Genomic DNA, 72,089 nt, shown 5'->3' on the forward strand with positions numbered 1-72,089 from the left:
CAATTTTCTGCTTGGGAATTACCTTGCTATTATATTGGTTAAAAAAATGCCTCTATCTTGGGGCACCTGGGTGGCTCCACCGGTTAAACCTCCAACTCTTGGTTTCAGCTCAGGTCACGCTCTCATGGCTTTGTGGGTTCGAGCCCCAGGTCGGGCTCTGCGCGACACTGTGGAGCCTGCTCGGGATTCTCTCTCTCCCGTTCTCTCTGCCTCTACTCCTCTCGTGCTGCCTCTGTCTCTCTCAAAATAAGTAGACTTTAAAAATGCCTGCATCTCAAAATAATATATTATTTGATTTTGCCAGTTAAAAATATATATGTGAGTACCACATGCACGGTGTGGCAGGACTTTCTTTTTCAATCACCACGACACCTTTCAGTTCCAGTTATGTTCATGTGGATAGCTGTGGTGTGTTTATTTTCAGTCCCAGATACATTACCTTGTGCCTGTGTAGCACGGTTTAATGATATCTTCTACTGCGGATGAATATTTAATATTCTTCCAATATTTTTCTGCTATAAAGCACACTGCTATAAACATGTATCAGTCAAGGTCCGGTCAGGAGAACTGTGAGTTTTTTTTTTTTTTTTTAAGTTATTTATTTCTTTATTTTGAGAGAGCCAGAGAACAAGAATGGGGGAGGGGCGGAGAGAAGGAGACAGAGAATCCCAAGCAGGCTCCACGCTGTCAGTGCAGAGCCCGACGTGGGACTCGAGCTCGTGAACTGTGAGATCGTGACCTGAGCCAAAATCAAGAGTCAGACGCTTAACTGACGGAGCCTCCCAGGTGCCCTGAGAACTGTGAAAATTTAATTGAAGAGTCGCGAACCAGTAAGGTGGTCTTCATCTCAAGCATGCCTGCAAGGGGGTGGCTGGAGGGAGGGAGGAAAGGAGAGCAGGCCGAGACCCTGCCGTCCTGGAGGAGGCACTGCGATCACGGAAGCCACCGCAGGACGTGGGTAGGGCTGGCCCAATGGCGGGGGCGTTTACGGAGGGTTCGGGCCACAGCTGGCCACGGGGGCCACAGAGGTGGATGCCACGGGGCGTCTCGCACGCTGACCCCTGGAGGCAGTAAAAACAGCACCCCAGAACCAGGAAAGGAAGCCTTTTCCTGGTACAGTTGTGCAATGACTTTCCAGCGGTGTCCACGGACAGAGCCCAGCCTAGAGCCAGGAGGCAAAGGAGATCTCCGGGCAGGGCCCGTCCCTGGGAGCACGCAGTGGGGCCGAGAAGTGTGGCTTTGGAGTCGTCGTGTGGCAGTGACCCACTGTGGACCCAAACCTGCTCGTGCTCCTCGTCTAGTGTTCAGGAGCCAGAATTTGCCAGAATTTGCCAGAATTTGCCAGGGCAGCCGCCCAGCAGGGGAAACGCTCTGCCAGTGCCTGCACACATGTTAAATCATTTTTTAAGAAACGCCAATGACTCTCCAAAATTAGCATTTGATACTAGTAGACATGGCATCTCTTTGTGGTTTTAATTTTCCTTTTCACAATTACCGAGAAGGTGGAATCTATTTGCTTAGTTTTCTGGACATTTCTGCTTTCCTTTCTGTGCAATGGTGCCTCGTTTCGTTCGCTCCCTTCCTCTGCTTGGTGTGTGTGCACGTGCTCCTTTCTGGTTTGTTTGTTTTGGTTTTTAAATGTTTATTTATTTTTGAGAGACAGAGTGTGAGTGGGGGAGGGGCATAGAGTGAGAGGGAGACACAGAATCCCAAGCAGCCTCCAGGCTCCGAGCTGTCAGCACAAAACCGGACACGGGGCTCGAACTCCCCAGCTGCGAGGTCATGACCTGAGCCAAAGTCAGACACTTAGCCGACTGAACCACCCAGACGCCCCTCTCAGTTTTTTATATGTTAGGAAGATTAACCATTTTTAGTTGTATGCTTTGCAAATATCTTCTCCCAGTGGTCAAAGTCTTTACGGTGGCTAGTTGAATAAAATGTATTTATCTTAATATAATTTTAATGTTAACACTTACTTATTTTCTTTAAGGACTGGGTATCATAGACTTAATTCCTTTTCAGGGACATGAAAAGTTTCTGCCACTTTCCTTACAACGTTTTTTAAATTTGGCTTTGCTTTCGATTCTGTAATCCATGTGGGATTACTTTTGGGGGATAATCATATGGAATCAGTATCAATTTAGCTTTCTTTTCAACAATATGGATCGGGGTTGTCCTGACACCATTTGTTGGAGATTTCTTCCTTATTAGACTTATCGGCGCTAAAACTGGTTTCCCTCAGTCTGTGGGGCACACAACACCCTAAATACGTCGTGTAATAAGTCATGACATCAGGCAGGGGGCTTTGCTCCACCCGGCCCTTCTGCAGCAATAAATGGGCATGTTTTGCAAATCCTCTATAATTGGGAAATGCATTTGTGAAGTTCCATGAAAAATTTAATTGATTCTTCAGGCAGTGTTTGCAAGAACCGATGTTTTTACAACCCATGAGTACGCACATTTTCCCATTTATTTAGCCTCGTTTAATGACCTTTAGCAAAGGCTTACAGTTGTGCCCAGAAAGGTTTGGAATCTCTACTGATAGCTTTCTTGCTGGTCTCTGTCTGTTTGTTCATATTTTGTAAAAAGTATTTTCTTTTATTTTATTTTATAAGAAGTATTTTAAAATTTGTGTTTCCCAAATCCTGTCATCAATGTATAGAAATGTAGCTGAGTTTTTTTTTTTAATGTTTATTTATTTATTTATTTTTGAGACAGAGAGACAGGCAGAGAGAGAAGAGGAGAGACAGAGCAGGGGAGGGCCAGAAGGAGAGGGAGAGAGAGAATCCCAAGCAGGCTCCACGTTGTCAGTGGAGAGCCTGATGCGGGGCTTGATCCCACGACCCTGGGATCATGACCTGAGCCGAAATCAGGAGTCGGACTCTCAACCAACGGAGCCCCCCCCCCCCCCAGGCGCCCCCGTAGCGAAGTTTTAATAAGGATTTTATATCTAGTCCCCTTGTGGTGCGAGACCTAAAAGTGTGGCCCAGTATTATGTGCTGCCTTGACATCCGGGAAAACCAGGCAGGCCTGCAGGTTCCCCCCTTGACTTTACTTCCAGAACATAAGGAGGGAGCAGAAGACAAGCTGACCCCCCACCTCCCTCCCCACCCCAGGTGGGAGATGTGTGATATTCCCCAGGCTCTCCCGGCTGCCCAAGAACAGAGGAAAGGGGGAAAAACAAAGGTTTAACTGATAGAGGTCACAGTCCTGTAGGAACTGAGTCTCCATCACCCTCCGCAGCGACGTGGGAACAAAGGCAGAAGGAAATGGCAGGTGGAACTCAATGTCCCTACACCTGCAGCCCATTGGCAAACACTGGAGGCGGTGTCTCAATGCTGATGCTTCACTAGAGGGAAAACCACCTTAGCCTGACAGTAGCCAGGCCTCCAGGATCCTGGGAGTCCTCTTCAGCATTTGAAAACCTCACTGGAAACTTCCCTGGGGGGGTGGGGCTCACCTCTCCCAACTCCCAAGTATGTAACCGGTCTCTCCTCACGGTGCCCTGGGCGGCTCTTCCTGCCCACGGTCCTGTCCCTGTGCTTTAAGAAAACCACCTTTTTGCACCAAAGACGTCTTCAAGAACTCTCCCTTGGTTGTTGGCTCCGGACCCCGCAAACCCCACTGTCACCCCAAACACCTCATCATAATACCCCCTAGACAAACCACCTCCTTATCAAGGGAGCCTGGCAGTTCGCGCTTATCCAAGAGTGTGGGCCTGCAAGACCACTGATTTGTTCAAATAAGCCAGCCACGTGCAGCCAGGGGACCCAGTGACCCCTTCCCCTCCTGATATTACAAAGCCCGCCACCTGCAGCCCCTGGGGGTTCAGCCTGTTGGCAAGGGCAGCCCCTGTGGGGCCGTGTCCCACCCTGTGAGCAGCAGAATTGCCAATTTCACCCTCCCAGCAACACGGGTCACGTCCTGGGCACGAGCCCCACCAGCCTGGGGCGGCGTCTCTCCAGCCCCTCCAAGGGGGAGAGCAGGAGACGGTGAAAAACCACCTGGCCCAGCCTACTTTGAGATTCTAACACTTTGTTTCTACCAGTCGTGGTCTCCGAGCAGGTGCCTGGGGTGAACAGTAACTATGTTGAAAATGTTATCAATTCAGCTCCTCCAGTCCTAAGGTTGCCCCGCAGCCTGGGGGCTTGTTGCCTGCAGCGCCAGTCAACAGATTTTTAAAACTCAGTGTGCTGTACAAATGTAACCATTTTAATGTTACAGAATGTAACAGAAGCTTTAGGCAGCCTGATTTAGACAATGGGATCCTCGGCCAGTGGTGACCTTTTTACTTCTTCCAAACTTTGTAAACTTTAAGCCCTGGGTTTTCCTTTGAAGTATTGCAGGGGCAGGGCCTCCGGTCTCCTTGACTTTTTCCTGCATTGATACTTGACCATGCGTTCAGTTTCTAGTGAATTGCGCATAGCATTTCGGGATGGAGACAGTTCCCTTGTCTTCTAGTTTGCCACAAGTGTTTCTTGCGAATCCCTGCAGAATCTGCTAAATTACTTTTAGGATACATGGAGATGATCACAGAGTAGTTAACTTTTATGAACTCATAAAAAATATGAGTGGTGATCCACACACACACACACACACACACACACACACTCTCCCGATGTCTGACTCAAGGTGAACCTGCTGGAGACAGGCCAGCTGGAGAAGCGGTTCATTTCTCGATTTTATCGGCTGATATTTTCAAAGGTTTTCAAATGAGTTTCATTTAACAACGGTTTCCTTCTCATTCTTTCTTTTTCTGGATCTAATATCCAGGATTAAAATAAACCATAAAACGAATCAAGCAGGATTCCCCCTTTTCCTATTCTCTGGAAGTGTTTACACAAGAATGGGCCGTGTGTTTTTCCTTCTGAGACTTTAATACTTTTTCTGAAGTGTACTTATTTGTTTTGAGGGAGAGAGGGAGCGTGAGCAGGGGAGGGAAGAGAGAGTGAGAGGGAGAGGGAGAGAATCCCAAGCGGGCTCTGCACTGTCAGCACAGAGCCCAGCGTGGGGCTCGAACCCACGAACCATGAGATCATGACCCGAGCCGAAGTCAAGAGTGGGATGCTTAACCGACTGAGCCACTCAGGTGCTCTTACTTGTGAGGTTTGAGTCTTAATTTCTTTTTTTGACTCCATTTCGTTGCTGGTTATGATGTGGGAACAAAGGTAGAAGGAAGTGGCAGAGAAAGTTAAATTTCCTTAAAACCTGCAGCCCATCGACAGATACTCGAGGCAGCAGAGTTTCTCCAGAACTCTCCTCTGTCTTAATGCTCATGCTTTGCTGGAGGGAAACAAACCTTAGCTTGACGATAGCCAGGCCTCCAGGAACTTGGGAGTCCTCTTTAGCATATGAAAATCTCACTGGAAACTTCCCCTGGACTTGATCTCTCCCAACCCCACCGCATATAACCCGTCTCTCCTCGTGGTCCCAGGGCAGCTCTTCCTGCCCACGGTCCTGTCCCTGTGCTTTAATAAAACCACCTTTTTGCACCAAAGAATGTCTTCAAGAACTCTTTTCTGGCCGTGGGCTCTGGACCCCACGAACCGCACGATCACCCCACAACTCTCATCAGTTATAACACCATTCAGAACGTCACTATATGCTTGCTTGGCATTTTCATCAAGAAAGTGAGAAAAGGAAAAAAAAAAAAAACCCTACAGAATCGCAAATTGTATACAATACTAGGGTTTTCCAGAGACCAACCTGTGACCTAAAACCACTGAAGAGAAATAGTGGTCCTCTATCCGAATCTCTCACGCTGAGGTGAGTGCCGCCGGATGCAGAGTGGCACCTTTGCCGAGGAACTTTCTTTTCTGTCTGTCTCCAAGCAAGCTGTCCCCGGGCACCCTCGTGTCATCCTGGGACCACCTTGGAGTCAGGTAGCGTTGACTGGTATCCTTTACATTTGTGGTTTTCACTCCATTTTTTTGATGTTTGACTGCTGATAAGCTTTTAAAACATCATCTCTCCCTCTCCCCTTGTGTCCCACATCTGGCAAACTGGATCAGAATACTCACGTGCTCCTTCGAGGCAGAAAATTCAAACCATGCAAGCGTCTGCCCACATGGGAAGCCTCTCCTGGTCCCCCCTCCGCCCACAATTAACCCCCCCCCCCAACCGGGCTGCTTTCCTGCTCGCCTCAGAAAGCTTCATTTGTGAGTAGCAAACTTTCTTTATAGTGTCCGTCTTTAACCCAAACTTCAGGTGGGGGGGGGGTTTCCTCTTTCTGCACAGTGGCTACAACAGAATGGAAGTGTCCAGTCTAATTTTAAGCGCCTGTTTATTGAAGAAGTTGCTTAACCGAGTGTGCTCCAAAGCGGCTGGGCCATTTGCGTTCCGTAAAATCAGGTTACATCCCACGGTGCTAACCTAGGAGGGTTCTGATTTCTCCTTGTCAACAGTTATTACTGTCTGTCTTCTTGATTGTAGCTCCTCTGTTGGGAATTTGAAGGTATCACATTGTGTTGTTGTTGTTGTTATACCCTTCTCCCACGTGGACGGCTGAAGGGGGCTGGAGTTGGGGATTTACCTTCCCCAGGGCGGTCAGGCTAGGTTAGGTCTGGTGACCTAGTTTCCACTGAGGGCTGGCCTTGGGAGGGACACGGGGCTCTGGCAAATTTCAGAACGGTTCCTTTTCCCTCCCCAGCGGGATTTTTCTGCAATATTTATTTTGGGTACCAGTGGAGCCCCTGGAGATGAGTCTCATAGGGCATGGTGGGGGGTGGCTATGACTGCGTCCCTCTGGAGCTCTGATCTCTCAGAGTGGTTTACACCGAGCCCCCAGCAATGACCTCGATCACAGGGAAGCTTCCCCACCCCCCGCCCCGGCCCCGGGCTGGTTCTCAAGGCCATGTCCACTGTTGGTCTGTGCCCAGGTGAGCCCTGGCTTTTCACAGTCCAGTCGGTCTCTTCAGTGTTGGGGCAGCGTTTGCCTTCCGTCCCCACCCCTGTCGATTCCAGATCCGAGAAAAATTGCTGATGTTTCCACCTGTTCCCCCTTTTACTTGCTAGAATGGAACAGCTGTCCCCGAGCTCCCGAAGCTCTGAACTGGAAACCGGCCAGGGTCTCACTTTCCCCTATCGGCTAACGATGCCGGACTCCTTAGCAGGTGTTGGTGAACCGTCTGTGCATCTTCGGTGACATTTCCACTGAAATCTTTTGCCCGTTTTTCTCAGTTGTGTTTTTCTTATTAGTAAGTTGGAAGAGTTCTTTTTGGTTTTCTAGATGCAAGTCTTTGGTCAGCTAGCGGGTCCAAGGATTTGCTCTTTGGCTGTCATTTCATCGTCTAAAATGCCGCCTTCTGAAATACAAGCATGTGTTCTGAGGAGGCCTGCTTCCTCCGCCTTCTTCCCTCCCGGACCGTGCTGTTGGCTTCCTGCCTACGAACTTGGCCTGACCGCCAGAGATTCTCGTATGTTTTCTTCCAGATGTCGATGGCCTAAGCTCTTCTATTTAAGTCTATGACTTTGTCGAAGTCGGGGTGGCGAATCGGCACGCTAGGAGTCTGATTTCATTTGTAACGTGTGCTTTCGTGGTGGTGAAAACACCTGACACGAAATGTACGATCCTTACCGTTTTTAGGCTCAGTTCAGTAGCGTTACCTGCGTGCATTCACGTTGCCGTGGAATTGTTTTCTCCAGATTTTTTTCGTCTTGCAAACTCTACACCTACCCGTTAAACAGCTGCCCCAGCTCCTGCAACGCCCATTCTTTCCCCGGGTTCTGTAGATCTGAGTACTTTAGACGCCTCGTAGAGTGGAATCATAGAACACTTGTCTTTCTGTGACTGGCTTACTCACTCAGCGTAATGTTCTCACGGTGCACCCATCCACGTGTGCCCGGATTTCCTTCTTGTTTAAAGCTGAATAATAGTCCGTTGTGTGTATAGAACGCTTTATGCTTAGAGGGTCTCATTCCATCACTTAATTAATTTTCACACTTAATACATAATTATCCCCGCACAATCCGTTGAAAAGGGACGATTCCTTCCCCGCGGGGTTGTGTTCACACCTTGCAGAAAATCACTTGGGAAGAAGCGGAAAGGTTTATTTTCCATTCCGTTCCATTGACCTGTATCACCAAGCCTCGATGCTTGTCCCAGCTCACGACGAGGTCACACTTGCATTGTCCATTTTTCTGCAGAACGTTGTGATAGGATCCTGCAGAGAACAGGGCTTCTGATTTTGTTTCTTTGCCTGTTTGCCTGGGAAAGCCAGAAAGAAATATGGCTCAAGGCCACCTGGAATCAGCAGATGCTCTCAGGAGAAATTCTGGTCCTGGACTCAGCCTTCTGGCTGGTTCTGCTTGCTGGTAGTTCCTCTTGTTTCAACACCTGTTCAGCTATATTATTAAAGCGATACTCTTGTCTTTCACCACCGTTTCACTTATGGGATCAGTTTCTCTACCTTTCCTCATCTGCCAGATACCAACACCAAACTCTTTTAATACTTCAGCCTCCATAAAATATATTTGGGTTATACTGTGAAAAAAATGTAAAGGTATTTTTTTTTCCTGCAATTGTAACCAACAGTAAATTATAGACTTAATTTACTGTTTTTCAGTATTTCACTAAAGATGCATTTTGGTTCCTTTTTGAGGTCCCTTTAGAGCTATTCTAACAGTATTTTGGGGAAAAGCAAATCAGGCTGTGCCATTGCCTTGTCCCGTGTGCCTCATGGGTACATCCATACTCTGCCTTTTCCCCAGTGCAGAATTTGTTCAGGTTCTCGGTCTCACTCAGCTTTGCAACCTTGACAGAGATCTCTGTCTGGCTCACACTGTCGTTTTCAGCATTGAACCAGAACTGCATCTAAGGTAGCCATCAAGCTCGGACTGATCACAGCACAAAAGCCTTCCTAAAAGTAGTGCCATTTGACTGAGTTCCGAAGGACGTGTACCTGGCCCTGTGTGGAAGTGAGGCAGACGGAGGGACGCGTTGGAAAAACACCACCCAGGATTCTCAGGCGTCAGGTGTAAGGAGGCAGGGAGGGATAGCAGAACATGTAGAAAAGTGGGTCTTCGTGGACATTGAGGTCGTGCTGAGAAGTTTAGGCTCGTCTGAGGCCAGGGAGAGGTATCCATGAACTTCAAACCTAGAAATGGAATGGTCGTATTTGCATTTTAAAATATCATTTTACCCACAGTATCATGAATGAGTTAGAAAGACACAAGGCTGAAGGCAGAGAGATAATTTTCACAGCTGTTTCCGTATTTCAGACACGACGCTTAATGCATTTCATATTTTAATTGAATAAAGTGATACAAAAATTCTTGCAGTGAGAGTCAGATCGTTGCTACTATTTTCAAAACTCCCCACGTTTGGTGCCGACCACAGAGTTCTGAAGGGCTTTTGCTCCGGACAAATTGTCACGTTACCACATCTCCAGTGGCACAGGCGATGTTTCCCAGCAACTGTGAACCAGATTGAGTCCAATTGCAATTTTAAGTGTGAGGCAAATCAAAGATTTTTATCCTGACAGCAAGGTTAAAGCGTCACCACCCTGGGTAAACAAATGATTGTAGTGTCTGAGCACGCGGCCACTCCTGGGTGTCTTCATATATGACAGAAATGCGTATCTTCGGTGACGGTATTTTCGTTGAGAGTGACTTTGGCCAATCTCCATTCCAGAAGACAAAGAAAATAAACAAAAAAACAATGAGTATTTAAGAGAACTTTTGAAAGTCTTGGTGCCCTTAGATTTTAGAGATGACAAAAATGAGGCCGGGAGTCACAAGGGAGCAGAAGGCTGCCACTAGGAGATTAGCCATTAGCTCCAGAGTGACCGCATGTCTTTTTTTTATGTCTATTTATTTATTTTGTGGGAAGGGAGAGGAGGGACAGGGAGAGAGAGGATCCCAAGCAGGTGCCACACTCAGCATGGAGCCCGACGGGGGGGCTCCACATCATGACCCTAGCTGAAATCAAGTTGGAAGCTTAACTGACTGATGTGCCCAGGGACCGCTACGGTGGTTGCATTGCAAAGGAGTCCAAGATTCCCTGCTCACTGAACATGCTACAAGGGTAAGTTACTTTTCCTCTCTGAGCGTGGATTTCTACCCAGGCATAAGGGGTGTAACAACACCTGTCTCGTGGGGCCATTGTGGGATTCAGTAAACTGTTGTGGCAAGCTCTTAAAACACAGTCTGACACATGGTTGCTGCTAAATGCATGGTTACTATTGTAGCCTTAAAACATAGCAACAAACTTTTAATTTGAAATGTGAGCCGAGGCTTGACCTACATCAGGGGTTTGCTCGTATGGCTATCCCGCCAGTCTCACTCAGTCCTTGAGGCCGCTTTGATTTGTGTCACACATTGATTTTCTCCTTTCTGCACTAACTAAGATGATCACAGCCAGAGTAGAATTTATATGTAAATTTCACTTTAATAAAATAATGCAATGTTATCTGGTAAAAATGTATACATGAACTATACACCTGTGGCCAGGATGAGTAAAATACGTCATCTCTGCCTCCCTTCAGATAAACTATCCTTTACGCGGTTTGCACATCGTATAGTCCTAAAATCCTGTGTTGTGAAGTACTTTTGGAAAACATATTTGGAAAAGTTTGTTACTACGGAATCTAAAAGGATCACGTTTTCATCTTTCTCTACTCATCTCCAACCCCATCTGCACCCTTTGCGTGCTTCTAGAAAAAATTCATTCGTCCGTCCATCTGTCCATCTATCCATCCATCCATCTGTCTGTCCAACCATCTGTCCATCCATCCATCCATCCATCTATCTATCCATCCGTCCATCCATCCATCCATCCATCCATCTGTCCATCCATCCATCTATCCATCCGTCCGTTCATCCATCCGTCCATCCATCCATCCATCTATCCATCCGTCCATCCATCCGTCCATCCATCCATCTATCCATCTGTCCATCCATCCGTCCATCCATGCATCCATCCATCCATCCATCCATCCCTCCAGCAGTTATTAAGTGAGGACACAATACACAGCTCTCAAGCTCCATGATAGGCAGTGGGAGTACAAACGAGAAACACAAAACAATTCCACCTTGTTCGGGAGAGAAAAGGAGAGCTATAACCCTGAAATGTTAATATATTGATGCATGTTGTTTTTATAGATATTAAATCTCTGGAGTGTGGAACTTTATAAATGAAGCCGACTTTGATCTGAGCAAAACAGGTGAGCGCTCACTAGGTAACCCTAGCAACAGGGTGGTGGGGGGAGAACGAAGTGAAAACCAGGAACTCATGGCCACCTGATGCATTTGAAGACCACCGGAAGATTTCAAATGGTGTCCACCTCTGGTGTCCACTTCTAAGGGGCCCCGTGTGTCTGGATCAGCAGACTTATTTATCCAGGGAGCTAGTGAAGGTACTTTACTGAAGACTAACCTTTTCAGATTTGTATTTTGTAAAACAAAAGCAAAACCAAAACCAAAACCCCAAAAAGAAATTTAAAAACCCCACAAATGTTCACATTGTTTTGACCAGGGGCCATCACTACAACTATGATCAACACTGAGTTCCTTGTGAACTGTATTCAGTTCCATGAATGCCACATACCAATTGTATTGGAAATGCAAAATAAAGTGTGTTTTCTCCTAGTGCTAAAATGAAATGTGCAGCTATTTTCACAAATCAGTAGTAGTTTTCTTTGATGAGTAAAAAGAATCAAGCTCATTCCATCACTCTTAGGAGCATGTTTGAAAATATGTATATTCTAAAATGTATACATTTCTTAAACAGCTACGATGTGCTGTGTCTGGACCAAATGCTATAATGTACTTTATACCATTCTATTTTTCAAACAACCCTGCTGTCATTAAGTTAGTTGCTCACGTAGTAATAGAAGCTGGGGACTCCACTGTGCTAAACACATTCATTTTCAAGTGGTCAGGAACATATAGCAATTCTAGATCTCTGTTTTCCCTGAATACCCACACCCAATTTTGTAAGCCACTTTCTGCCTTGTGTTGAAATTATTTATATTATCTCCCTTATCAAAAAAATGACTCCTGGAAAAAAAAAAAGGTCTTGGGGAAGAAGTTTGCTGATTTCTATATCCACTGATACATGTATAGAATCGATAGTGATTTGATAAAAATGGAGTAAATAAATGAGTGATTAAAAATAGGGGAAAAAAGCCAATGAACTATTATCCTACCATAAGAACACTTTCAGATGAAACCACTTAAATGGTTTTTATTATATCCATTAGTTTATTCTAAGAATAGTCAATTATTTCAGAGATTATTACAAACAAATACACAGCTAGACACAGCTTTGAAAACCTTTATACCCATAAATTAGTCCATCCAGGCTACTTTAACAAAAATATCATAGACTGCATGGGTTAAACAGCAAACACTTATTTCTTGTACTTCTGGAAGGTGGGAAGTCCAAGATCCAGGAATGCGCACATCCAATGTCTGACGACAGCGGTCTTCCTGGATCATAGACGGCCACCTTCTTGCTGTGTCCTCATGCAGTGGATGGGGGGAGGGAACTCTCTGGGCCCTTCTTTGTAAGGGCATTCATTCCACCAGGAAGGATCCATTTATGACCTAATGACCTCCCAGAGACTCACCTCCTAATGCCGTCACCTTAAGGGTTACAGTTTCACCATATGAATTTTGAGGGGACATAAACATTCAATCCATTGTAACCTCCACGCAGAGTTTTTGTTTGTTTGTTTGTTTGTTTGTTTTAAATAAGGTGAGATTTACGTAGTGCAACACACATATTTTATTTAGTGTGCCATTTACTGACGTTTGAGCATGTAGAACGTATCTTGATCACATAGAACCAGCCACTATGAGGAAAGTTTCCTAGATTCCTGCTTCAGTCTCACCTCCAAGGAACCATTACTGTTCAGACTTAAAAAAAAAAAATAATTTTTTATTGTAGGTGATTGTCCTGACTTACTTTTGTTCTTAGACTTTGTATTGGTCTCTTCCGGCTGCCATAACAGAATACCACAGTCTGGAAGCTCACCCAACAGAAATATATTCATTCTCTCGGACTGTTAGAGGCCAGACGTGCAACATCAAGGCATTAGCAGAAGTGCTTTCTCCTGAGGCCTCTTTCCTTTTCTTGTAGATGGCCTGTGTCCTCACACGGTCTTTCTTTTGTGCATTCATGCCCTGAAGGTCTCTGTGTGTGTCCAAATTTCCTCTTCTTACAAGGACACTAGCCACATTGGATCAGGGCCACCGTAATGGCCTCATTTTAACTTAATCACAACTTTAAAGACCTTACCTCCAAATACAGCCACATTCCAAGGTACTGGGTGTTAGGGATCTATCATTTGCGTTTGGGACACGACTTATAATAGATTTCCTATAAATTGACATATGTAACAAGCACTTTTCTCTTTGACTTTTCTTGCTCAGCATAATGTGTTTGAGATTCACCTATGAGGCTACATATATTCCTTTCTGGTCTTTTTTTTATTTTTATTTTTTTACTGATGGGTGATATTTCATTAAATAAATATGTCACATATTTGTTTTCAGTTTCCTGTTGAACACTTAAGTTGTTCCCAATTTGGGTTATTATGAGCAAAGTGTCTCCTCGTTACTTGAAATGAAAAAAATCGCAATGTGCCCAATGTTCCCGCATACTCCCACTATTTTTCGAGATGAATATGATCCCCCCTTTTTGTATAAGGAAGGAAGTGAGGTGTTTGTAACTCCCCCAGCTCAGGCAATAAAAGCGTTGGGGCTGCGTCTCTGTGCTAGGTGGTGAGATTCTTTCCCGCCCGTTATCCCGATCACTGAACAAACCACCACTATTTTTGTATCATGCTCCCTATAAGATGTAGAGTTTCTCCTTATGGGTTTCCTGTCTAAATCCAAGTATACAGCAGGGTTCCAGCCACGAGAAAAACTACTGTTTTTCCCCATTGCTGTAGCGCACTGCTCTGGAGAAGACAGCACACAGTTATACATAATAATTTTGTCATCATCTACCTTCACATGAGCTGTTCAAAGCACCATTTGAAGAGCTGGCTGATTTACAACCTAACCAAAGGTCATGGGGCATAAGCCTGGAGAGTATTTTAAAAATTACGGAGTTACACCTATTGATTTGACAGATAAGTATAAACTCAGAGTGCTTATTGACTCTGGGTACAGGCAGAGGTAAAATTAAATGCACGATTCCTGACTTTACTATTATGTTTGAACTATACCATTTTTCTCTTAAATCATTATGCCTTTAATAGTCTCTTTATACTGTTTTCAAATGACAAAAAACTCACACGCTATTTACAAAGCATGAATACACAAAACATTGTTTTCCTGTCTGAAGCCCTCATCTTTTCGTGCCCTTGGTAAAATAGTATTTTTTTGCAGAGCCCCAGATCCACGTGAGAGTCGCAAAGCGTTTCTGCCGTGAGAAAACCTCCCTGCTGACCTTGGGGATATTCGGTTCAGGAAAACGCCGGCATCATCTGGTCTACTGGTGTTGCCTCCCCGACTCACAGTGCAGGGAGCAGCATGAAATGATATTACAGACAAGTGTTTTATGAGAAATGGGTTGTGCATACACTAAATAGCGATTTTGACCGTTGTGTGCAATCGGGCTCTGAACAAAACCCCCACTGCGCTCAGCACTGTGTTGGGTGCTGGCGTGTGGCAGTGACCATCAGCAAGGAGAGAGGGCCCCTGTCCTCACTCAGCTTGGGTGACACCTGCAGTGTCATTTTAATATTGCCACCCGGCGACTTTGTAAAAAGTCACACAATCATTTAAAAAAATTTTTTTTAACGTTTATTTATTTTTGAGATAGAGAGAGACAGAGCATGAGCAGGGGAGGGTCAGAGAGAGAGGGAGACACAGAATCCGAAACAGGCTCCAGGCTCTGAGCCGTCAGCCCAGAGCCCGACGCGGGGCTCAAACTCACGGACCGCGAGATCGTGACCTGAGCCAAAGTCGGACGCCCAACCGACGGAGCCACCCAGGCGCCCCAAAAGTCACGCAATCTTCAATGTGGCATCTCGGGACCCTTGTGTTAAGAGATAGAGGAAATCCAGAGTTCCCTTCGGAACAGTGATTGAGAGTTACAGCCACAGATTGCAACACTGTGTTCAGGGACGGCATGGGGGACAGGCTGCCACTGACTTTGATTTGCTAATTATTTTTGCAGAATGACAGGCCAGCTACGCTCTCTAGGAGACTACAAAGGACGTGTCTATTCTGCCTCCTGTAAAAAAGAAAAAAAAAACACAGCCAAGCTCGAAGCTTTTTCCAGGAACTTGTTATAAAAACAAACAAACCAAGAGGCAAGACGGCCATTCCGTGGAGTAGACAGCCAGCCAGATGCCCCCAACCTCCTGCCCCGTCATCCGTACTTACATCTTCAGCCAGGTGGATTTCCAGAACTGCTATCCTCCGCTCTGAATTTCAGCATATTTCGTAATACGTAATAAATGAGTGGGTCGGCTTTTCTGGAAGGTAAAAGGATTAAATGTCACAATTACATTAGTCAGGGGTAGCTGGTGTCTTTGATGCCATTGGTGTCCCCAAAGAGGCGAGGGCTTTCACTCTGAGTGGATCATAGCCTTTGCCCCCTCACTGTTGCTCTTTCGGGTCCCCCCTCAGGAGCACCTGTGTGTGTTTGAAGGTCACCGCGCCCCGGGTGCATAGCTGAGTGGTCGGCTGCTTCTCCACGTTGGGCAAATGTGCCAAGGCCATGCTTTCCGTGTGAGGTGAGCTAGGGGACGTGAAGGGAGGATGGCTGGTCAGGCTCCCAGAGCGCTTGCACCTTTAGAAGAGTTATGCAAATGTTTTAGGAGGAGTTCCTTAGCCAAATAAAGGCTCCACTTGCCTAAAGCCTTGGAGGAATTTATGCAATAAGCTTGTAAACGGACTTACATGGTCAAAATATGATACATTTTGTGCCTCATTGTCTCACTGGACACGCCTTATCTAATGCCCTGTAATGAGGTAAGTTTAACATAGTCAAGTTAGAAGAACAATCCAGAAGAACACTTTCTAAGATGTTCGCAATGGCAAATAAAGGTTGCTCTAGCATCGTCTCTGTGTTCAATTATTATTTTTTAAATGTTTATCTATTTTTGAGAGAGACAGAGCAAGCAGGGGAGGGGCAGAGAGAGAGGGAGACACAGAATCCAAAGCAGGCTCCAGGCTCCGAGCTGTCAGCACAGAGCCCGACGCAGGGCTCGAACTCGCCAACTGCGAGCTCATGACCTGAGCCAAAGTCGGACGCTTAACTGAGCCACGTGGGTGCCCCTCTGCGTACAGTTCTGTCCAGCAGATTTCAGTGTGGAAGTTTTGATGTTTAAAAATAAAATACACACTTCCATCCTGCTCACGAAGTTCACTCTAGAGATGGTAAGAGTCCAGGTATCTACTAAACCCTATTATTATGTTTTAATAAAGCAAAAACATTGCAAATGATCATTTCTGAGCTTTCAGAAACTCCGTGTATGTTGCTATGTGGCACTGTCCCTAGGGATGCAGAAAATGATACACTTTGTGGCACTAATGGTGATACTCTAATGGCCAAGAAAAGAATGCCTTTGTCCACTGAGCATGATTCTAGCGTCTCAACAGTCTACTAAACAGATGTTGGCTGGGCCTTATCCGAGAAGCCGCAAATGCAGCACAAGTCTTTGCCTTCAGGGAACTTATAATTTAATGGGAGACAGAAGTCAAAACCCAAAGTAAACCCAAAAAAAGGCTGAGAGCACCACTTACTAAGTTAAACTAACAGGAGACATTTATGAAATTGATCGTTTTGAAAATCCCATGCCCAATTTTCTAAGATATGAATTAGTATGTACTGATCTCCGCCCTAATGGAGACATCAACGTGAGGAAGCAGATAGAATAAGCCTTTTCTTTTGAAGACATCACAGCGTAAACCTTCTAAAATACCGGAACTCTGATACGGCTGATATTTACTGAGTGTATGGCACGTGCCAAGGTCTGTGGTGGAGATCTACATGTATCAACTCGCTTACTCCTCACCACAAGCTTAAAGCGGGTATTCATGGCCTCCACTTTACAGCTGAGGAAACTGAGGCACAGAAGGCTGGAAGACTTGTGCAAGACCACACGGTTACTGAATGACACAACCTCCTTCCCATCCAGGCAATCTAGCGTCGGCGTCCGCGGTCCAACCGCACCAGAAACGACCTGGGTTCCTCGCAGAGGAAGGAACCACTACCCTGTTTCCTGCCTAGGAAGACATAAGCGAGACGCCCGACGAGCCCTTTCCTTTCGAGAGGATCGCAGGCCCGCCTTATTCAGGCTAAAGTCATCAGAACACGTATGTCTTTGTTAATAATCAAAGAGAAAACCTGGTGCACGAATCAAAGTAACAAAGAGGCGTGCACTGTCTGGCCCAGACCCTTCCTCGTGGGGATGGGCCGTTTCTGGAAATGCACCACATTCCCTGAGGCTTGTCTCCTCTCGCCTGTGAATGGCTGGCCGGGCCATGATGGGTCGCTGGGTCTGCTCATCAGAAGCCTGGCCCCCGACCATCTCAAAATTTAAGATGCTGTATGGCTTCACCAGGCCTGGATGCTGCCACCGGACGTTTTCGGGGAAACCTCCCGAGCTGCAGATCTAGCCGTAGGCGGCGGTCCCTCAACCTGCACCAGGGTCCCCTGCTTTCCGGCCTTGGAATGTGCGATGTCCTCTGCTTCGAACCCTCTTTCCATGTTGCGTCATCTGGCCACCTCCGGTGTGGCCCCGAAACATCAACTTGTAGGTATTATTTCCCCCCTGGGAGGCCTTCCCTGACCCTGTCCAGTCTTCACCGGTTGACCCCTTGCTGATCTTTAGGGGTTTTAAAATTTTTAAATCTTTAAAATTTAAATTGTAAAATTAAAAAAACAATTTTTTTAAACGTTTATTTATTTTTGAGAGAGAGACAGAGCCAGAGCATGAGCAGAGGAGGGGCAGAGAGAGAGGGAGACAGAGAATCCGAAGTGGGCTCCAGGCTCTGAGCTGTCAGCACACAGCCCCACGTGGGGCTCAAACTCATGAACCGTGAGATCATGACCTGAACTGAAGTCAGACGCTTAACCAACTGAGCCACCCAGGCCCCACGGTCTTCAGGGATCTCTGTGCATTTCTCCCTCTTAATCCTAATCGCATTTGAGTGTAGTTATGTGCTCACAGCAGTCCCCTTACCAGGACCATCCACCTTGGTGATTTCAGGACAGAGCGGTCCTGTCTGATTTCACAGGGACTGGCCCGGGGGTGGTGAGTGCCTTATGTACCCAACTTCTAGCAGAGCCCAGACGACCCCACGACAAACAAAACCAGTGTCGGGAGATGTTTTTATGCTTGAGCTTTATCCTGTCTGGAGAGGTCTGTTCTCCTCTCATTTCCACAGACTTCCCGAGCCCGGGCTTCTGAACATCCTCAGAGTCGATGGTCTCCTCTTCCCTCAAGATCAGGGTTGAGTCATGCAAGGTCTAGACCTGTCCTCCGGGGGTAAGCATGACTGCTGCTGCCTTTTGGACTCTATTTAGCCCGAGGTGCTGGGAAGTCCTCCAAGCCCCTCGTCACCCCCACACTGTGAGGAAACCAGCCCTCTTCCCTCGGGGAACTCGGGGGGCTCTCCCCTCTCTTCCCCCTCTTGCCTCTGTTGAGATTTGAATCCCACTCTGCCTTTCCTCATCTTCCAGGGCCCACTTTTCCTGGTTCCTCACTCGGACGTGTCCCCTGTTCCTTCACCGTCTAGAGCGTTGTAAATACAGAGAAGGAGGCTGTTAGGGCAGTGCCCAGAGATTCTTAAAAATCGCTCAGATAGTGAGAACCGAAAACTACAAATGGATCGGATGGGGTCAGGCATTCCTTGCCACTGACTGCCTCCTAAACCCCAGCCGACCCCAACTTCTGCCTTGTGCTTTTCCTAATGAGACCTTCATTTCCTCAAAGCCCTTCCGTGTGACTCCAGTACAGGCTGCCAGCCGACTCTCCAAGTGCAGTTCCTTCCCAGAGGTATTAGAGTTGGCCGATTAAGAGCATGAGCCCTGGAGTGGGAGGCCCGGGGCTTAGATCCTGGCTTGCCCACTGCCGGTCCCCTCCCTGCACCTGGGCCGCTGCACCTCATCTGTACTTGTTCCGTCATGCGTATGACCGGGATGAGCCCGTCGCTAACTTCCAGGGTGGTTCTGGACGGATTACACAAAGCTGTGGCTGTTGAGAATGATCTTGGTGAGTTCCTGGTGTCTGTCGGCAACTTTCCTTCCAGAAGGTTATGCCAGTTATTTTGACAGTCTCACCGGCAGGGTGACCGTGTCTCCTGCACCTTCAGCACTGTCAGCTAATAGCATTTTGTTGGACATTTGCTCTGATTCTTGATGAGCCAAGTAGGGTTTTTATCCACTTATGGACTATTCATGCTGTTTCTTTGCTTTTGGGCAAATTGGCTAAACGCGGCATCTGTCCATTTTTCTATCAGCATTTTTTGTGTTGTTAAGAGGCATTTATTAAAAACACATTTTCCCCCTCTCTGAACGCTTGCTGCAAATATTTGCTCCACATTTCTTATTTGTTTATGTTATTCCTATTAAATTATTTTTATTTTGGCTTTTACTTTTGAGATCCGCATATCATTTCCTTCTCCTCTGTTGTCTCACCATTATTTTATGGTGACCAGTTGTCCTCTCCCCGATAGGACTTTCTTACTGACACCTTAACGGATGGCTTGGCTTTACATTGAAAGAAGCTAGAAGAACTCTAAAAGAGAATGGCGTTATTGAGTCATCTTTTCTTATGGACCGATCTTGATTGTGTATAATTTTGGAGACCTTTTTATTATCAAATTCAATGGGAATACACTAAATGTAAAGACTACTAGGCTAGAATAAAGGTGTTCTGAGTTCCTGTGAAAAGCTTTTAGACACTGAAGTTTTAGTGTAAGACCCAGTTGAAGGTTTTGCATCAGAAATAATGCCAACTCAGAGTTTCTATATACGGTCCATTTAGATTAAAGGCAGAGCCGGTAGGGTATTCTGGCTCTCTTAGAGTTTATCAATATTATGCAGCTGTTGTGTCTCTTAAAGAAAACGCCAAGAAGAAATAAGGAGGTTGTATGGAGCTCGGAGAAGTAAAAACTTTCAAAGCAAAATCACAAAGCTAAGGGAAGGAAGGAAAAAAAAAAAAGAAAAAAGAACCAAAGCCACAGTCCTACTGCTTATTTACATAACATTACCCTAAATGCTTTGCATTAAAATTTTTCTTTGAACAATTGCCCTCTTTGGAATATGCCAAAACCCAAGTCTGCTTCTTTCGGGAGCTGGCCCCGCACCGATAATTTCCGAGTTCAAAGTGTGCAGCTGCAACGTCTCTTTTCACTCTGAGCCTGAACTAAAGACGCCTTTGATTGGCATGAATACGGTGCCACATGACGAGACCTCACTAATACGGACAGGAAGAAAAAAATAGACAAGTCTCATTCATTCTCCACGAAACATACCATTCGATTCCTGTAAAGGGAAGTTAATTTCGGAAAGGTTTACTTCTGTTTTCTTGAGATAACAAGATGTGAAGCGTTCGCTCAGACTCAGACTGTCGATACATTTCTTCGGACAGTGTCATCATTTGCTCTGTATTTGGTACACATCACAGAATGTTATTTTGGTAACTCGTGAAACTCACTCTTACTGTACCTTCCCTGCACGGGAATGGTGTCATCTCTGTTTTTTCTGTGCCCTGAGGAACATTCCTTAAGAAATTAAGAAAATTTAAAATACATTTGCTTTGGTTGAATTTTTCCTCGTTTAAGGTAATGGGAAATTCTGGAAAGGTACTTCTGGTTTCCCGGGAAATAATGATCTCTCAAACCTCTTTGGGATTGGAGCGTGCATAAGAAAAGTGTTTCACGTGTGCAGACTTAATTCCATATTGATATGCACGTTATGACTTCCTCTGTAATGACTGCGTGAAGATCCAGACACTGTCGGGTCCGAGTTGAGGATATTTTGGAAGGGTAGTGGTATATCCGTAGACATCAAGTATTTGCATAAAGTGTCAGCTGTACAAATGAAAATCCATAGACCCTTTGATTTTACGGTATTTTGAAGTGCCTTATAATACTTTTCGGTCGAAGCAAAAATCATTAAAGTATACTTCATCCCTACGAGGCGAAATAGTTGGTTTAGTTTTGATTGAAAAATTACCGAGTAACCAAATTGACGCGTAGGAAATGTAATCCAAAGTTCAGAATATTTATACCAGATAGAATGGACTACGTGTGTAAAAGAGAAACCTAGGCCACGTGAAAGGGAATGTGACTTTAACGACAGCTGGTAAGTTAGGGAAGCGATTTCCACCAAGGGCCATGTTTCCTTTTCCCTTGTTGGTTTTCCTTCCCTTCCGGTTGAAAGGTATCATAGAATCTGACACTGGCTTTTGGAGTTTAAGAGATAGGCCTTGTTTCCCATCACCCAAACATACTAGACACTTCTTTTTATGGATTTGTAATAAAATGGTACTTGGTTCCCATTTGGATTCTCTTTTCCGGATTACAGATCCCTTGGTAGCCGCAATAGCAGGAGGGTCAAATGACGGGGCAGGCTCGGGACTGCGGCGTGTAGCGTGTATCTCTTGGACCATCGGTTACCATTTTCTGGAGCACTTTCCACTCTGCCCACCCCCGACATTGGTTGGTCTGACTCATCCACGCGGCTTAGACTGGCGATCAAGTATCTCTTTCTGAGGAGAGCATTGGATGAGGCGCTGTGTCCCGGGCAATTTACCATTTAAGCTATGACGCTGTTGAAGGTAGGAGGGCGCATCACCAGTAATTATGCTGAAACGGCAGATATAGACCGGCATTGTTCAGGGTCAGCTGGGATGTATGTTCTTTTGAAATTAGGGTTCTGGGATACAGGCTGTTCATCTGCGTGGGCCGCCGTAACAAAACGCCCCAGGCTGTGTGGCTTAAAAAGCAGAAATGTATTCGCTCAGTTCTGGAGTCTGGAAGCCTGAGATCAAAGAGTCAGTAAGGTTCGTTTCTGCCGAGACCTCTTTCCTTGGCAGGTAGATGCCACCTTCTCACCGTGTCCTTACGTGGTCTTCCCTCTGGCACATCTGTCTCTGCATCTTTTTTTATAAGGACACCAGTCATACTGGATTAGGACCCATCCTAATGACTTCATTTAACCTTATTACCTCGTTAAAGACCCTGTCTCTCAGTCTGGTCATATTCAGAGGGACTGGAGGTGAAAACTTCAACGTGTGACTTTGGGCGGGGGACAAAATTCACCCCTTAGTGGGCTCTCGCCACACTGCACGTTTTCATCGGAGACTTTATGTCAAGTGACATAATAGCTATGCGTGCATTTATTTAATATCTGCCTCCTCCATTTATGAGAGTAGAGACCAAGTCTATTTTCTCCACACCTACACAGTGCTGGGCACAGAGTTGGCACCAAATAAATGTTTGTTAAAATATGATACGCACATCACAAAAGCCTCTGGTCAAGGTAACGTTCACCCACTTTGGGAAGAGACAGTGAAGAAAAGACATACCAGCATTCGGGCTGCCATTACACCAGAGCACCCTGTCACCCTAGTGGGTGAATTTCAGGAAACAAACAAGACTATCAGTTCAAGAAGAAAGTTAATTTGGGGCACCTGGGTGGCTCAGTCAGTTAAGCATCTGAATTAGGCTCCGGTCACGATCTCACGGTTTGTGAGTTCGAGCCCCGAGTTGGGCTCTGTGCTGATGGCTCAGAGCCCGGAGCCCTCTTCGGATCCTGTGTCTCCCTCTCTGTCTGCTCTTCCCCTGCTCATGCTTTGTGTCTCTCTCCTTCAAAAATAAGCAAACATTAAAAAAATTTTTTTTTACAAAGGAGAAAGTTAATTTGATGGTCTTGGAGGGAAGGGCAAAGGGAGGGAAAGAGTCATGGATTATCAGGTAAAGATCCAAGAGAACAAAAATCTAAGTAAATGACTGTGCCCCAAACAGACAAGGTATTCGGAAAGCATGGCCTTGGTACCACATCGGGTTCAATGAGGTCGGAGACACTGAGAAGATCTCCCTGTTCCCACGGCTGCTTCGGCTAAGTCCCAGCGCCAGTGCCAACCGAGGCCACGGGGAAGACGCCAAGTGCTCGGACGAAGACACGCACGGTCACACACGCGCATACCACACACACACGCATCAGTGCGCACCCAGTTGTGTCGTGCAAGATGCTTAGTGATAAATCCCAAAGTGGGGTAGCCTTTACTTGGTGAAACACTTTTTAAATTACATACAAACTAAACACTCATATAGTCGAGACTGAAAGTACAATTAAGCAAAGAGAATACAATTTACTCGTAATCCTTTCATTCGAGACAGCCACAGAAAGAGTTGGTTTTATTCTTTTGAATATACAATGTTCTATATTAGCCCATATTCACTATCGTTTTCAATGACTGTATTCTTCTACTAAGTGAATGTTTCATAGCTTGCTTACCCCGTATTCTACTGATAACCATTGCGTATGTGTGTGCTATGGCTTTCTTATGCCGGGCTGTGTTCAACACCTTTGTTTAAACCTCTGACTGTATCTTCAATTATTTTCTTCTTCACTTAATGCTCACAGTACCGTAATGAGAGTCAGCTTGAGGTCTTGTGTCACATTCCTGATTTATCTTTTGTCAGGGAAAAGTATTCTAATGGGCTTAACTATATATGCATTTACAGTATCTAAGGATAAATTAAAGCAATGATAATAAAATGGAGACCCTTTCTTTGTAGATAACTTACAAGTATATTCTCAAATTGAAAAACAAAATGGCGGTTACACAGACTAGCTTCAGTGGACCGATCCCAAGAATTGATTCAGTTCCCCTTCTGTGTTACAACGGCTCGTCACAGAGGGTTCCCACTCCTCCAGAAGGAGATTTGCCCCTTGCCTCTATATCTGTTGATTTATCCCTTCTCAGCAGGTGTTTTAGACTTAGACCAAATTTGGAGCCATGAACCAAAGGTCTTGCGCTGTTTCTTTTGTAAAGTTTATTTATTTATTTTGAGAGAGAGAGTAAGAGAAAGACAGTCAGTCGAGGAGGGGCAGAGAGAGAGGGAGAGAGAGAGAATCCCAAGGAGGCTGTGCATTATCAACATAGAGCCTGATGGGTGGATCAATCTTATGAAGGTGTGAGGTTGTGGAAGGTCTTGCCGTTCATAGGTAGGGTGGGGAAGTTATCTGCAGAATGAAAAAAATTTGGTAGGATAATTGGCCTCTTGTTTGCCTATGGTTTTATTCCGTCTATAATTTCATAATCATAAAAGCCATGGGTGAGATAACAAAGTATCAAAATAGTGCAAGAGGGTGCTTATGTAAATACGGCCAAAGGGCAAGGTATATGGAAAAGCATTCAGAAAATATAATTTTGCCTTTCTATGCAGATTCCCTAAATTAACAGTAGCTCTCAAAATAAGATGAGCTGAATGAGTCATCGAGGCAATGAGGGTGTAACGAGGATAGCACTGGGTGTTGTAGGTACGTGTTGAATCATGGGAATCTACCTCCAACACCAAGAGCACACTGTATACACTGTATGTTAGCTAACCTGACAATAAATTATACACACACACACACACACACAAATAAATAAATAATAAAAAGTCAAATAGGGAAAAATAAATAAACATTAAAAATATTTTTTAATTAAAAAAAGAAATCTAAATAGTTGGGTTCTTGTCTCAAAGTGAGCCAATAAAATCTACGGGGTGACCACTCTGGACAACGAGGAGATGCCTTTATGACAAGAGTGGCTGCCATGAATGTTACTGTAGGGAGGGTGACCGAAAGTTTCCTAATAGATGTCAAGCACCCAGAAATCACAGAGTTTACGAGATGGGAGACATTTTAGAGAGCCGCCCGCCTGCCTGCATTGTTCTACAGATACTGAAATTGAGTCAGAGAGGTACATTCTTTATCCCATCACAAGTTGAGTTAACGGCAAGTAACAAACAAATTGAAGTTTCTGAATTATGGGATATGTACACTATTTGACTTGCATTATTAATCAATGCCTTCTTATGAAACGCCTGCTAACCTGACTCTGTGAGTTTTCTCTCAACATATCAGCACCAAGGTAGCAACTTGAGCAATTTGCATTTATTATCATTATTAACCTCCTGTTTGATTGACTCAAAGTCAATTGAAGTAGCTGTAATGACATCTGTAAAATTCCATTTTCCACGTAATGTGACATTACCTCTGGTGTGCTATCTCATTGTTTGGGTGGTGGGCAATCAAGGGAAGCCATTTTGGAATTCATTCACACTTAGTGACATTTTTTAACTTTTCTCAAAAAGACAGACAACAGAGAAGCCAATGCTGAACGGCCATGTTGCAATTTAGCCCCTTTAGTGACTGAAAGGCGATCGGGCAAGAGCTTCCAGGAGACGGAACTATCTTTACGGGTCTCCATCAAACAGGGATTTTTGGTCAGTAGTTTCACTGATGGTCACAGCTTATCATCAGCTAGTTCAACAAAGGCCCTGTTTACCATATGATGTCCAGAGGAGAACGCTTCTTACCAAATAGACAGTTTTGCCAACGATGGAATCATCTTAGGATCTAAGGAGGTTCCCACTGTGTTCTGGCTCCACACATTGTTTGCTTTTCCTCAGTACTTACCACCATCTATCATTGCCCTCTTTCCATGTCTTTCTCCCCAGCTACAATGTGAGGTCTATGCAGGCAGAAGCAATTTCTGTTTTGTCCATGACTTTGACCCCAGTGCATATAATCACACCTGTGCTTACCAGGTGACCTCAGTAAATCTGGTTGTGTGAGTTCCAAAGAGAAGCATTATGGCTTCCTGCTTTTTGACACAATTAGTGTTGCCAAATGTTACATTTTACCAAGTGTTCTATATTTAATCTACCTTTCCTATGTTCTTTTCTAGAAATCTTTTTATTTTTATTTTTTTATTTTGGGGGGTTAATTTTGTCGTTCCATTTTTTCCTCCACCAACTTGTTAATCATACGTTATCACGCTATTTCTGTAGCAGTTATCTTACAGATTTCAAATGTGTTTTAATATTATTTTCAAGTATGATTCTCTGGTCACTATCCAACAATGCAAGGATTATAGAAGGCTTCAAATCAATTTTTTTTTCTTCTCAGTTTTTGCATCTTTGTTGTAGTGTGTTATAATTCTACTTGAGTTCCATAACCCTATGGACCATCACTGCTGTCTTACATAATCAAAATTCATCTAGTTATCCATACGTCCACCCCTTCTTTTTCTCCATTCATTCTTGAGCTTCATTCTAGAATCAACTTCTATCCATCTGAAGAATTTATTTTCATAGTTTCTTTAGTGAAGCACGATTGTCATGAAAAATGTCATCGCTTGTTTATCTAAAATATTGTAATTTTGTATTTATATTTGGAGGATATTTCATTTAAGGAGCATATGTTTCCAAATCCAATTTATTAGACACCTCCATTTGTAGGAGAAAGGAAGATGAGCTACCCAGCTGGATCAAGGCGCAGAGACTCTGTCCGTCAGTTCTTGGAGCAGCTTCTGGACAACCTAATGCAGTTTCGAAACTGCCAGTGTGATTGATGGCTTAGACTTTATAAAACTGTGTTTGAGGAGAGTAACAGGGTGGAAGGGAACTAGTAATGAACTGGCAATCAAGGTTTCTTTGTTGTTTTTTCTTCCCTGATCTCAGTGCCAACCAGTTAAACTAGCTTTGTGACATTGAGCATTCTTCATATGTAAGAGAAGAAGAAGAAGAAGAAGAAGAAGAAGAAGAAGAAGAAAAGAAGAGTGAAAAAGCTGACTCAAAAAAAAAAAAGGCCAGGAAGGACAGAGCTGGGCACCAGTGGCCCGAACGTCTTGCATGTGGATTGAGATACGGCTGCGGGAATGAATCATTTCCAGTGTTGTGTTTCCTTTTTCTTTCCTTTTTTTCCCCCTTGCAGTTTTCCATTGTTCTTCCTCTACTTCAAAACTGCACAAGAGCTAACGGGGTGTAGGTTATGTCTGCTACGTGCTTTCCTGGTGCAGAGAGGGCACCTCACCGAGGAGTCTTCGCCAAAATCGAACACGGGGAGGTGAGCGTGTTTTCTCAAGGAAAATGAGGTTGTGTCACTGGAAGGAAGGCTGTGGGGTGGGCGGCTGTAACCTGCAGACATGGTCTTCAGTCCAAGCCCTTCGCCGGCCCAGCTGGCCTGACCTCTCAGCCTGACCCCGGACTATGTGGAGACGAGACCACATCTTGGCAACCAGCTGAGATGTGGATGGCACGCTTTGGGGCTGAATTCCTTTTTTTTTTTTTTAATTTTTTTTTTCAACGTTGATTTATTTTTTTGGGACAGAGAGAGACAGAGCATGAACGGGGGAGGGGCAGAGAGAGAGGGAGACACAGAATCGGAAACAGGCTCCAGGCTCCGAGCCATCAGCCCAGAGCCCCACGCGGGGCTCGAACTCCCGGACCGCGAGATGGTGACCTGGCCGAAGTCGGACGCTTAACCGACTGTGCCACCCAGGCGCCCCTGAATTCCTTTTTTTTTAATTTATTTTTTAATATTTATTTTTGAGAGAGAGAGAGAGACAGAGAGAGAGAGAGAGAGAGAGAGAGACAGAACACGAGCAAGAGAAGGGCACGGAGAGAGGGAGACACGGAATCTGAAGCAGGCTTCGGGCTCTGAACTGTCAGCACGGGGCTCGAACTCACGAACTGTGAGATCATGACCTGAGCCGAAGTCGTGGGCTTAACCGACTGAGCCATCGACGGCATCCCTGGGGCTGAATTCCTCAACTCCTTGGATTTCCCTTGAAGCAAACACACAGTTAATGGAGGTTAAGGTACTCATTTTATCAGACTTTCTAATTCATTATCATTCTGAATAGGGGAATGTTTAAGTAAAACGTACCTTCGTTTCTTTCCTTCTTTCCTGTGCCAGAGCACGGAGGAGTTAAGATGTACCTGAATATAAGGTTTCAAACCTGGAAGTATTTTCAGAATTTTAGAACTTCCCCGACTTATGCATAAATGAAAGTGTGAAAAACCTTTAGCTATAGTCAGAGGGAAATGTAAAGAAACGGAGTAGGGGCAGGTGTTTAAGAAATGTGAAACCTCAGGGCACCTGGGTGGCTCAGTCGATTAAGCGTCCGACTCTCGGTTTCGGCTCAGGTCATGATCTCATGGTTTGTGGGTTCGAGCCTCGCGTCGGACTCTGCACTGAGGTGCGAAGCTTGTTTGGGATTCTCTCTCTCTTTTCCCCTCCCCCACTCATGCTGTCTCTGTCTCTCTCTCTCAGAATAAATAAATAAACTTAAAAAATTAAAAAAAAAAAAGAACTGTGAAATGTCAACCTTGTACTTCAAGTGCCAGGAAGAAAATATTCTGAGGCTGGAAGTTTGAAAGAGTATCTTAATAGATGAATGAGTGCATGAGGCCTGCTTGCTTGGGAAGCGGAAGGAAGTGACAAGACAAGTAATGCTCGGAAGGCTTCTGGAAGTTCTAAGTGCAGCTACCTAAGGAGAAATGATCATGCACAGGTTGAAACAACTCTGTCAATGGATATTTTAGGTTATACAATATCGAGTGGCCCTTCATGTAGCTTAAAAAGAGATTGGTCAGCCTAAATAGTGCTTGTGGATTGAACGGTTTTCTCCTGGAAAGATATACTGAAATCTTCACCCCTGGTACCTGTGAACACGACCTTATTTGGAACTCAGGTCTTTGCAGACCCTAAGCAATCAAAACCCAGCAAGCAAGTTAAAATGAGGTTATACTGGGTTAGAGCAGGCCCTAAATCCAACGTCTGTGTCCTTATAAGGAGAGGGATTTGGAGACACAGAGACACAGGGAAGGAGGCCATATGAAGACAGAAGCAGACATTGGAGTGATGTTTCCATAAGCCCAGGAATGTCAAGGAAGGTAGGCCAACAACAAAAGCCAGAAGAGGTGAGGGTTCTTCCCTAGACTTTTCGGTGGGGGCCCTGCCGACACCTGTATTCTGTAGTTTTCCTCTGCAACTGTGAGAGACGACATTTCTGGTGTTTCAAGCCCGTCAGTTTATGGTAATTGATCTCAGCAGCACCGAGAAACTGGTACGCTCACGAGGCTCACAGCTCCACAACACTCGTGCTATTTCCAGCAGTAGAAGTAACACCGATGTTATTATGACTGTTACTGGGATTACTACGACACCGTTACCGCCACCACCGAATACTGCTAAAATTCATTCCTATCATTGTGGTGGTTCAAAGCGAGTTTGAAAAGCACCCACACGGAAACAACTTATTAGTACCGCTTCCGACGGCAGGGCTGTGGTGACCACTGACGGCAGGTGCTAATGGACGGGGGCAGCAGAAAGTTACGATAGGCGTGCGTATGTCGTAACAATGGCGGCCGAGTCACACGCCACTGTCAGGAGAAAGAGGTGCAGATTCTGAACTTGGTGTGATTTCGGGTCACGTCACCTCTCACCACGTCTATGCAGTGAGTGATTTAAAGAAATAGCATTCCTGCATTTTTGAATTTCTGCAGAGTTGAAAGAATTCTTAAGCCAAAAGCAGAACTATCGTTACCCGTGGTTGAGGTTTAGTTTGAAGGCTAATTTCATTTTTTATTTCCTTAGACTTTTAATGGCTGGTTGGGGGATTCTTTTTCTATCTAAACCACGTTTCTAAAGAATAATTTATTATTTTAATTTTTTTTGAAACGTGTTCTTTTTTAAATTAAAAGTATAATACAGATTATAACCAATATTTTTAAAAGTCATGTGAAATCTCTCAGAAATGACCATTAAGTTTATATTTCTCTACTATGCACATAAAAAAGAATGAAAGGGAGCGAGACGATGTAGCATGAAATAAGTTGAAAACCATGGGATCATATCCCACAGTCTTGACTTTCAGAAAAAAATAAAGTTTAAATAATACTTCGGTTTAACAGGAGAAAAACAACGCTTGGAAACAGAAGTTATTGCTAAAATTCATAGAGGTAGTTCTAGTTGTAGGCCAGTTTCCATTGCTGCTATGACTTAGTAGTGCGATTTTTCGAGTTTTATAAAACTGAACGCGCCATCCGTGCCCATGACTTCCACGTGGCTGTCTGTCTTGGATTGTAATGTATCCAGCGTTTATCTCCCGTCTTTCCTTTTTATCGCTTATTCCACTGCATCGCATCAACAGGCAGATTTCCTCGGCAAGTTGGTTTTCAGGGAGGACTCCCAGGGACCACACAGGCGGCATTTCTGTGAGGGACATCCATCTGCCCAGAACTGCGTGGGTATTTTCTTCCGTATTCTGACATTGTGCACTGTGCGTATACTTTTATCATGGATTTTGCATTTTTCTTTCGATTGGCTGGCTTTTGTCATAAAATAATTGTTCCCCCCCAAGAAAGGCTCATGGAAGCGTCTCTTTGACTTTACTCTCGTTTGAAATGTTTGCCCATTGTCTTTATAATAAATGGCAGCGTGGCCGGATATTGTATTTTGAGGTCCCATTTTCTTTCCCATCAACCCTTGTCACCTGAAGTCTGTGGTCTTCTTGCTGAGAACACGGGAATCTGACTGGACCGCCCCTCCACCACCCCAGCCCCCAAAGCGACTTGGCTGCATCCTGAATTCTTGAATAAATTCTTCCTTCCTCCTCAACGTTTGATAACTTATCCAGGATATGCCCAGTGTTAATCGTGCTATATCAGTTTCCTTCTCTGGGAAACGTTTTACCCTTTCCTTCTGCAGACTTCGGTCTTTCTTTAGAGGAAATATGATTCTGTTATATATTCAAATTCTTTTGTTTTTCCTCCATGTTTGTTACGTTCTCAACCTCAGGGACACAGATTATTCAAAGGCCTCTTTGTACTCCACAGCAATTATCTTTACTTAATGGCTCTAATCTCTGAGTTCTTTTCCTAACATTCGGTCAGGCTACCTCCTGCTTAACCTCTCTCTATGTCAGTAATTCAAATCCCAGCCTTGTTTAGTTGTCTCTAATATATTTTTCTGTCCCGTTCTGGCGTTGTGTCAGTTCTCATTTTGTTTTGTTTGATCTTTAATTGCACTCTCTCTGTTTTGTAATTTTTTTTTTGTCCTGAACAGCATCTCTTTGCTAAACTCAGTGAATTGAGGGTCTTATTAAGCTTTTCTGCAGGGAGAACTTGAAAGAGTTTCTCCCTCTTAGGTTATTTTTCACTCCCTGCCCCGCCAACCCGACCCATCTGAGTGTTTATCTGAGGCTCACAAAGATTCTGTCTCCCTCATTGGCCCTGGGTCTCCCTCCCCTTTCCCTTCTCTGGCCATGGCTCCCATAGCTCCCTCTGCCCAGGGCTCCCCAGTCCCCTCTGCCCAGGGCTCCCCTAGCCCCCTCTGCCCAGGGCTCCCCAGTCCTCTCTGCCCAGGGCTCCCCTAGCCCCCTCTGCCCAGGGCTCTCAGTTCCATCTGTGCCTGGAGCTCCCCCCCTCCTCTCCCCCTCTCCTCCCACCCCTCCCCCCACCTCCCCCCTGTCCTCTCTCTGGCCACTGTGCATTATGACCATCGGATTCTTTTCACCTTCTCAGGTTCCCCTTCAGGCCTGGCTCACACTTCCTCCATTATCTTTCTCATTCCCCTTAAATCTAAGCTGGAGGGCAAGGGATTGGAACAGGAGCTCTGGGCTGTTGGAAACCATAGCCCTGCTCTTTTTTTTTTTCTGAGGTTTTCTTAAATGTGCTTTATCAAAATTCAATTTTCCAAGTTATAAGGGTAACCTACGCCCGTGAAAGCTTACCTTCAGAATCTTTATTGTTTCCTATTTTCGCTAGATGCCTTGGTAAAGAATGAGACGCTCACTCACGTATTTCCTGCCTCTTCCAAACTTCGGGAGTAAAAGTTTCCATACTTGAGACTCTTCTGCTTTTCCTTCTTCATCAGACGTACCGATTGAATTCCCCTGAGGGCTTTTCCCCACCTTTTGGGGAAGTGGTACAAATATCCGAGATTTTTTATAAGGGCCCCTGGGTGGCTCAGTCAGTTAAGTGCCCAACTTCGGCTCAGGTCCTGATCTCACGGTTTCTGAGTTTGAGCTCCACATCGGGTTCATTGCCGTCAGCACAGAGCCTGCTTCAGATCCTCTGTCCATCCCTTCTCTACCCTTCCCACACTTGGCGCGCTCGCAAAAATAAATAACCATTAAAAAAAAAAGATCTTTTACATTTATTCCTTTCTGCAGAATGGCCTTTTAAGAATGGGGGAAGGGAGAGAACATGCTGATCCTTGCCAGAATTGTTTCTTCCCTTTACCAGAATTTTCTCAAGATTATTGATGAGTGTTTCCCCTTTCGCTGACCGTAGTTTTAGTAGGTCTTCCTTTAGTTTTGCTCATTTTGTCAGGTATCAGGCAGAAGAGTCAATGATAGAGTTTCCTTCTACTGATTCACATAGAATAATGTCTGAGTAATAATTGTTATAATGTTTTCTTTAGTTGGAGACTTCTTTGTAGAACACAGGTTTAATGAGGAAGGTATGACGTAGGAATCTGTAGAATTAATTTGTGGTCTGGTTACGCACCCTCAAAGGGATCTGAGACCTGTTCCAATATTCACATCGAATGACTCTTCACCCTTGGGATCCCATATTTCTGGCCGTATTTCTCTTATACTGCCTCTGTGAAAACGAGTCTATAAAAAATAGCTTTAGTGGCAGAAGGTCTAAAAAGCCCAAGACAATTTGAAAAGTGTTTAGAGAAACCAGAGTTTAATACTTCCTGTGTTAATGAGGGCTTCTTGCCTCTGGAACTCTTTTTGCAAAAGTTAAAGTCTGTTTTTATGATTATTTCCTTTACTTTTGCCGGTCACCAGTCTGTTAAGCATGGTACCAATTCTGCCCGCCATCTTGGTGACCCAGCCAATAACCACTGCTCTGTTTCTCACCGGGCTGCATAATCTACAGAATGGGCCATGTCTTACTACAAGCAGTTACATCTTACCCTAAGATAGAAGGGTTGTTTTTATTTTGGTACAAATACCAATGTAACATAGCTTCACTTGCAAAAATATTCTTAGCCGAAGCACGTGTGGTGCTTAACTTTATGTGTCAACTTGGCTGGGCCATGGTGCCCCACGTTGGGTGAAACATTATTCTAGATAGTTCTGTGAGGATGTTTTTGGACATGATTAACACTCAAATTGGTCAGCTTCGAGTAAAGCAGATTGCCCTGCATAATGTGGGTGGGCTCCACCCAATCAGTCAAAGGCCAAGTAGAACAAATAACTGACCTTCCCTGAGCAAGGGGCGGGGGATGGATCGTGCCAGCAGAGAGCTGTACTTTAGCCCGGCCGGCTGGGCCACCCTGCAGATTGTAGACTTACCCGTCTCCTTAACCACATGAGTCAATTCCTTAACATCTCTTTCTCTCTCTCATTATCTCTCTCCCTCTCTCTCTGTCTCTCTGTGTCTGTCTCGTATCTGTGTGTGTGCGTATATTATATCCAGGGTTCCGTTTCTCTGGAGAACTCTCATACATCATGCCTTCATTGTCTCCAAAAAGGTGTTCATGATAAGAACACTGACTTTCTTAAGGCAAATATCACTGTTTTGGAAAGTGGCAGGTGTGGGGGCGGGGGGATGAGAGGAGTAGAAGACCACAAAATGGAACAAAGCCTCAGCCCAAGGAAAAAAGAGATCTCTTTATCTTCTCTAAAGAAAAAGTGCCGTGGAATTCGAGCTCAGGATGTTGTTGTTTCTTTTAACCCGGCGGCCTCCAACACCGCTTCATATATAGCTGCGGGTTCTGGCTACCCTGCTCTCACGATACAGCCAACCGCCTTTATGGTTAAACATCTCCGATTTAACACCCAGGCTGGTTATCAGCAAAGCAGACTGTTTGGAGTTGTCAGCGTTGTTCATAGTTCTGCTCTGCAGTGAAAATGAAAAAAAAAAAAAAAAAAAAAAGGTTCTCTCTAAGAACTAGCTGGCAGCTCGCCTGGAAAAGCCCTACGTTTTTAGTCTTGGCCTTCGGAGAAAATCCCAAGTCAGTTGTCAAAGTTTGGTTTTGTTTATTTGTTAGTTTAAAATTTTTACAGAGGCCAAATGACCTCAATCTATCCGTCTCACCTGGTACTCTTTTGACCAGAAGATCTGCACGCCGAGCCATAAGCACCAAGAAGGAAACAGTGTTGATATGCTCTCAGGATGTCTACCCTGTTCTCTCTGTAAGTCAGTTACGCACTTTTGGGGGAAACAGAGCCACATTTTCTCGTTCTCCATCTCCCACGATCAGGGCTGGAAAAGTCATTTCTCACCCTAAGATTGGCTGTATGGAAACTGACCGATTCTCTGACCAGATAGATCGTGGCATAGATTTTCCTGGGCTTAAGCAGTCTACCTGCACCTGGTTACCCTAAAGGCTTAGAGTCATTGGCAAGATAAAGACAATATTTTAAAAGTTATTATTCTGAGGATATAAGATAAAGTGACAGAAAAGCAGAGAACCGATGCTGTAGTTTGTGTGTGTTTGTGTAAAAATGAGGTTGGTACACCCTCATTTACCAAATTTTGCATTCCTCTCCCTAGAAACGCGGAGAACGGCTTTTATATTTTGTCCAAGACGGCTGCATAGTATTACCTTTCATATACAGTTTGCTTTCCAGCCTGGGGAGGGATAAGCCTTTATAATGATCAGATCAGTACAAATCACTCTTACTCAAGATCAGCTATTCCGGAAGTTATTATCAATAAATCAATGTTACTTTGATCACTGAACAGTGTACTCAACATCAAAGGAAATGCGATAGCATTTTCAAAGAATTCGGAAATCACGTGTTGATGAAGAGATCATGGAGTTCGCCACCAGACAAACAAGGATTTGAACGGCAACCTTTTCACTTTGTGTCAGGGGAGAACATTTTGCCTCCCTGAGCCTCAGTGTCTTCTGTCTGATACTGATATGCTAAGACCATTGGGAGGATTAAGGGGAAGCACGTCTGCAAGCCATCTAGCAATATGTTGGCCCAGGTAGGTGCTCAGTAAGCAGCCACTGCCCACCCTTTTCCTGGAATCTCCATTGCCTTGTCTTTACTATGTGGGTAATATTATCAGCCACATACGGGTTCGGAGGGATTGCACGTGGCACCGTATGAAAGGTCTCGACGTAGTACCGGGTAAATGGCGTGTGGCTACTCCCATCAGCTGCTCAAATTCCATCCCTCCCCTGCCTCGCCCTGCTGGGCGCCACAAGAGCTAAAGAGCCAAAACGACCCTTTGCAGATCCTTTGGCCGCTGAGCGCTGGACTCTCTTGCGATGCGGAAATAAAATGGAGGCCATCTTCGCACCACGTGGGCTGCTTCTGAAGATTGTAGCAACGCGGTTCTCTGGCACCTACAGTGGCCAACTCAGGCTTCCCGGTGACCACGGGAGGCTGCTCCCGTGGCTCCTGTGGTGAACGCTTCTGGTTTCTGGCTGCCCAGTTTCTTAGATTCAGTGACGTGTGTCCTTGAACTTGATAGTTTTGGTAGTCGTCTTGTGGGAAGTAGAACACTGGTGTGTATGTCATTTCTCCCTCTGGAATTCATTCCTGGAGGCCCACCAAACTTTTTTCCAAAACAGTGTTTGGACCACCGAATTCCTTTTGAGACTATTTTCTTTTTTTTTTTTTTTAATTTTTTTTTCAACGTTTATTTATTTTTGGGACAGAGAGAGACAGAGCATGAATGGGGGAGGGGCAGAGAGAGAGGGAGACACAGAATCGGAAACAGGCTCCAGGCTCTGAGCCATCAGCCCAGAGCCTGATGCGGGGCTTGAACTCCCGGACCGCAAGATCGTGACCTGGCTGAAGTCGGACGCTTAACCGACTGCGCCACCCAGGCGCCCCTTGAGACTATTTTCTATTTAAATCCCTGCAATGTTTTCTATTTCCTGTTCAGAATCTTGAGTGGCCCACACTTGGTCTTTACATAATACTTTTCTGTTAGTTTTCCTTGACGTCAAGGGAATTATAGTCTAGCCAGGGGTGGAGGGCAGGGGGCAAGAACACAGGAAACGTACAGAGAAAAATCTAAGTCTGTGAGTAATTGCCAAGGGGCCACTTGGCCCACGAGAGCTTTGCGGGCTGTGGGTGGAAGGGGGAAGGACAGAGAAGGTGGAGAAATGAAGAGGGGGGTCCAAGCATAGTAAGAACTTGAGAGGAGTATGTGAGGAAGAGCATTCAGGCCATCTGTAGTGACACGAAAACATTTTATCACCAAAATCTGAGTGAAAAGAAGCAAAATCCTTCCAAGATAGATAGCACACTTGAGGAGAACGATAGTTGGGCTCTGTTTCCAACTTTTTATAGAAATGCCTGCTCTGGGCCTCAACAGAATTTCAGGGATTCTGGAACTTGGAGAGAGGTCATATAGCTTTCGGGGTGGCATATTTGGTGGAATTAAGGGTCAGTGGCAAAGATGAGGGGAAATAGCTGAGTGATTATTTTAGGATCAACATGAACGAATTTGATGTGTTTTCTACTGCCAACATTAGGGTTTCGATTCCTTCTTAGACATATTAATAAGAGTAAGTTGTTGTGCAGCACAATCGTTTTCGACTATTTCTTTATGCAGACATACAGAAACGCTCTGCATTTAATGGCACAAAGTACACTTGAAAAGCAAGAGCCAAGAGAAGTCATGGAGAAGACGTTGGAATGTATGCAGAAAAACAGGAATAGAGAAACTATAAAAATAATATAGCTATTATGTTAAGATCCCAGCCAACTTTTCAAATGAGAGTAGAAAATCGATGCTCTTAATTTTATGGTAGTCATTTAATTATGTTGTTCCCCAACTGCCTTTACAAGAGAAAAGGGCTTTGTAAATTAGATTGTTTTATTACAAAATTCCACCAGAATGTATATTCTCTGTAGCCTCTTATTTTTCTGTAAATAGTCCTTGAAGACTAAGCAATGGGTGGGCTGGGTGAGATTACATAAGACCCAAACTAAAATTTAAACCACCCAAGGTGACTGTATCTATGATGACTGCTATACACACATCTAGGACTTCATTTTCAAACAGGAAAACAGAAATCTTGCAAGTTGGGGCCGAAAAAAATGACATGCTAAAATCGCGAAAAAGATTTCATCTCAAGCATCACGTGTCCCAGGATTTGCTGCCTCGTTTCCCTTCCATAGTTTAAGAGCATATGCTTCTGACCCACAGAATTATATTTGTGAAAGACTGTCACCACCATTTTCTGCATCATTTGCAAGCAAATTTATGTCTCCTTTTTTGCTCTGAATTTATTTTTATTATAATTAATACTCATAATAACCAACACCTGATTGTTTTTTTTTCTCTGTACTGTCGTGCGTAAAGTGGCCTTTTACAGATTACCTGTTAAATGCTTCTGCAAGCATTACCCTCCCTTCGGGGAAGACTTGTCCGAGGTTCTGTCTACTCAGCACTATTTGCATTCGCCTGGTGCTCGGGTGAACAATGCACTTACCTGAGAAAAAGTCACCTTAAAGGTGTGATATTTGTTGGCTATTACAACATCCTGACATGTGTCTCTGGGATGCCCCCGGAATGCACCCCTTCAAGGAAAGTGAGAAATACATTTGCTGTTGTTGTTGTTTTAGTTATTCAGAATGTCACCAAAAAATAAGGACATTCAATTGTCTCCCCTAAATGAGTCAGGACATCTCTTATATTCCTTTATACTGACGTCACAAGGCAGCGTTTACCTATACACTTCTCAGGCGAACAAACACAGATTCGGCACACCAGATTTTTTTGTAGCCACATTATACAGCAGGTACTTGTGGGGCAGACATTTCCCCCCACGTTTTCCCCCCCCGACTCGATTCCCTTTAGTTTCTTTTTTTAATATAATTTATTGCCAAGTTAGCTAACATACAGTGTATACAGCGTGCTCTTGGCTTCACGGGTAGATTCCCATGATTCATCGCTTACATACAACACCCGGTGCTCATCCCAACAGTTGCCCTCCTCAATGCTCGTCATCCATTTTCCCTCTCACCTGGCACCCTGTTCAACCCTCAGTTTGTTCTCTCTACTTGAGAGTCTCTTAATGTTTGCCTCCTTCTTTGTTTGAAACTATTTTTCCCCTTCCCTTCCCCCATGGTCTTCTGTTAAGTTTCTCAAGATCCACATATGAATGAAAACACATGGTATCTTTCTCTGACTGGCTTATTTCACTTAACGTAATACCCTCCAGTTCCATCCACATTGCTGCAAATGGCAGGATTTCATTCTTTCTCATTCGCAAGTAGTATTCCATTGTATATATAAACCACATCTTCTTTATCCAATCGTCAGTTGATGGATGTTTGGGCTGTTCCATCTGTTGTTTTCTGAGTTGTTAATTTCAGTCACTGACTGGTGTGAGGTTATATCTCAGTGTGGTTTTGATTGGTATTTCCCTGATGATGAGTGATGTTGAACGTTTTTTCACATGTCTGTTGGCCATCTGGATGTCTTCTTTGGAAAAGTGTCTATTCATGTCTTCTGCCCATTTCTTCACTGGGTTGTTTTGTTTTCAGGTGTTGAGTTTGGTAAGTTCTTTATAGATTTTGTATACTAACCCTTTATCCGGTATGCCATTTGCAAATACCTACTCCCATTTTGTTGGTTGTTTTTTAGTTTTGTTGATTGCTTGCTTTGCAGTGCAGAAGCTTTTTATCTTGATGAGGTCCCAATAGATCATTTTTGCTTTTAATTCCCTTGCTTTCAGAGACGTGTCGACTAAGAAGTTGCTGCAGCTGAGGTAAAAGAGGTCGTTGCCTGTTATCTCATGTAAGGTTTTTATGGCTTGCTGTCTCACATTTAGATATTTCATCCATTTTGAATTTATTTTTGTGTCCGGTGTAAGAAAGTGGTCCAGTTTCATTCTTCTGCATGTAGCTGTCGAGTTCTCCCAGCACCATTTGCTAAAGAGACTGTCTTTTTTTCCAGGGGGTACTCTTTCCTGTTTGGGCAAAGGTTAGTTGGCCATACATTTGTGGGTCCAATTCTGGGTTCTCTATTTTATGTGTTTGTTTTTGTGCCAATACCATGCTGTCTTGATGATTACAATTTTGTAGTAGAGGCTAAAGTCCGGGATTGTGATGCCTCTTGCTTTGGTTTACTTTTTCAACATTATTTTGGCTATTCGGGGTCTTTTGTGGTTCCATACAAATTTTAGGATTGTTTGTTCTAACTCTGAGAAGAACGCCGGTGCAATTTTGATAGGGATTGCATTGAATGTGTAGATTGCTTTGGGTAGTACTGACATTTTAACAACATTTGTTCTTCCTATCCAGGAGCGTGGAATGTTTTTCCATTTCTTTGTGTCTTCTTCAGTTCCTTTCATAAGCTTTCTATAGTTTTCAACATACAGGTCTTTACATCTTTGGTTAGGTTCATTCTTAGGTGTTTTATGTTTCTTGGTGCAATTGTAAATGGGCTCGATTTCTTGATTTCTCTTTCTGTTGCTTCATTATTGGGGCATAGAAAGGCAACTGATTTCTGTACATTGATTTTGTACCCTGTGACTTTGCTGAATTCATGTATCAGTTCTCGCAGCTTTTTGGTGGAGTCTTTCGGGTTTTCCATATAGGGTATCATGTCATCTGTGAAAAGTGAAATTTTGACTTCTTCTTTGCCTATTTGGATGCTTTTATTTTTTGTTCTCTGACTGCTGAGGCTGGGACTTCCAACACTGTGTTAAACAGCAGTGGTGAGAGTGGGCATCGCTGTCGTGTTCCTGATCTCAGGGGGAAAGCTCTCAGTTTTTCCCCATTGAGGATGATATTAGCTGTGAGCTTTTCATATGTGGCTTTTATGATGTTAAGGTATGTTCCTTCTATCCCAACTTTCTAGACAGTTTTTATTAAGAAAAGATGCTGTATTTCATTAAATTTTGTTTTCTGCATCTATTGACAGGATCATATGATTCTTATCCTTTCTTCTATTAATGGGATGTTTCACATCGATTGATTTGTGAATATTGAACCAGCCCTGCAGCCCAGGAATGAATACCACTTGATCATGGTGAATACTTCTTTTGATATACCATTGAATTCAATTTGCTAATGTCTTGCCGAGAATTTTTGCATCCATGTTCATCAGGGATATTGACCTTTAATTCTCCTTTTCGGTGGGGTCTCTGTCTGGTTTGGGAATCAAGGTAATGCTGGCTTCATAGAATGAGTCTGGAAGCTTTCCTTCCATTTCTATGTTTTGGAACAGCTTGGAAAGAATAGGTATTAACTCTGCTTTAAATGTCTGGTAGAATTCCCCTGGGAAGCCATGTGGTCCAGGACTCTTATTTGTTGGATACAAAAGAATTGAGATCATATCATGCATATTTGCAGATCACAATGCCATGAAACTTGAAATAACCACAAGAAAAAATCTGAAAAGCCTCCAAATGCGTGGAGGTTAAAGAACATCCAACTAAAGAACGAATGGGTCCACCTGGCCATTAAAGAAGAACTTAAAAAAATATATGGAAGCAAATGAAAATGAAAAAACGACAGTCCAAACTTTGGGATGCAGCCAAGGCAGTCCTAAGAGGAAAATACATTGCAATCAAGGCCTATCTCAAGAAACAAGAAGAATCCCAAAGACAAAATCTAACAGCACACCTATAGGAACTAGAAGCAGAGCAACAAGGAAACCCCAAACCCAGCAGAAGAAGAGAAGTTAATAAAGACCAGAGCGGAAATAAACAATATAGAATCCAAAAAGAAAAAAAGAGTAGCGCATTTCAGTCAATCTAAGAGTTGGTTTTTTGAACGAAAAAACAAAATTGATAAACCCCTGGCAAGACTTCTCAAAAAGAAGAGGGAACCCAGATAGAAAAAATCACAAATGAAAGAGGAGAGATCACAACCAACACCACAGAAATACAAACAATTATTAGGGAATACTATGAAAAATTATATGCCAACAAACCAGACAACCTGGAAGAAATGGACAAACTCGTAGACATCCACACACTACCAAAACTCAAACGGGAAGAAATAGAAAATTTGAACAGACCCATACCCAGTAAAGAAATTGAATCAGTTATCAAAAAAATCTCCCTTTTGTTTCAATCCAGTGAGCTCTGTACAGCTGTCAGGCAAACCTGAGGTTGTTTTAGGGAATGTCGGAGGAGGGAAAGAGCCAACCTCATCAGGGCAAGAAATGGCAGCTCCAAATCACCGAACATTTGCTGGTCCCAAATCTGTCTCGTTCACCACGCATCACGACCGAAAGAGCGGTTTGTGCTGGTAAACGTTTAGCTACAGCTATCGAGGAAACACACATTTAGGATTCGCCAGTTGTGAGGGTGCAAAATCCCCCCACCACAACCGACTCCAGCTCCCAGGGTCCGAGCTGACCCCAAAGGATGGAGGTGATGTGGGCAAATGGCCCTGGTGAACCTCAGGGGGCTGGGATCCTGCCAACGCCACTCACCCCACTTCACCAGGTGGAGAAGTCTAAGCTGAAGACACGAAGCGATTTGCCAGAAGTCAAAAAATATAGATTATACTTTGCTATAGATTAGCCAAGTAGCTCTGGTGGGGATCGAAACAAGGACTCTCTGATTCCAAAGTTTTTAGAAACAGCATTGGAAATTGTTAAACTGCTTTTAACTGCGTGAGAAGTGCTTTATTCTACAGATTACTCAAAAGTACTGACGGAAGAGGGCTGGCTTTTTGGCCCTGCCCGTCCCACCCAGTAGGTAATGTGTGTGTCTCTGGGCGTGTGTTGCTTCGTTTTGTTTCATTCTCCCGAAAGGTTGTGGCAATGTCTTCCAGGAAACAAAATTGTCCTGTAATTTTACCGACAAGATACTTCTAGCTTTTCTTAAAAATCTGGTTAAGATACCAATTGCACTGACCTGATTCCCCCCATCATGGAAGGTGAGAAGCTGTGCACAGGCGGTTAGGGATTCCTTTCTTTGCCCTTGATATAGAGCCGGCCATTTCCCCCATCAATTCTGCCAAACAGTGAACACAACACTGTGAGCCATGGAGGTGCTTTGTTGCAAGGGCTTAGAAAGGAAGAAAGCACCCTACCCAGAGATCCCTTTTTCAAACCAGACTAGCGAAGTGGTGATATTATTAGACCTGCTTCTATGCCCTAGGCTTCTCCTGCCCTCTGGTTCCCGGCTCCTAATTATTTCTTTAAATTTATGTTTCAGGAGACAAGGAAATGGAAAAGTACTCAGGATTTCTTTAAATGAAAAGTACAGGGTGTTTACCAGCAGTCGGCCCAACTTCGAAAAGGCAATGTTTTCCCAATATGGGCGGGCAGCTTGGTGGTCCCGCGTGAAACTTTCCCCTGATTAGTATTTTCATACTATCCGGCATTAATACCTTCAAGTATAGATTAAAATAACTACCTTAATTAATAAAGTCCTATCTCAGTTCTCTCTGCTGTTTCCTTCATGAGCTATCTGCTGTGCAGTCCGATGGAATACAGAATGTGGATGTGTAAAAATAATCCAAGAGAACTAAACACACATAGACACATTTCTCTGTCACACATGCACGCGCGCGCGCACACACACACACACACACACACCCCTACACACAGGCGAACACACACGCCTCTTCTAACTTTGAGAGAAAGCTAAAAATACCTGCTGTTTGAAATCACTTCCAGGGGTGATTAGAAAGGACCTTTCCCGCTGAGATCAAAGACAGATTTTCTTTGTGTTGAAAGGGGCTTTGCCTGCGGTTGTCATTGTGGAGAGAACGACTCTTCTGGAAGCAGAGCAGATGATGTGTACCGCGGGCTGGTTTAAGCCAGGTTTTGTTTAAAAACAATCTTTTCCAAAGCTATTTATAATTCTTTGGCTGAGAGGAATACAGTTTTAGTGCAAGTGGATGGTAAAAGGAAGCAATTACACTCCGTCATGCAGTGGTCTTTTTACAGAAGGAAAAATCCCGGAGTCAGAAGTGTTGGTGACCCCCTCGCTTACGCTGTCATGTGCACCGTGGCTGGAAATAGAAGACTTAACATTCCTGCCTCTTCGTTCCCACCTCTGTGTTCTCATCCTGCCTCTTCTGTACACCCTGGAGACTAGAAAATGCTGCAGGACTGTTCAGCAGATTGTATCACATAAACTATAAGTAAATTGAAGAACTGCTCAAAGTACAAGCGTCCATTGGCCAGACATGATTTTCTGGGGGGAGGGCGTGATCAACCACCCCCCGCCCGCGTGTGCACTCTGAAGATTATGGGATTTTATCTCCAGGACTCTTTCCCACTCTGAGATCATATGACTCCAAAAGTAACTCACTCCTCCAAAAGTACACCAAGACCATTTGACCACTTAGTCATAATAGCTATTCCATAATATTCACGAATGAAGGATCATCTCTAATGGCCTCTTTCTTATTGCATAATAGCTTCCATACACTGAGTGCTCATGACATGCCGAGTACGTGGCTAATGTCTTCACTCATATTACCTCCTTGAAAGTCATTGAATTATCGCAATAAACTTGTGATGATTTATTATATCCCTGTCGTGGATGAAGGAGCTAAGCCTGAGTAAATGTCACTGATATGAACTGGCAGCTACATGACTGTTGGGGCCCACACTCAATCTCGCTTATTATCCACTGTATAAATTCTACGAAATAAACTCATTCAAACTCATCTCTTTGCATTTCATATATGTGTAGGTATTAATATAGAACATTACATTTCAATCGATGTTTTAATTTTTTTTTAACGTTTATTTATTTTTGAGAGAGAGAGACAGAGTGCAAACAGGGGAGGAGCAGAGAGAGGGAGACACAGAATCCGAAGCGACCTCCAGGCTCCGAGCTGTCAGCACAGAGCCCGACGCGGGGCTTGAACTCACGGAGTGTGAGATCATGACCTGAGCTGAAGTCGGGCGCCTGGGTGGCTCAGTCGGTTGAGCATCCGACTCTTGATTTCGGCTGTCACCATCTCATGGTCCGTGAGTTCGAGCCCCATGTCAGGCTCTGCGCTGACAGTGCGGAACCTGCTTGGGATCCTCTCTTTCTGTCCCTGTTTCTCTCCTGCTTGTGTGCTCTGTCTCTCTCTCTCAAAATCCATAAATAAACTTAAAACAATCTTACTTTCATCAAACAGGACATATTCTTACTGTGACAAATGCAGGCAAACGATATTGGAGGAAGAAAAGAAAAATGAAAAAGAAGTAAATGCAAAATGCAAAGACTTTGGAGTTGAGACGGTATATAATAATGATTGATATGTATGTATTTCATCAATAATTAGAAGTATATAATCATGATATCTATATTTCATCAACAATTATATAAAAATTAAATAATTTATATAATTGTATAACATACAATTATATATAACTATATAATTATATTACTATATATATTATATATACATATATATTCATACATACATATATAATATACAGTTATATAATAATTATATATAATTATATAATTATATTACATTATATATATATATAATGTCTAATTGCTGCAAAAAGTAAGAAGTAGGCTAGAAGTAAGCTTATAGGGATATAATAAGATTATACAGTTGACATCCAGATCTTGGGACTAATGGAGACGTTATGGACACTTGTAGCTTTAGATTATACCCTCTGTGTGAGAAAAAATATATCTCTTAAGCTTTGAGAACATATGAAATGAGGGTGATGATGGTGGGTGGGAAGAGGAAGGAGGAAGATTTTCCAAAGGCGAATGACACGGCTCATCAAGGGTGTGGGATGAGCAGTGGTCTGAAGTTTCACTAGAGGAGAAGGTCAATCTCAGGGAATCTCCCTGAGTCCCATGAGGTGGGACTTTGCTGTTAGTGGGTAAGACATGTGACCCAGCTATCACATTTATGAGTCCATTTCCTGGCAAGCACTAACTACTTTCTCTTGGCTTTAAGTTAAAAAGAACAAGTTTATTGACTTTTCTACCTCAGAAAAAACGTGTATCAAATATGCCATCCATTAGTCTCATTCCATGGTGCCTGGATTTTCGACAGAAGTGACAGCACACCAAAGGGGGAAAAGCTCGAAGAATGGGGGTTTTGGGTCCATTTTGAGACTCTATCTGTCACATGGAGATGGGATGAGAGGAAAATGAGACACCATCCTTGCAAGTTTTTTGGACCTTGGTCTCTAGGCAGGAAGTACATCTTAACTGCATATAACCCATTTTATTTTTTAGCTAAGATTGACCTGAATACCACGTGTGTCTGGAAGATGCCAGTGTGTACAAATGCTAAACTGTTATTAACTGAAGTTAACTGGGGCTCCGGGCTGGCTCCGTCGGTGGGGCACGTGCCCCTTGATCTCGGGGTTGTGGGTTCGAGCCCCATGTCGGGTGTGGCGATTACTTAAACAAATACAATCTTAAAACAAGAAAAGAAATTAACTGAAAGTCCTTCCAAAATTGTTTTCCGTCTATCCTGAAAACTACAGACCACGAGTCTCAGATGTCTGCTAATTTTGTACCAAAAGACGTCTGATCCATTGGGCCACGTGCTTACGTCATCCTGCGGTGAAAGGAAGGGATGGGAGGGGCGCCTGGGTGGCGCAGTCGGTTAAGCGTCCGACTTCAGCCAGGTCACGATCTCGCGGTCCGGGAGTTCGAGCCCTGCATCAGGCTCTGGGCTGATGGCTCGGAGCCTGGAGCCTGCTTCCGATTCTGTGTCTCCCTCTCTCTCTGCCCCTCCCCCGTTCATGCTCTGTCTCTCTCTGTCCCAAAAATAAATAAATGTTGAAAAAAAAAATTAAAAAAAAAAAAAAAAGAAAGGAAGGGATGGGATTTCACTAGCTCCATGTTCCATCTTTCTGGGTTGCCTGACAGACGGCGATCACACAAGCCCAGCACGTCATCTTGGAGACGTTTTGGCGGGACAGCCTCTAATGAGATAACAGGGCACCTTGAATCGGAATAGCTCTGGACCTTTCTAGTCTGGCCTGACTAGATGCACCACCGAATGCACCCGGGGCAGAGCGACGAAAGGGGCTGTTTTATGTGGCCGTTTTCGGGACGATTCCTGATTGTCCATTGTCGTTTCGCCTCTTTTTTATCCTATTTGAACAGCTCTTGCTACTCAGTACCTGTCTTCTGACTTTTCATTTAATTAAAAAAAAATGCTTTGGTTAATATTCTGTCACTAGCACCTTTTCCCCCCCCTTGCTTTTTATGTATCTGCTTTGCTATCGTATCTGGTCAGCTGGCCCAACTTTTAAAAACTGACTAATTAAGGTATTAATGCGTCTTTAAGCTCAATATGGCTAAATCAACAGTGGTTACTGGCTTGATTTCCAGCCCAGAGACCATCATAAAGTCTGTTTCCTTACATCAGATGTGTTGATTAATACATTGTAGAATTGGGCTCCAGATTTTTACAGCTCACTTAATTGATGAGAGAAGTCAGAGCTTGGGGCTGTATAATTAAGTTAGCTGGAAAATTAATGCAGGGATTGGCTTTGTAATTTGATTGGTTTAAAATCTCTGAGTACACTTACCTAATCCTTTTGAACTAAACTAGGTACCGAAAAAATTATGTTAGCTACATCTCTGGGATGTTATATCTATAGGGAAGTGTTCTTTTGCAACCTTCGAAAGAAATGATGTGTATACAAAACACAATAACCACTGGCTCTTCAGAAAAAAAAAAAAGATGACTTTCTTGTTCATTGATGAAGGATGCTGGACTTTTTCCTATACTTTTACTTTCTCAGCTGATTATCTAATTAACTTCCGTGCCATAAATAATTATAGCTCTGTGACTACATCTGAATACACTGCAGTCTACTGTTAGGATTAATTAATTGGCTCTATAGGTCAGTGACAACTGACAGTTTTTATGCACGGAAGGGGTGCCTAACAAGAAAAATCATTTTGTAGCCTTATGCTGTCCATCAGCACATGGCGGGAAATACCTCCGTGGGAAAAACGCAGAGCTCACGGGAGTGTCTGACTTTCGAGGACCAGAGTGAAGTCTAGATATTTGACTGCTCCCTCCTAATTACCAAATAAACACGTCATGAAGTAGTAATGGGATAACCAAATTAATATAATGCCTTCCTGAATTGCTCTCTTTCTGGCCTCTCAGTGTTAGTCTTCTTCTCTCTCGGGCCCCTGCCTCTCAATATTTACACCACACAGACTTCCTGTGTTGACTACAGGGATGTTACTAACGATGCTCTTTTGTGTGTCTACGTCTTTCCTTGAGAGCTTAGTGGCCGAAATCCTGAAATTCGGATTATATCACGTTCTTTAAAAATAAATGTGTTGGGGCATCTGAGTGGCTCAGTCGGTTGAGCATCTGACTTCCTCTCAGGTCATGATCTCATGGCTCATGAGTTCGAGCCCGGTGTCGGGCTCTGTGCTGACAGCTTGGAGCCTGCAGCCTGCTTGGGATTCCGTGTCTCCCTCTCTCTCTGCCCCTCCCCTCAGCTTGCAAATCCTCTCTCCCTTAAAAAAAAATGGCAAAACTGAAATGAATAATAAAAATTTGAAAGCACATGTTTATAATTGCCTTAAAGACTTATGAAAATGTGTTTATTTGGAACAGGTGTTTTAAAGCAAGGAAGAGTTGCATGCAGTTGGGATAAACCCAATGTGTGTAGCTAATAAGGTTGTGCTACCGTGGTGACAACCGTAACCTTGACAAAGGAGTAGTGTTTTAGTTTAATCTCGAGGTAAGATGATATTTGGGAACACAGCCACATTTTCCGTTCTGAGTGGTGTTTGGGGAAATGGCTGCCGTTTGCCTGAAACACTGAACAGAGGAGAGCAGCTGTGTGCTGTGGCAAGCTGGCTGCGTTTGTTTTTATGTTTCTATTTTATTTTTGAGAGACAGAGAGAGAGACAGAGTGCGAGCGGGGGGAGGGGCAGAGAGAGGGGGAGACACAGAATCGGAAGCAGGTTCCAGGCTCTGAGCTGTCAGCACAGAGCCCGACGTGGGGCTCGAACTCGCCAACTGCGAGATCATGACCTGAGCCAAAGTCTGATGCTCAACTGACTGAGCCACCCAGGCGCCCCTAAGCTGGCTGCGTTTTTAAGATCCTGTCGACCTGTTGACTGTATTTGTTCTTTACATTATTTCTTATTTTAATTTATGTGAGTGATATTAAGAGGCTCTCTGAGAAAAAAATTACTCATTGACAACACCTCTTCCAAAGTCTTCTATCTGGTTTGGTGTGGTGTTGAGCACCCTTATTCTGTCTACCCTTTCTCTATTCCATACTCCAATTACCTCCTAATATTAAGCTTTAAAGGCAATTCTTTGTGTTTCTAGAGAGTGGGAGGGTGGACAAGTTTGTACCAAATGAAACGACACTGATAGAGACCAATTAAATAATCGTGGTCTATTTTTACGATGGAATAGTCTCCATCCATTAAGGAGGGTGAAAAAGCTTCATCTATGGTGATATATGTATCGAGCTCTAAGAGATTTTGGAAAAGAGCCTTGCTTTGGAATTACCATGTTTGGGGGGAAAAGACTATGTAGTCGGTATGTTTGTAAATACACACGTATGGGATGTGTCTGGAAGGATATAAAAGTCTCTGGTTAATAGTGGTTGACGTGGGAGGGAACAGGGTAAGGCAGGGCCATGAGTGGAGACGGATCTCCCCACTCTTCCTTACTGTCACTCCTGCATTTTGTGTCACGCATGGGGACTGCCTCCTCAAAACAAAGAAAGAAACAAAGACGATGCCGTGTGCCAGAAGGAACACGACTTTTGTAGTGCGATATACCTGAGGTTTGATTCCTGACCCGGTCACTCGACTAGAAGTGAGACCCTAGACGACCTTTGGAATTTCTCTCGATGTCCATAATCTCACAAAGGTTTTATGACAGTTAGCTGACGTCGTGGAGCTGGAAGCACACGACATCTGTGAAGACTAATAAATGTTCTTTTCTTTGAAGGCATCCATCAACGTGAAGAGGAGAGCATCAGTGTCTATTCCAGAAAGGGGCAGTATTCCAGAAGGGTGGAAGCTGTCACTGCATGCAGCAGGGCCATCCTGTCAGACAGCACAGCTCTTACCTCTGAGCATTTTCAGAGCAGGGCTCCCTTCAGACCTCAGAAGAGTGGCTGGCACTTTCTGCTGTGTCTGGGCAGGGGCAGGAGTAGAAGCGCTGGCCCCCGTTTGGAGTTCCACCTTGTGCATTACAGAAAAAACAATTTAACTCCCAAGCAATCATTTTTTTTGTGCTTTGCCCCCAAATCTCAACGTAGACGCAGAGCCATATACAAATTGTGAATCTGTCTCTGTTTGCCCTGACAGTAGACCCACAGTCTTTTTTCACTTTTCCCGACACTTCGCTAGCTCTTCTAGGTAAATATCTGTTGGTGATCAATTTCAGACACAGCTCTGAGCTCCTTGGAGGAACCCAGCTTGCAGGGCTGTTCTCTCAAGGCAAGCAGTTTTCTTTCACAGTAGCACCGGTTTGAGCCTTATTCATGCAAAAAGGAGAGGAAAGGACCCTATACGTAAATAGTGTGCCAAACAAAAATAAGCCAAGAGAATTCATTTTAAAAAGCGGAGGTGGGGTAGGTAGATGTGTCTGTTGGCTGTGGTCCAGACGAGGCGTCTGTGGACAGGCTAACATTGGTATTCTCACATCATTCAGGAGGTTACTCGTGCTAGAGTCATAGATCCAAAGACATATAAATCTCATTTTAACTCAATGCTATATATATTATGAATATACACTGATGCAAGCTCTTTTTGCAGCGAAAACCGGCTTGTATTCGAGATAACTTCTAAGTTACAAGCTTCCTTCACTAACGTTTTGAGAAAATCATTGAAATGTACCTGCAAACTACTTTCTTTGTAACTTTGTTTTCTTTCTTTGTGATAGTCAGCGAGCCCGGGATTCTCACAAGTATGACTTTGTCTACCCAGCAAGTTTCCTATAGTGCTTTCTGCTCATAAAGCTAGATGTAAGTTTCTCATTGGGTTGGCTGGAAGAAACAAACACATCAAATAAATAGATCCCATTCTTGGGTTGCTTATGATCTCGTAAGGCAGAGAAACCCTCTCCATAAATAATTATAACGGAAATCACGTGCGGTGCTGTTGCACTTCAGCGCTGGAAGGGGCAAACCTCATCCAAGCGTTGGGATGATAGTTCTGAAGATGAATTTTGATCCTGACTTTGAAGACAGTGTCAGTCATTCCTACAAATATTTCATGAGAGCCCGTGGTAGGGAATGTCGGACAATCTCTGCCCAAATGTATTAATAATATCATATGGAGGATGACATTCATAGAATTTCACAAATCAGTTTATGATTCCAAATTTGATGAATGCAGGAAAAGAGAAGTACTTGCTCCAATGTTACATGTGAGGTCAAGGTGAGAGACCTTGAGCAGAGGTCGGAAGACAGAACAGAGTCATCGAGGCCAGGGAAGGAGGGGGTGGCCATTCCAGACCCGAGGGACAAGAGGCGCAAAGACTGTGCTTTTGCAGTGGAGCGTTGCTGAGTGCCAGACGCTGAAAGATCAGTGGGGAAACAGCATAGACCGTGAGGGAAGTGGGCACAGGATGTGGCTGGAGAAGTGGGGAGAGCTACAGAGAATATGTGTTGTGATTCTTGCTGTCTATCCCTAGTCCCTCGCCTTGCCTCATGGCACCGACTCACATTCAAACGTTTTACACTTATTGTTTCCCACCTGTCTCTTCCTCATTTCCATCCAGGCTCGGTTTGGCTAACTGCTATGGTATCAGCCCTGGCATCATTACTGCTAATTACTTCACTGGCTGCCACTGCATCCCAGGACCTGATCTAAACACGATGAGAACCGGCCCATCTGATTCGCACAACAACCGAGTCCAACGATGACTGTCACCATTTCCTAAGTCATGTAGCTGAGGCACACAGAGGCTGAGGAATGTGCCCCAGGTCACAGCACTGGAATGGAAAGGCCGGCATCCAAGCCTGAAAACCCCCCTCCTCAGCCCCTGCACCGCCGGTGCCTGGAGCCTGCCTGCCACCAGGAAGGTGGAAATAATATGGCAACGAGAAGCTGTTAGACTGGTTTGTCTTTTGTTTACTTCTTTCTTGTTGCCAGGGTAGAGGGACGTTCATGATTATATTTCCTTCCTGAGATGAGCAGTGTTTCTAACAGTGACATATTGAGTTGCTGGAATGGCTGGAAATTTTCAAATAACTCCCAGAAAACGTATAGCGAACAGAAACTCACTCACAGGGATACAGTGGTCGTTGCATCTTTCTATGGCCTGAGGCAAATAGAAGACAACAGAATACATAACGTGCAAATATAGAAAGTAACTAGAATACCAGATTGCGTACGTTACGTTCTAAATGAAATACTATTCCATCCCATCCCAACTAGTTGGCTATACTTACTTACAAAGATGATACTACAACTGTTATTCGGAAAACAATGATGACAATCAATGGTAAAGAACATATTGTATCCCAAAGCCTAGCGGATACTCCAGCTGAATGAATGAACGAACAAGATTGAGCAGTGAAAATAAAAGAATTCACGCTTCTCCCTTTGGTAGGCACCTATTTTGATTATTGATACGGTCTCAACTGGAAATATTTTTCTCTCCTTCCTTCTGAAGTCCGAAGCAGTGAGATCCAGGTGAGCTGGGAAATGACCATCAGTGCTTTCTTGTCCAGTTTTCGCATATGAAGCGCCTCAAAACCACTTTGAGCCTCATATTTATTTAGTTATTTATTTAATTTTTTAAATGTTTTCTTTATTCTTGGGAGAAAGAGAGACAGAGCATGAGTGAGGGAGGGGCACACCGAGAGAGGGACACAGAATCCGAAGCAGACTCCAGGCTCTGAGCTGTCAGCACAGAGCCTGACGGGGGGCTCGAACCCACGAACCGTGCGATCATGACCTGAGCCGAAGTCGGATGCTCAACCGACTGAGCCCCCCAGGCGCCCTCATGAGCCTCATCTTTAACATTCTATTTACTAGAAAAGGGGGAGTACTCTTTGTGATGGTTAAATCTGTGTCAACCTGACTGGGCTACCTGATGCCCAGATAGCTGGTAAAACATCACTTTTACCATGAGGGTGTTTCTGGAAGAGATTAACATTTGAACTTGTAGATTGAGTAAAGACGATGCAGGTGGGCATCGTCCAACATGTTGAGAGTTTGAGCAGAACAAAAAAAGCAGAGGAAATAAGGATTTGCTCCCTGCTTGAGTCAGAATAACCATCTTCTTCTGCCCTCAGGTGCTGGCACTCCTAGTTCTTGGGATATGGGACTCAGACGGGGACTTACACCATTGGTCCCCACTTCTCTGGCCTTTGGACTGGGGCTGGATTACAGAACTGACTTTGTAGCTTGTAGACGGCAGATTGTGACCCCGTAATTGCATGACCCAATTCCTATAATAAATCTTTAAATATATACATGAAGATAGATGCCTTCTTGGCCTGTTTCTCTGGAGAACCCTGCCTAGTATGCTATTTTTCCAACTACTCTTCTCATTAGAATGGATTTCTTGGGGCGCCTGGGTGGCGCAGTCGGTTAAGCGTCCGACCTCAGCCAGGTCACGATCTCGCGGTCCGGGAGTTCGAGCCCCGCGTCAGGCTCTGGGCTGATGACTCAGAGCTTGGAGCCTGTTTCCGATTCTGTGTCTCCCTCTCTCTCTGCCCCTCCCCCGTTCATGCTCTGTCTCTCTCTGTCCCAAAAATAAATAAACGTTGAAAAAAAAATTAAAAAAAAAAAAAGAATGGATTTCTTTATCTCTCAAGTGCGTTATGTGTCATCTCAAAGGTCCACTGAGTGTGCATGTCAATACTGTGCCACTGAGCATGAAGACTGTGTTATCTCACCTGACAAAGGCAGGACCAATAAAGTAGCAATAATTTTCCCAGCTAATTTACGTAGGAATTTCTAAAATCTCTGATCTCTGTAGTGTCCCTGGCTAAGAAGGAAACAAGTAGGTTTTGTGTTTTGCCACACGAGAAACTTAGCCCAAGAGAAATAATAGTATACCACTGAGTTGTTGAAAAAGCTGCAATTAGAGGCTTGTCTCTTTGGTCTAAGCTTGAATGCATTAGCTACTAATCTATATGCCTTTTGGACCAAAAGGGATGGCTCACTATATAAATTGATTAAGCTCTCTCGCTGGGTATTTTTCTGCCATAGGAATTAATCTTTAATTTGCTCATCTCAAAAATGAGCCCTGTTGGATTGTGCAGCTGGGGGAAATGTCTGGCATTAATAATATGCATCCTTTCAATTAGTCCTGAATTCAGCACATTACCTCCAAATGAGAGTATTGATTAAGAGATGAAGGGCCCAGAAGGTATGCAGAAAATTTTATTAGTTCCCTAGAGGTGTCATAATATTTTTAAAAGAAAAGATCATGCATTGTGCATCAATGTTTGAAGTGTGTTTATGGAACTGTGGTTTTTAACTTTATAAAATAATGTCTCCAGTTGTTAATTTGTAATAGAAGATCACTCAGACTCTCACATTGGGGCATTAGGGTCAACATGATGTCTCACAGGCAGCCCACGATACCTCCGCACCCGTGTCCGCACCAGAACGCCACAGGGCTAGAAAGAGAGGCCACAATTCGTCACGCTGAAAATATCAAATGACAACCCCTGAAAGCTCTAAATCGGACATAATTTGATACTCAGTGGGAGAAAAATGGATGTATATTAAGAAGCCCTCTCCCCTATGATTCTTCTCAAGGATGATGCTGGCTTTGCTTCTAGGTGCAGACCTCGAAGATACGGTGTTTTCACGCTCCCCAAACTCAGAGACGCAAGGTCTACTGACCCCCAAAGCTGAACGTTCCTTCCAGCACCACTTTCAGAGAAGGGAATGGTTCTCTCCTGAAGACTCCTTTCCCACCCTCCGTACAGAAATGAAGACAGAATCGGCCGGGAAGAGACAGTAAGATCAAGGTGAAGTGGCATCTGCACCCTGGTGGAGATTGAAGCCTCCCGCCACCCCCACCTCCATGCAAAAATAGAGACCGAATAACCCTGTCGGCTGGCAGCACCGCGTCCTGAAAATGTCTTAGGGACTCTCAGCCACATATTGGTTCCAAGCGCCAAAGAGGAAGGCACTGGTGGTGGGAAGAACATATCACTAGAAGAGGTAAGAACTCGCCGGAAATGGGAGATTCCATTCCCTGTTGGACACATCAATGTTGTCTGCACGTGCGGACCGCTAAGAAAGGTCTGACTACAGACAGGCAAACCATGACCGAGGAAATCCACCGACGGGGTTCTTTCAACATGTATGAGCACAAAACTGGTAAGCAGAGGGAAACCAGGATGGGAGGAAAGCATGTGGAGGGCACGATCGCTTCAGCCCTTGTGTGACCCTTCCGGGCCCCCTCTCCCCACCGAGGCGAATACTCGTCAGGGGTCCAACACCGAGCCTCACGGTATGAGGACAGACGCCCACTGCACTCTGGCTTGCTTCGAGGGCTCCAGACGCTCGCCATGCCTGGCCCTCAACGTGGCCACCCCCCTCAGCTCTGGCTCCCTCTTCTCCCTGTTGCAGACATTCCTGCTCTTTTTAACTTCCAGCCCTCTTTCGGGCACAGTTCTGTCACGAACCCCCCAGCTCTATCACCCGTGACCGTAAATACGGTTTATTACTGCTCTCAGCCTGCTGCTGCCAGGCTCCGGTGAGCTGAATTCATCAAATGGTCGATGGAGAGTAAACACGATAAGAGCTTCAGATGTCAGGGCCACGAAATTATGAAATAATGTGTTAACGTACTTTCCGAACCGTCCATGCACCGTGTTATCAAGCTATGATCCCGAGAGATCGCAGCAGCTTTGAAACATGGCGTCTTCAGTTTTATTCTTTAGGAATTTTGTTTTTATTTAGCTTTAAAATACCACCATATCTTTCGAGCTTAGTATATTGAAATTTTATGAGGAGGGACTCTGTGTAAGCAAGAAAAATAATTTTAAAAATCACCAATGGTTCTTCCTTCTGATTTTTCTTTTGGCTTAAAAAAATAGTTTTCTGTGGGAATCGTGTCTAACGATGTGTTCTGCAAAGTATGTACCATCTTACGGTTTATATTTTGCTCTGAATATGTATGTGTGTATACATATATAGGAAAGAAATCAAGTTAATTTAAATTGCACAGATTTCTTGATGAAGAAAACCAAAGGTTTCAATATTGTTCTAAATTTAAAAAGAACCAATTTATAATCTTAGAGACTTATCTTAGTCATTGAAGCCACTCATTCATGATCTGCAGATCTCATGTTCCATGAATGTAAAATAACATCGTGCACTTGCTAATCAAGATCCATAAACAATTTACAGCAAGCAGTCATTCAGGATATTGACTGCTACTTTTCCTGTCTCAGAATTTTGTCTGAAGTCCCCAGATGGAACACGGAAGCTGGGAAGCATCTGTGCAAAGACAGCAGCGGTGGGCAGTGAGAAATCTCTTGCAGAGCATTTAAGGGGAAAGCCAGCCAGCCCTGCCTATACCCTGCTAGGACCCGTATGTGACCTCCTCCCACAAATATACGATCAACCGGGACACCAGCCCTCCAGAGCCATTCACCGAGGTGGCGAGTTCACAGCACAAGTGTATCATCACTTGTGAGAAGACTCCATCCCAACCAGTTGGGGGGGGGGCACATAATGAGTCGGCAACATGGTGGGCGTGCCTTGTGGTGCAACAAAGGGTGTTTTCTGTCTTCGTGGCTGGGTGCTTGCAGAGCTTTGAAACTCGGGCTCCCCCAACTCGACACGGAGCACACGGAGAGAAATCTGACATGCGTCTGCTGGAACTGGGATAAGTAATTGAACCAGCGTTTTCTTATCTATGAAAATTTTGAAGGTGAGAGGCTGGGAGCATCCTGAGATGGCAGGCAAGGAGGTAGTCGCTCTGTGGCACATCCTTCGGCCCAGCAGATGTCATCGAAGTTGGTAGACTTGGGCCGTCTTACAGACGCTGCACCAAGATGGCAGCCAACCCAAGTGAGAGTTTGAGGGGAAGGCGGTCTAGAGGCTATTCCCCGGGCAGAAGAGTGAGGACTAGCTTATGATGTCAGGAAGCTTCCTGCACTGACACCGCCTGTTCTAACACGCCCCACCAGGGTAGTCAATGGCAAGCCGGGGTTAGCCAGGAGACAGGTGCACCAGCAGAAGCAATTAAGGTAACAGACAAATCTACAAGCACTTCATCCCTTTTCTGCTAATATCTCTTTCCCTACTTGACCTTGAATTAGCCAGAAGAGAAGAAACAAAGAGGTGGAAGAAAAAGAGAACAGGCCATCTGTGTTCCCACCCATAGGAGACCCCTGGCCAACCATCAGACCCAGAGGGGCAGCTGTGGGAGGTGCACATCAAGGAGGGAGACTGAATCAGACCGGAGGACGAAGCGCGATGCAGGCTTTGCAGGATGCGTTCACACGTTCAAGGCATAAAATTGGCTGGTATGAGATTATGGAGCCCAAGATGTCCCAGAGTGGCAGAGAAAGGTGGTGGGATTGAGCGCGTGTGCAGGCAGCGGTTAGAGAGAAGCATTTCTCCTTGTATCCAAGTTCAAACTGTTTAATAATGTGCTTCCTAAATGACCAATATTGTTGGCAATTAAGCAGAAATGTGACAGTGAGGATGCTCTGAGAGCCCATCGAAGCAGCTCCTCAATCATTGTCCCCAAGGGACAAATGTTTTACCAAATGCATGGATTTAGCCCACCTTTCGACCTTATTCCCGTTCCCTGCACACCTTGCAGAGAAGGAACCGGCCGCATTCGGTGTTTTTCCGGTGACAGGGGATTTGAAGTCAGTTTCAACATGGCCGAGCGGGATTAGCAAATTTTATGGCATTGCCAACATCTGAAGGGGCACGCCGATCCAAAACACAGACGGTAAACGCAGGGCTCCATTCCTGGGATGATGTGGCAAAACACACCCCTCTGTGGTGGGGAGGAGTAGAGACCGCACTTGGGGTCATAAAGGTAAAAACAGAGACGCGCATGATGGTCTATCCTGGTAAGAAAGACATTGTTGTCAATCACCTGGAACCATGGCTTTCGCCTGTGATGTGGGGGTGTCACGTGCATGCTACACGGAGGGTTCAGGGAGCCCCCCTCATCCTGACCACACCTCAGCAATCAGAAAGAGACTTTGAATTCAGTCAGGCTAAGACAGAGGACTCCCGGGCCACAGCAGAATTTCGAAGCGCTCTTCCGTTTCTTTAAGGAGCGCTATTCGCGGGTAGTAAAACTGAAATAAAATAAGCAAAAGTAAAGTAAGGGCTGAGTTCTTGAAAATTTGTGGGTAATTTCATGGATTTTTAAAATCCTCTTAAAAATTCAGATGCTCTCTTCTTCAGGACAGCGAATGCCTCGTCCAGGGTCATGTTGGTGACTGGGTCTTGACCACCCTACATACCAGTTTAGGACGCACGCGTTTCTCACTGTCGCTTCCCGACTGCCCTTCTGCATCAGCCACTCAAGTATTACCTGAGTCGTAAACTCATGAAAAGCCAAGTCTCATCGAGTTACGCAAGCCCATCTCGCCAGCTCGTAATTTTCCTCACGTGGTCCCGGACACACAAGAGCTTGTTCCCTTGTGAGTAGCTTCTGGTCAAACGTGTCATTTCTGTTTCATTATACATAAATGTTTAGTCACTGGGGGGCTGTTAATCAGAAAAAATGAAAGAGGGGGGCCTGGGTGGCTCAGTTGGTTAGGCATCTGACTTCAGCTCAGGTCATGATCTCATGGTTCGTGAGTTGGAGTCCCCATGTTGGGGGTATCTGTTGTCAGCACAGAATCCACTTCAGAGCCTCTGTCCACCCCTGCTCTCTGTCCCTCCATAACTCATGATCTCTCTCCCAAAAATAAAAACATTTAAAAACGTGTAAAATAAAGAAGAAATTAATGAAATGGGAATCACCAAAGAGGCAGAGAAAGCCTCAAGATTTTAAATCTACCTATCGATGTATCCATCCACCTGTCTGTGTGTCTCTTTGTGTCCAAGCCTTGATACAAATGAAGAAAGAACATTAATCCTGAATTCTGAATTTTATGGGGAGCAGAAAATGATACCTCAGGAAGCAGAGCAGCTCAGACAACATTCCCCCCCACCCCGACCCCGTGGCTGGGACAGTGTGGCCGGGGTGGGGGGGCCTGGCCAGGATGAGCAGGCAAAGGTACAGGGGAGTCACTCGTAAGTCCAGGAGGCATAATGTGGGAGGGAAAACCATGAAATTCAGAAGTAATAGCATAGATTACATCAAACCTTTAGATGGCCAGCCACACAAAGAAAAATGTCTCTGATCTTCTGTTTCAGTTTCAACAAAGAAAAATGAATTCACGGTCATCCCATTGAAATTTCAGGGAATGGGATAGCTAAAATCAGTTTAAGGGAAAAAATGCTTAATGGGCATTAACAGTATAGCACATATTAATATTTATTTAAAATGTATAAAATATACTTTAGAAGTCATTAGTGTGCTATCTTTACTGCATCATTAGCAAGCAAAGACATACACAGTCTTCCAAAGGTTGACCATGACTTTATCTTATTTCCCTTAATTTTGAACTCTCCTAAATCCTGTGTTTGCAACAGAGATATTATATTTTATCTATCATGTCATATCATATCATAATCTATCCATCTGCCACTCATTATAAAAGCCAATTTAGAAAACTGTCTACCAGGGCTGGAAGACAACATAATTCAAATTATGTTATCACAATCCTATCGTAAATATCAGGAAATCTTCTTTTCCCTCTTGTTTTACATCTGAAGCCGGATGAGAATATACACGGTCTGGGTTTTCAATGCCCAGACGCTGGCAACGTGGAACTGGTCAAGGGAGTCAGAGATGGGTAAAGATTAACAAACTTACGTAAGCCCGGCACTGAGACTCAACTCTCCCCCGTGAAACAGAGCTCACTCCCGGGCGCACAAGCAGAAGTGAATGTGAACATGAAGATGAGGATCAAAGTACTGACTTTACTTTCTAAGCTGAGCTGAAGCACACGGCTCCTCTCAGGCCCAGATGAACTCGGATAATTCAGCGCTGCCCACGCCCCGGTATTCTCCACGTCACTAAAGACGTAGCAAACCGCAGGTCTCCTCGGCAGGGCAGGCAGGCGCAGAGGAGCGTGTGTGGTGCAGGGAAGACGCTGGAACAGTGAACCCGGTGGTGCGGGAGCCGCTCACCCACGGGGCTTCCTCCGGTCCCGCCAACCAGTGGCCGTCCCTCCATCCGGAAGGCTGAGCGAGGCGGGGGCGTTTGGAGGAAGACGTGGGAAGTAAATGCTCCTCCCTTCCTCCCTCCCTCCCTCCCTCCCTCCCTTCCTTCCTTCCTCTTTCTTTCTTTCTTTCTTTCTTTTTCTTTCTTTCCTTCCTTCCTTCCTTCCATCTTTCTTTCTTTCTTTCTTTCTTTCTTTCTTTCTCTCTCTTCCTTCCTTCCTTCTTCCACCTTCCTTCCTTCTTCCACCTTCTTTCTTTCTTTCTTTCTTTCTTTCTTTCTCTTTCTTCTTTCTTTCTTTCCCTTCCTTCCTTCCTTCCTTCCTTCTTCCTCTTTCTTTCTTTCTTTCTTTCTCCTCCTTCCTTCCTTCTTCCACCTTCTTTCTTTCTTTCTTTCTTTCTTTCTTTCTCTTTCTCCTTTCTTCTTTCTTTCTCTTTCTTTCTTTCTTTCTTTCTTTCTTTCTTTTTCTTTCTTTCCTTCCTTCCTTCCATCTTTCTTTCTTTCTTTCTTTCTCTCCCTTCCTTCCTTCCTTCTTCCACCTTCTTTCTTTCTTTCTTTCTTTCTTTCTTTCTTTCTTTCTCTTTCTTCTTTCTTTCTTTCCCTTCCTTCCTTCCTTCCTTCCTTCTTCCTCTTTCTTTCTTTCTTTCTTTCTCCTCCTTCCTTCCTTCTTCCACCTTCCTTCTTTCTTTCTTTCTTTCTTTCTTTCTTTCTTTCTCTCCTTTCTTCTTTCTTTCTTTCTCTTTCTTTCTTTCTTTCTTTCTTCTTTCTTTCCTTTTCTTTCTTTCTTTCTTTCTTTCTTTCTTTCTCCTCCATCCTTCCTTCCTTCTTCCACCTTCCTTCCTTCCTTCCTTCCTTCCTTCTTTTTTCTTTCTTTCTTTCTTTCTTTCTTTCTTTCTTTCTTTCTCCTCCATCCTTCCTTCCTTCTTCCACCTTCCTTCCTTCCTTCCTTCCTTCCTTCCTTCCTTCTTTTTTCTTTCTTTCTTTCTTTCTTTCTTTCTTTCTTTCTTTCTTTCTTTCATCTCTGAAGACTTGTGATTCTCTGTCTTCTATGGGAACTTAAGAAGTATTGGTTAAATTCTTTCCTCCAGGACTCTCTGTCTTCTTTGCTAAGAGGAAAGAGAAGATTTGATGTGTAATACACTTGGCATTTTGGAATTTCTTTAGATTTACACAGAAGCTGGAAAGATGGTACAGAGGGTTTGCACATGCCTCTCACTCGGTATCATCGAATGCCGACATCTTATATTATCCTGGCACAGCCATTAGAATGAAGAAGCAGACATTTGCGCATGACCGTGAACTAAATTCCAGACCTCTCTTCAACCATTTTTAGTGAAGGACCGTTAGGAGGCAGGGGCAGCCTTAGTAGGAGAAGAACTTCTTCCTGTCATGAATCCTCAGCCCCTTCTGGAAGGCTCACAGCCTGACAGTGGAGACAGAGAGCCTGTCAGGCAGAGACCCGGGTCGCCTGATGGATTCAGAACTCAAAGCAAAGAGCCTACGTGTTCTGGAAGACGGAAGGTGTCCTCACATGTGCGGGCCATTATTTTGATTAATAAAACCAATACATCTGCTTAAAGAAACTGGCCTAAACAGGGAGGAAAAACCTGACTTTTCCCAAAAGTCTGCATGAAGTAAACACGCCAGTCTTTAACCAGTAAGCTATAGCACTACCACAGAAAAGTGCTAACGCGTGTGCAGGAATATTCAGTGGCTGTCACCATGCAGATCCCAATAACACAGCCACAGGCCAGGTAGGAGGCATCCACGGCCAGCATTCCAGAGTGCCTCAGACCGTCACCCACACCCTTCCTTGTCCCCTTCCTGCAAAGTCGACAACTAGCCTCTTATGGATGTCACGGCCCTGGCTTTTCTGTAAAATTTTACCAACTAAGCATGTGTCTTCGATACTTTGGTTCATGCTGCCAGTGTTTTTAAAACTTGATATAAAACACACCACCAGTAAGTCCCTTCTCGTGTCTGAGTTCTTTCATTCAACATAGTGTTTGCTGGATCCACCTGCATTAGAATTGGTAGCTTGTCCTCATGCTGCTGTATAGCCTCCCTGTATGTGAGCCTGTACGGATTTACTTATTCCCTCAACGGATTTGTGTTTGCAGCTTGGGGGTATGATTAATAACACGGCCCTGTGTGCGGGCATCTATGCGTGTACCTAGGAATGAAGGTGTTTGGTCATGAGTAAAAGGTACCTTGCACGTAGCATGTAACTTCAGACTGTTTTCTGAACGGTTGTGTCAGCAGAGTATGAAGGTCCCGCAGCACTCGGAATGGTAAACGTGAACCATCCTGACCGCTGAGTGTTGTAGACTTGTACTCATTTAAAGCGAAATATGACACCGTCTGAGGATCTTGTAAGGCCTCGAAAACATACCTTCTGCACAATGAACCCCTTTAGATCTTCATAAGCAGATACAGCTTGGTGCAAAGAACTCTTTAATTCTCTACTCCTCAGGCCAACCCGGGTGACAGAGCTGAGTTCTACATAACTGTGAGTTACAGACAGAGTTCATCTCTCTGTCTCAGGATCACGTGGCAACCATCAGGGAAGCCACTGTTACAAGATGACAGAGACAGATGCCTGGGGGGGGGGGTGCTCAGTCACTTAGGTGTCTGACTCTTGATTTTGGCTCAGGTCATGATCTTGTGGTTCATGAGTTCGAGCCCCGCATCGGGCTCCAGCCCGCGCCTGCTTGGGATTCTCTCTCTCTCCCTCTCTCTCTGCCCTTCGCCTGCTGTCTCTCTCCCGAAACAAAGAAATAAAAAGAATGAGGCAGAACACAGCCGAATGCAAAAGGCCAGAGGAAGGTGAAAGGTCATGGCTGCAGAGGCAAACTTTCAGAAAGAGGGGAGACCACTCACGGGCAGGGCAGGATGAGGGAAAGCACGTTGCATACAGCAAGGATGGAAGGGGGATACCAGGCAGGGTGGCTGGGGGCCAGAGCAGCCAGGGATGTTGAGGACCCACCCACGTGAGCAGGAGGGGTAGGTGAACGGGTCTGCTTCACACAGACAAAGGCAGGGTTCACGGGATCTGAAGACACACAGAATAAACAATGCCGCTCATGATGACTTGGGCTTCTGTCTGATCTGACAACACAGCCTGTCACACACACAAAATCCCACCCCATGCCTGGCAGGGTTTGTGGGGATCTCACGTAGAAATACTGCATTTTTTTTTCTCGAGAGAGCAGTGAATTGTTCAAATAAATAAGTCATTCTACCCGTACATACTAACTGCCTTTGCCCATTACCAAAAAGCACAGAAGGCTCAATCACGTTAGCTGGGAGAAAATGTCCACCATCTTAAAAAGTGGAAATGATGGTTTTTGAGGTTGAACTATTTATGCCTCTTAGCTCAAAGTCTAGTCTTTTCTTGTTGTTCTTCTGCCTGCTTTTTAGTCTACCTTGCCCGGTTGTTCAGAAGAGGAAACTTCAGTTTTCAGCATCAAATGATCCATGCTGTGAATAGAATTGTGTCCCCCACCCCCCCAGATGCGTATGTTGAAGCTCTCATCCCCCAGTGTGATGGCACTTGGAGGTGCAGACTTTGGGAGGTGATTAGGTTCAGATGAGGTCATAAGGGTGGGCCCCCACCCCCCATGTGGGATGAGTGGCCTTCAGAAAGCTTGCTTTCTCTCTCAGTGAGAAGGTGGCCCCCGTAAGCTGGGGCGAGGGCCCTCATCAGGAAGAGAGTCACTGGCCCCTTGATCTTGGACTTCTAGCACCCATAAACAAAGAAGGTAAGTAAGAAACTGTTGTTCAAATTCCCAGTGTGCGGTGTTTTGCTATAGCCACCCCCGCATACTGATAACGGCGTGCTCGAAAGGGTAGAGGAAGACACATGAGAAATAATTTCTCAGACAAAATCCTGCAGAGCAGAAGCTGGGATTTATACGGATAATAAAGCCAAAGAAAATATATGCACATGCTTTTCCTAAGCATTGACTGGCGTGTGCCATTTACGATTGCAAACTAGTGTCTGCTGATGCTTTGGTCTGTGCCTTTTGTGTTTTGAAACTTCAGAACCTAAATCACATCCCTGGAAAAACCTTGGGCAAGTCACTTAACTGTAACGTTCTTCATCTATAAATCGGGAATGACTCCCTTATCTCATTGGGATGTAATTTATCCTTGGATGCATACCTGTGGAGATGGAATTCGGTACAATATAGTATCTATCGCCTTGATAATGTGGGCTTATAGTCCCTGATGCTGAGGATAACCTTGCTCTGTGCACATTTATACCACCCACGGTTTCTGACAGACCTTGAACCCTTTTCTCTCCCTAGCGGGACAATGTCATGAAGGTGTGTTGAGCGGTAAGAGGCCGAATCATGGATGGAATGAGTAGCTTTAAATTTCCTTCCAGAATGATGCCCTAAGTCGACGACTGTTGAACATCTGCATTTTTAAAGGGCGAAGGCCAGTGCCTCATGGTGGCCGGCGGTGTGACTAGTGATTCCCCGGGTTTCTCGACCTCAGCGCTGTTGACTTGGTGGTCAGGTGACTCTCAACCGTGGGGCCGTCCTGTGTACTGATAGGATGTTTAACAGCATCCCTGGCCTCTACCTACCAGGTGCCAAGAGCATCTTCCCCCCCCCCCATGATGACAACAGCAACAACAACAAAATCCCCCAAATTTGCAAATGTTCTTTGGGCGCTAGCTTGAGAACTAACTACTGGTCTAAATAACAGTCATTGTCCATAGAAGGCAGACAATAAATGTCTGTTGACTTAACTCATGGAAGATTAAGCTAAGTCCTGATCTTTTATGCCTCTTCTTTAATCTTTGAAAATGATAAAAAAAATTGGGGTGCCTGGGTGGCTCAGTTGGTTAAGTGACCTACTCTTGGTTTCCACGCAGGTCATGATCTCAGGGTCCATGAGTTCGAGCCCCATGTGGGGCTCTGGGCTGACAGCTCGGAGCCTGGAACCTGCCTCGGATTCTGTGTCTCCCTCTCTCTCTGCCCCTCCCCTGCTCATGCTCTGTGTCTCTGTCTCTCTCCCAAAAATAAATAAACATTAAAAATTGAAAAAAAAAAGAACTTTGGTATATAGTCACACACACACACACACACACACACACACACACACACACCACCGCACAACACGATGAGATAGGTGCCGGCCGTCAAATATTTCAGGCAAAAAGTCACTTTGTGCAGCCAGTACAGCAGGTGGGGCAGCAGCATGGATGCTGACACCCGGGGTGCTGCAACCACCACCTGGATCCGGGTTACGCGGGTGTACACGTGGCGGCTGGGGTGGGGGGGGGGTGGACACGTACTGCAGTGAGGAGACTACTCCGGGAGCCATATTTTCTATGCAAATACTAGACGGTGTGTCTGTCCCGCCGTGCCTGTGGCCACTTGGTCATGCTGTCCGTCTTAACTTCCTGACGTGAACAAGTGCCTGCAAGACAATGGTAGAGTCTCAGGTTCTCGAAGAATGTGGTGTTAATGAAAAATATGAACTACCCATGCTTCACTGGTTGCTGGTCCGGATAACTGACTACGCGGGTGGCAGAGGAAAGAAAAATGGGTTTAATTGAAGACCCTGAGTTTCTGGCGGGGAGGGGTGCTTTACTATCTCAAGTCCTCGAGTGACACCTGCACACCTACTGTCTGTGCTTTCCTGCTGTCTTCTTTTTTTTAATGTTTTTTTTAAATTTATTTTTGAGAGAGAGACTGAGCATGAGCAGGGGAGGGGCGGGGAGAGAGAGGGAGACCCAGAATCCGAAGCAGGCTCCAGGCTCCGAGCTGTCAGCACAGAGCCCGACCCAGGGCTCGAACTCACGGACCTCGAGATCATGGACAGAGCCGAACTGGGACGCTGAACCCACGGAGCCACCCAGGCGCCCCTCTGCTTCTCCACTTTCTAGTTCGGGCTCCCTCTGTCACCTGCAGCGCCTACCACCTCCACGCGGAACCTACTGGAGCTGCTCAATTTCTTTCCGTCTTCAGATCTGCCACGTGGCCTCATTTGTGACACTTGGGACAGGATGCCACTGCCTGGACATGTCCTCAGCCCAGTTTCCCTGACCTGCTGCTCCCCTTCCCTGGCTGTGCGGTGCAGATGACGCTTCCTCCAGGAAGTACGCCCCGACCTGCACGAGCGGGACTGGCTGTGCTGTCGTCCTCTGTTCCCCACAACACACAGCGTGTGCTTGTTTTGATGCTTATTATGCGGATACAGCCATCTGTCTGCCTTCTCCCTACTTTAAAATATAGTCTGTGTGCCTGGAAAATAGCCACCACTTGAGTATTTGCTGGGCAACAGAATAAATGAACTGATACCCCTCGTAGATCTAGCCCCTGTCTTAAAAGGTGGCACTGAATGCCAATCGGCAATTTTTTGAACGAGTAAGCACACGTACCGAGACTTGGGAATTCAAATTTCGGCTAGCAAAAGGCTGGTCTTCTGCCTCTGGACTCCCACAGTATTTTACTTATGCATACATCGGGGTGCCTTCATAATTATACCTAGAGATGGCTTGGTTCTGAGAGCAAGTGTGATTCACGTTTTTAACATCGCCATGCCAGGACCGTAGCCTGGGAAATGCTATGGATAATTTTTGAAAAAAGACCACATCAAAACTGTGAGTGTTTCCTTAACCAGTTGTGCAAGGAATCACTTCTGTTTTGCTTTTTTAAATGTGTTCGTAACATACCCATTAGAAACATCCCTGTCGTCAGGAGCGAGGGTCTCATTTTGTATCTAATTCCAGTGTGAAAGACGTGTTTCAGACTGGGCAGATGACAGGGCAGGAGGAAAAGGAAACGATAGTGTTGAGGAAGGCTCTATCAGTTTAACCGAGTTCCCTCTAACTAGAACTACTGAGTGAACAGAATTTTAGCGCCGTCCGCACTCGATCCCAGTGCCTTTACCAAGTGACTGCTGTGTTTCACGCTTGCACACAGAGCAATCTGAATTTTCAGGCCATGATGGCCATGTTATACATTACCGGACCTGGTTTGCCGATATTGTGTCGAAGGTTTCTACGCTTGGGATTTGGTTTTCTTTTCCTGTGTTGTCTTGGGTTTTGGTAAGAGAGCGATACTGGTCATATAAAAATGTTAGGTTTTTTCCTGTGTCTCCTGTTATCGTTTGGAACATTATCATTTCCTCTCTAAGCACTTGGTAAAATTCACCAGTGAAACCATCTGGGCCTAGAGATTTATGCGTGTGTGTGCCGGTGGCGTGGGGAGAGTGGTGCATTTAACTACGGTGAAATATATCTGACAGTTATGGGACTATTCACGTTGTCCAGCTATTTTTAGATAAGCTTTGGTAATTTGTCTTGTTGGAGGAACTGGCCAACTTTTTCCAAGTTGTCCAATTAACATTCATAGAATTTTTCATCGACCTCTTTTATCATATGTATTTATTACACGTATTATTTTTGTTGATTATATTTATTTATATATTTATAGTCATATTTATATCTATTAATATTTACATATTTATAAGTATGTTTATTACATTTATTATTTTATCGTACCTTTAGCGGGTTATACTTTTAATGCACACTATGGTGACATCTGTTGTTAATTTCTTACACTGTCGTTTGTTTACTTGTTCTCTCCCTTTTCGCCATGACCTTTGTAAGAGTTTTATCCACTTCATTGGTATGTTCAAGAAACTGGCTTTGGTTTGGCTGATTTTCTCTAATTTTGGTTTCCTGCTTTGGTATTGCTTATTATCTTCCTTGTACATTATTTGGGTTTATTTTGCTTATCTCTTTCTAACCCACTAACATGGAAGCATTGACAGTTGACTTGGGTCCTTCCTTCTCTGCGCGTCGGTGCATGGAGTCTGGCATTTCCTCCAGCTGAGCTTTGGCCATCCCATCAACCGTGTGCCGAATTTTCACTTGTGTTTAGTTTAAAACACGTTCAAAAGTATTTTCTTTGAGGCTTCCTCTTTTACCCATCGACTTTGTAGAAATCTGTTGTGTAGTTTTTGAATGTTGGGAGATGTGTTGATTACTTTTCTACTATTGATTTCTCTTTAACCAATTGTGGTAATAAAAAAAAATAGTTGACGTGATTTCAGTTCTTTGAAATTTGTTGAGTTTGTTTTATGATGCCAGGGAGGATATTTCTCAGAGAATGTTTCGTGCGCTCCTGGAAACAGCTTCTCTTTTGCAGCCTTTGGGTAGAGGATTCTATAAATGTTGATGGAATTCAGTGTTTTCATATCCTCGCTGATTTCCCGTTTACCCGTTCAATTACTAGAAAAGGAGTATTAAAGTCTCCAAATAATAAAATAATATGTGTGTTTATTTCTTTTCCATTCTATTATGTTTTTTCTTTCCATGCCCTTTGGGCCTTCCTTATTCTCTGGCTAGGTGCACGGAAACTTGGAATTGTTATGTCTCTTTGTAAAACCGATGCTTCGTCATTGTGTGATGCGTTTATTTATGCATAACAATTGTCTTTGTTTTTAAACCCACTTTGTCTGAAATAGATATAGGCACTCTATAGGTTTCGTTTCTGCATGGGGCATCTTTTTCTATTTGTGGACTTGTGGACTTTTAACCTACCTTGGCGATGTATTTAAAGTGAGTTCCTTATAGATAGCAAGTAGTCAGGTCATTTTTTAAAATCTATTTTGATATAATCTGTTTTATAAATTTTTTAGTCAGATGACTTATCTTTAATGCATTGTATGCATTATTGATGCATTTGGATTTAGGTCTACCATTCTAATATTTATTTTATTTTTTCCTTCTGCTTCTCATTTCGCTGTTTTTTTTCTCTCCCTCCTTTAAATTCTTTGAACTTTTTGGTGTAATTCCATTTTTTTTTATATTTATATATTTTTAAGTTTATTTATGTATTTTGAGAGAGAGAGAGAGCAAGGGAGGGGCAAAGAGAGAGGGAGAGAGGAGAATCTCAAGCAGGCTCCGAGCTGTCAGCACTGAACCTGGCGTGGGCTTGAACTCATGAACCTTGAGATCGTGACCTGAGCTGAAGTCAGACGCTTAACTGACTGAGCCCCCCCAGGCGCCCCAATGTTATTTTCATTTGTCTTCGATCTCCAGACTTAGGTGGAAGAACAGAGTGCAAGAACGATTTATCGTTTTTCCCCAGATACTCACAAGTCTCATTTCTCTCTCTTGTCCCTCTGTCCTAACCTCCTACTGTGTCGTGTCCCCTCTTTAAGCGGCACTTTCCGAATGACCTTCCCTTGGTGAATTCAGTTAGTCTGTCTTTACTGAGAATGTCTTTGCCTCATATTCATTCCCAAGGGCTATTTTTGCTAGACACAGAATCCTGGGCTTAAGGTTCTTCCCTTTCAATACGTTCAGTAGGCTTTGCTCCGTTCTGTCCTCTGGGGTTGATGGGAGGCCCACAGCCACTAAGGTGATCGTCCCCTGAGAACGATGACCCGCTTTCTTTCTCTGCTTTCATGATGTTTAATTTGACTTGAATTCTAAGCAATTTGATTACAGTGCATCTGGCCATGGGTTTCTTTTTGATTCTGTCTGTGTGGATTCAATGGGCATCAGTGATCTGTATGTTTTGCATCTTTCACCAAATTTGGAAGAGTTTCCGTCATGATTTCATCAACGCAATTGTTTAGCACCACGCAGTTCCCTTCTCTTGAAACCTGATGACGTGACTGGTTGTGTACTTATTCCCCAGTTTACTGAGACTCCGTTTAGTTGGTTATTTATCTGGAACAACATCCCCCTTAGTTTTCCTCTCCTCTTCCATGTCCATTATTCTCTCAAGTCCATCCAGCGAGATTTTATTTTATGACTACATTTTTTTTAATTTCTAAATTTTCTGATTGTTTTTTCCTGATATTTTCTTTTGAAAAAAATTTTTTTTGCTAGTGCTTTTTAAATTCGTATTGTTTCAACATGTTCTGGTAGGTTTTTTTTTTTTTTTTTTTTGGCACTTTCATAGCTGGTTTAAAACCCCTGCTTGATGCTCTGAGCATCTACACCATCCCCTCATCGGGGCTGTCAATGGATTGTCTTTTTTACAAGTTGAGATTTTGGTGTTGTTGTTGTTTTTTTTTCCCTACGATGAGCACCTTTTGACTGTATCCTGTATTTGAGACATGACATTATAGGACTGTGGGACCTGTGCAGTGTTTGCGTCATGAATTTAGTAAGCCACTGACTGGCTTAGTTTTAACCACAAGCTACAAGTTTTAACCACCATCAGTGGCTGTGGCTCCAGAGCTGGTCAATTTTCAAAGCTTGGAATGTGCTGTTCGGAGCTTTCTATGAGGGCATCATCCAGCGTGCAAGGCACGGAAGGATGCACAGCCTTTACTCAGCGCGGCTCTCCAAGTCGTTGGCCCCCTAACTGGGACCAGGGTCCTGCCATTGCCGCCCGGGAGCGCGCCAGCTTGCAAAGAACGTTGCAACACAAGGTTGCTTCTCCTGTCTTTGCAACCCCTCTGGTCCTGCCTGATTTCCTGAGCCCCCCTTTGCTCCTTCAGCTGTGCACTCGGACGTTAGCTATCCTGCCCAGTGTTGCTACTGGGTCTACGTGTGACGTCAAGCACTGGAAACAGGGCAACAGAAAGTAACCCACAGAATTGCCAGCTCCGTTGAATTCCACCTCCTCTGATTGGGAAGAGGCTTCCCTTCCTTGGAGTTTCACACGCTGTGCTCCCCCGCCCCCCAACCCCAAGAAGCTCTTGCAGCCCAGGAGCCAAGCCCCCACTCTCAACCCACACCGCCCCTCCCAGAACCCTCTTTCCTCATCACTGCCCACTTTGGGATTTCTGTGTCTTGATTCAAGGCTGGATAACCCAAAAAGAAAAGCAAAATGTTAAACTCATCCCCAGCTGGGTGGAACTTCAAATCCAATACTCCAATACACCTGCTACTATTTGCTTTACAAGACTCGGCAAAGAACCGCTACAGAGATTTGTTTACAGGTGCCTTTGGTGGAAAAGACTGGATACAATGTGCTTACTCCTTCTTTTCCCAAACCAGAACAGTAAACATCACTTCTGAGATACATCTTATGCGTAGTGAAAATTAACTGAGTACGTCCCGGGTCAAACGCAGACGTGGCAAGTTCGAGCAACTATGCAACTAATTTGTAAACACTTCCTCCAAAGTCAAAAGTCAAAAGTTTCTATTCAGGGTGGCATGCTAGTGACATTGTCAGTCCTGGAAGAAGAAAGCGACAGAAACTTTGTAAATGGGCCCCTGGTCATTTTTTTCCCTTGGCGTCCAAGAAACATAACACCAAAATACTAGCTTACAATACATAATGTGGCCTTTGATTTTGTATTTACACCCTCCATTTCTATGATCTAAATACTTAATGAAATTTCCATTGTTGTATACTAATAGATGTAAACTTAACCCTCCTCAGAGCTTTTAGCAGGTTTTGCAGAATCAAAGTAGTAAGTTGTAGATAAAAAAGCAGGCTGTCAAGAAATTTCCACCCCGTTTTCCAGTTTTTCCACGCATCTGTATGATGAGGGAAGAAAAGATCCATTCAAATGCAGATACAGTGCTATATTCACCTGGGACTCCTTTCTCAATGAAAATTCCAATTCAACACTTTTCTCTGTGTTTTCACGGGGACTGAAATTTCACTTGTGTATGTTAACATCTGAATCCATTCTGCTTTTTATCAGACCATTGATTTATTTAAAAGCTGAAGCATGGAGTCCTCACAATTCAAACAGTTTTGTAAAGTGCACTTGAGAATATATAGGCAATTTTGGAAAAGCGTAAGAAATCCAAGGTTTCCCCCTAATTAGTCCCTTAGAGAATCACTAGAACAAACAAAAGTATAGAAGTTTCACCTCCCAGGTGCCACTTAGCAGAATCCTAATAAAGTGTTACAGATCTTCCAATGCTGTCTTCAAGCGAGCACAGATGAATTATTTGGGTTATAATCAGGAGATTGGCAAAGGCAGGGTATTTAAATAAATATTAGATTAGAAGGACGTGTCTTCATAGAGAGTGGTTACTCCGATTCTCTTCTGATTATGTTTGCTTTTACTCTCTCTTTGGGCCTTATTCGCCACGTTTCTTCCCAACAACATGCAAAAGTTTCCTCTGAATAAGGGTATGTGCAAGAAGGGAAGGGAAGGAGCCCCCCGTGCCCTGTGCCGTGTGCTGCATAGTCTCCTTTCATTTTTGAAGGCCAAGTCCAGGTTCTGTGTCCGCAGTGGGAGTTTGACCATGGATTCCTTCCACTTGTCATCATTCTCAGTCCCAAGTCTCCGACGGCCAGCAACGGCGCTCCATCTGAGCAAATGCCGGTTTGCAGTTCACCCCGTTTTTAAATATGGGGGCCATTTATGCAAAACAAGAGGGGGATGCGGGTGTGAACCTGGTGCGTGTGGCTGGGGACAGGGACGGGGGCTGACGGCATTCACACAGGCGGCTGTCCCAACTCCTGAAATGTCCTCTGTCGTGGAGATGGCTGTCGAGCTTGATCGGCGGTCCCCGTGAGAAGCAGTCCAGAGAACTTGAGGCTTCCACTGCAGGACTTGAGGGGCAGATTATTTTAAAAATTACCTTGTTTTCCCCTCCGCTGTTCTCACCTCACGTATGAGTTGTTAGGATGCGGAGATTGCTTCTTTATTGAAAAAATATTGAAAGTGCGCTCCCACAGAAATATTAGCATGTCAAATCTCCTGCACACATATTCCTCAGGGATTTTTTTCCCCCCATTCCACAGCTGCTCGGAATTGAATTTTAAGGTGATTATTTGTTGTGGACGCTTTTTGCAAAGGTAGACAATGCTTCTTATTTGTAAAGAGGATGAAGCAGACAAAGTTTCCAGAAAGAGTGAAATGGAAGATCTCCCTAACAACGCTGGCGTTCCTTTCTGTATCCCCATGGCCGCTTTATAAATCATCTTTCTCCTGCGTGAGGTGAAACCTGGCTGCTTCCGGCTCATCTCAACCCCTCTGAGCTATAATTCATTTCTCCACCTGGCGATAATGATTGCATCTTGGAGTGGAACGCTAGGTGGCCACGGGAGC

This window comes from Prionailurus viverrinus, unplaced genomic scaffold (assembly GCF_022837055.1).
Source record: "Prionailurus viverrinus isolate Anna unplaced genomic scaffold, UM_Priviv_1.0 scaffold_33, whole genome shotgun sequence".
NCBI lineage: Eukaryota > Metazoa > Chordata > Mammalia > Carnivora > Felidae > Prionailurus > Prionailurus viverrinus.